The 62,628-nt window shown below is 36.0% G+C and overlaps 2 protein-coding genes across 7 annotated transcripts; both read right to left on the reverse strand.

Moving 5' to 3' along the window:
- Nucleotides 1-4,728: 4,728 nt before the first annotated feature.
- Nucleotides 4,729-44,313, reverse strand: LOC106673845 (adiponectin receptor protein-like). 5 transcript variants are annotated; one of them, XM_014406181.2, is made up of 8 exons: nt 44,230-44,312; nt 16,272-16,418; nt 13,478-13,582; nt 11,941-12,205; nt 9,111-9,291; nt 8,859-9,046; nt 5,523-5,716; nt 4,729-5,467 (listed from the first exon to the last, which is right to left on the reverse strand). In XM_014406181.2, the coding sequence occupies exons 2-8, from the start codon at nt 16,401-16,403 to the stop codon at nt 5,327-5,329; spliced, it is 1,206 nt and encodes a 401-aa protein (XP_014261667.1). In that variant the 5' UTR covers nt 16,404-16,418; nt 44,230-44,312; the 3' UTR covers nt 4,729-5,326. The 5 variants fall into 5 exon arrangements, with proteins under 5 accessions (XP_014261667.1, XP_014261666.1, XP_014261669.1 ...); XM_014406180.2 differs by lacking the exon at nt 44,230-44,312 and adding an exon at nt 24,858-25,105; XM_014406183.2 differs by lacking the exon at nt 44,230-44,312 and adding an exon at nt 17,387-17,739.
- A 3,456-nt stretch (nt 44,314-47,769) lies between these two features.
- Nucleotides 47,770-59,140, reverse strand: LOC106673926 (progestin and adipoQ receptor-like protein 1). 2 transcript variants are annotated; one of them, XM_014406318.2, is made up of 7 exons: nt 54,501-54,997; nt 54,041-54,243; nt 50,465-50,636; nt 50,232-50,412; nt 49,991-50,178; nt 49,744-49,937; nt 47,770-47,967 (listed from the first exon to the last, which is right to left on the reverse strand). In XM_014406318.2, exons 2-7 carry the CDS (start codon nt 54,227-54,229, stop codon nt 47,851-47,853), a joined length of 1,041 nt encoding a protein of 346 aa, XP_014261804.1. In that variant the 5' UTR covers nt 54,230-54,243; nt 54,501-54,997; the 3' UTR covers nt 47,770-47,850. The 2 variants fall into 2 exon arrangements, with proteins under 2 accessions (XP_014261804.1, XP_024085807.1); XM_024230039.1 differs by lacking the exons at nt 54,041-54,243; nt 54,501-54,997 and adding an exon at nt 58,912-59,140.
- Between the last annotated feature and the right edge of the window lie 3,488 nt (nt 59,141-62,628).

Consider the following 62,628-nt stretch of genomic DNA (forward strand, 5'->3'; position numbering starts at 1 on the left):
TTTTCATTTTTATTTCGGTTTCTGGCCGAGACTTTATGCAGAATAAATTTGGTAAAGCCGTTTAAAAGGTGGGCGAAACGGCCAACTTTTTCATTAATATTAATGGACCCCACCCCCTGTATCCTGACGATCCGGGAAAGTGAAACCCCCAAAGTAAAAGATTAAAAAAATGGCTAATGTCCAGTCATAACGGACAAAATGGACGCGGAACTCGATTCCAGAAGGCCGTCCTGATTAAAATTAATTACCTGTGTAATTAGATGGCCTAAATTTACTTATCTGAACGGCTCTCTGTTAAAATATATACAGGGTATATCAGCTTCTATAGTACACCCATTTAATTCGAAAACGATTAATTTTAGCAAAAAATGGCCCAAATTAATTTTGGCTAAGGATCGCGGGTGGTAACAGATTCAACATAACTTTCTCATCTATCTGGGAAATGAAACTAACTTTGTTATTTTAAATGAAAATCCCATATTTTTATTGAACAGTTCGATTCTAGAGATTATTTTAAATCACTTTTACTGGAGGGAAAATTTTGATAGGATCGACCATTTCTGAGTCATGCCTGATGGAAGACGCGTGATGGGGTATGATTTTTGTACCAAGATGGCCCTCCTAAATGTCTGTTGCTCATCCAAATTCTACTACAAATGCAGTCTAATATCAGGGTGTCTCCTATCCGGAAACCCCTCTCTCTTAAAAAAAGTGAACAAAAGGATAATTAAATTAATTTAAAGGATAGGGTAACCAATTTATAATCAGTTTTTTTTTCTGATGACTGCTTGGTTTTCGGACACCTCTCAAAGTATCATTACTTTGATATTGGTGTGAAGTTCTGCTCCTATACTTTCTTGCAGTTTAGAGAGAAGTTTTCCTCATGTACAATTATTAGATTAAAGAAAATAGGACACAGTATTCCTCCTTGTGGGCATCTTTGAAATGTGCTCACTTAGAGGTAACTAAAGGTTCAAAGTTTCTAGCAACTGTACCGTAATCATTATTTTACAGTTTAGATCTTTCAGAAGCCCTTTCAATATTGAAGTTATTCTTTTTTGCATACGTTTCTTCACTGCGACCTATATAGGTCTATTGTCAAACCTCTATGCTTAAAGCCATACTGTAAGCACGCATTTTTGACACAATTTTTTTTTTTTAAGCAAAGAGAATAGACGCAGACCATCCTCTTGCCCAGCATCAACAAAAGCAACAAACATATCTCTCTTCTTATGCTCAGCAAGCAGAACATGAAATTGAAAACTCAGGTATACATTATTGTACGATAGGATCCAAATGATTTCGACATAATTAAATTCGAGAAAAAAATAAAAATTACATTAAGGAGGTCATTGACATTCAAAATTTAACTAGACATAACAGAACATAGAAACATTGATATTTTTAAATACATATTTACAATTAGATAAGAAAGCTAAAACAAAATGTAAAAGATAATACCATAAATTGGTCAAAACAAGTGACAACATATTTTTTGCTTGAGAAAATGACACTGTTATTTTAAATGAAAATCCCATATTTTTATTGTACAATTCGATTCTAGAGCTTATTTTATGCAACTTTTACATAAAGGAAAATTTTGACTGGATCGATTCAGTAATCAAAATAAGCTCTAGAATCGAATTGTATAATAAAAATATGAGATTCTCATTTAAAACAACAAAGTTAGTAGTATCATTTCACAGCTAGATGAGAAAGTTATGTTTAATCTGTTACAACCACAAGATTCCTAGCCAAAATTAACTTGGGGTCTGTGTAAGAACATTTTTTGCTAATGTAAATCGTTTCCAAATTCAAGGGTGGACTATATTAGTTGATCGTGTATATTGCAAATAATTAATAGTTTTTTAATGTAAAAAAAAAAAGTAAATCTCTGATATTTTTCAGTTGTGAAAATAAATGAAGAAAACCTAATTGCCTTTTAAAAAAAGTAAACATCAAATCAAAGTGAGTGCATAAAATTATTTAAAAGGATTGAACACCGCACTCACTCGACCATTCATCATTTCTAGGAGAAACTTTAGTGTCAAAATGAATGAATAAACAAATAAAGTTCACCCAATAACGGACAATGTTAAAAAAATTCTTTAATAAAATATNAATATAAATTATATAAAATTATTTAATAAAATATAGTTCTGTTCATAAACTTTTTACTATTTTAAGAAAGCATCTGGAACCAGGAGATTTTCAGTTAGAGAGTTCAAACAAAACACTAGCTCATCTTCAGCTAAAAAAAAGTCATTATCTCTCTTTTTTTGTGACAATTCCAAGATAGGAAAGTGTCTGGAGCCAGGAGATTTTTTTCAGTTTGGAATCCAGAAATTCTACACTTTCTTTGGGCATGTTCAAGTATTTCACCCAACCATTTAGATCTGCTGGAGTAAAATCACGCTAATTGCTGTTTTTTAGAACTTTCAGACTTCTTTGGAAAAATAAAAAAAGATCTTTCATTCCTGAAGAACCCCATCAAATCTGGTATGTTCAAACAAAACACTAGCTCATCTTCAGCTAAAGAAAAGTCCTCTTTTTTTTTTTTTTTTTTTTTGTGACAATTCCAAGAGAAGAAAGTGTTTGAAGCCAGGAGATTTTTATATTTCATTTTGGAACCCAGAAATTCTACACTTTCTTTGGGCATATTCAAGTATTTCACCCAATCATTTAGATCTACTGGAGTAAAATCATGTTAATTGCTGTTATTTAGAACTTTCAGGCTTCTTTGGAAAAATAAAAAAAAATCTTTCATTCCTGAAGAACCCCATCAAATCTGGTATGTTCAAACAAAACACTAGCTCATCTTCAGCTAAAGAAAAGTCATTAACTCTATTTTTCAAACAAACCGGCCATTTCTTCTCGAGAGAGTTAGAGCACAATTTGTAGAAGAATTTCCCCTAAGTCTTCTGAAAGAGGACCAGAAAATATCTTAAATTGTATTAAAATTTTATCGTATACATGAAAATTTTACATACTAAATAAATAAACATTATTAACAAAAATCTTATTTTAGTTTTTCAGTTTAAAAAAAAATTTGGGCCTAAAAGACCAATCATGGATGTTCACATTACTTTTTCCCGATGGCAATGCTGTTAAGATTAACAGTCTGCTCCTGTCACTGATTTTTCATCTCTAACAGACTGCATTAAAAAAAATTAATCAGTTGATTAATTACCATTGTTCAAAAGGGGAAATAAATAAATCAAACTGCATCTAAATTATCTTCACTTTATTTCTTGGTAGACATCAATAAAGTCTAATTAACTTTTTAACGTTTTAAAAAGCAATTTATGAAGCTTTCTTTTTTGTGCCGTTATTCATTTCAATTCACGTCGTTTGAGAACACAAAATGCAATTCTTTTAAATGATCCATTTTCAAAAAAATTGAATGTAACAAAAATATAGCTAATATATACTAATTAAAAATTGTACCAATCCCTTTAGCCTGCTGTGCACTTACGATTAGGAAGAAACGGTCGATTATCTCATTAATTAAGGCAGAATGGAAGAAAGCTAAAGAAAACTGTATTAAATCAAGGAAGCAATTATTCATATTACGACTACATGGTTCTAAATTGAATCTATAAAAACATCACAATTCATACTTTTTTTTTAACTATCTAAGTACATTGGAAGGTTCCTCGTTAGAGGGCAATTGAAGAATTTTACATTTCTAGTAAAGTAATTACAATATTATTATAAGAAATATATATATATATATATGTACTCTACTATTTGCCCATTAAGTACAATTATACTGTTTCAATACGATTCAAGTCAGAAAACAGAAAATTGGGTCAGCCAAAATAAACTCTTAAATCTTAAAACGCTTTACATCCAAGAAAAGTAAATAAGCACCGTTTCATTGTTAATATTTCATAATGAAATCATAGATTTTTTTTCCCCCAATATTGTACATTTCATTATAAAAATATTTAAATACACATTTCATTCCTGATATTTCACCACCTGGTCCCAATAAAAACACTTTGCGGCATTTATTTAACAGCGTTTATTTATTTATTTATTTTTTTCGGCTGCTTTTTTCATTTATTTTCCAGGGTTGGGACATCCTCGTACACTTTCATCCTATTACAAATTTCAATCAAAAACTAAATTCTACTTTAAAAATTTACCTTATTTTATATACAGCAGTTCAATTCAATATATTACAGCAACAATCTGACTTGCTCACAATTTTTTTGCTGGACAGGGTGTCTATTATTATTTAAATAAAAGAGAAAATATAAACCACATCGTTAATAAATAATTTGGATTTGTGGTCCCTATTGTGAGTTAGAAAACTTGTTTATTAATATTTATTACATCCTAAATGTTTTCAACTCCTAAACCACCACAAAACATCTTCCATGTTCAAAATTTGACCGATTATAGGCAAGTGCAACTTCGCCGTCTTAAATCTTTAAATAACGAATGTTATAAATTTAGAACATTTTTGTTGGAAAAATTTGGCAATATTGACTCACAATTATGTTGTTTTTCTTTTATTTGGACACCCTGCCATTTTTTCACCTAATTGCTATATTACAAATTTTATTGTTAATACATTTAATGACATAATACTCGAAGGAAAAAAAAATTATGAAAGTTCTTTATTTTTAGAATTTTGATTTTCAAAAATTTACAAATTGTAAAATGTAGATTGTGATTAATAAAATTTAACAAATAATTTAAGTAATAGTTAATATTTTCTTTCGAACTAACAATGAATTATTACATCAATTTAATAGACCAAGTTGATTGACATTTGGAAAAAAAAAATCAAGCCCACTCGTTTCCTGACCTAATGTAATAGAATAACAATCTAAGATCATAAAAATATATTTTTATCAGATCGATTCAGAAACAACAACAGGTTTTTCTTTTACTTATAATCAATTATCACATTAACTTTATTTTGAATGACCGCAGCACATTCCAACCACTAACACATTAAAAAGGTGATGATTTTGTAATAATAATGTGGAGAGCATTATTAAAAAGTTAAAACGATTTTGTTTAAAACCATTTTTAAACCCACCCGTTGTTTTGAATGTTAAAGATTTTTATTTTTAAAAAAATCAATTTACAAATTGAGTAAGTGAAGATATTTCCGACATTCTGATGTTTCTTTCAAACAATTGTATCACATAAAATTTCCAATTTTAATATCCTATAATTGATCACATTTTTTTTATATCTTCTTCAATTTATTTATTTATTACTAATCCATAAATAATGTGGTTTTAGAAGGTTGTTAGAGTCGAGTTGTATCTCTTTACAGAGTCGGATGCTGTGGGAGGAGTGGATGTCAGAGAATTGTGCTCTGGACAGCACTCTGGACTGCACAAGCACCCATTGACATTCTGTAGGTGAGCATTTCGGTAATACCATGGAGGTGAACGAACGCGGCGGCGATTGTAAGCACATGGAAGATCTGGTGACTCTGAAACTGAGATAAAATCGTCAGGTTCTGTCGCGAATATAAAATAATCTTCCGGACTTACGCATATATCAAATTTCCCTGGATAGAGGCTTTCGGGGAATCGGAAAGCATAGACGAACGCTCCGGATAAATACAAAATTCCCATGAGTATGAGCCAACCGAGCGACGCGTATGCAACAGCGTTAAACCATCCTTCAGATATTACGTAATGAAAAGCTGGCACGATTCCGCTCAGTCCAAATCCAGCGAAAACACCTAAAAAGTTAAACATGAAATTTATTTATCAACCAAGACCTTACATAAAAAGAATAATTAATTATTTATTAATGTTTTAAGTATTGGGTGTGGACTTTTTTTTTTCAAATTCCGACTTTCACCTGTATAAAGGCAATATTACCTGGTCTCCTGTTTAATTTAGGGTAGGAAAAGCCATATTGAAAAAGACATTAAGAAAATGATAATTGATCCCAAGGGTCAATCAAGAATAAACTACGACACGTATACATGGAAACAATTCGTTTGAGGCATTGCTTGCTTTACGAGTTTGATCTTTGGTACAGAATAATAATAATAATAATAATAAGTTTATTGCACACATGAAGAAAATAAAAATTACAGATAATTCAGACAAGAAAATAAACTTAATTCGGCAAGGTAACCAACCGTCTGCCGGAGTTGGGATTAATTATTAACTAATCCTAAAAAATAAGCGTACAAATTCATTAAGCTAAATAAATACAATGGTATGCTAAATGTAATATCTATAATAAAATACTAAATAAAAAGGACACAAAACTGACAAGTAAAAATCAATGAACCGGAGCTGACGCTGGAGAAACAGAAGTACCAAATATCAAGAGAAAGAGCGAGGGAAAAGAAATTAGCAGAAAAAGAGAAAAAGAAAGGAAAATTACTTAGTTTTTTTTTTCTATCTTATGTGTATATTCTTTTTTGAGTCTTCACCTAATTCACCTAATAGGAGATTCGTTATCTTGTTTGTTGTTACCCTCCCACACGTGATAAATTAAAATACATAGATAGATATAATATTCACACATTTTCATAAGTCACATTCAAACTAATTTACTACAACCTATACTACAACTAAATTGGAGGTCGGAAGATTATCGTGGCCTTGTGGCCCCCTGTCTTTCACGCTAATAAATATGTTCAAACGGTATTTACAAGTTCCACTCACACACTAACTTATCCTAATCTAAATTATTTCACGGGCCTGTGGAGTACTTGATATTCCTCGACAGCCACGTCCTTTCACGCATCACCTCTCACGCTAATAAATACATTCATTCTGGACAAGCCACTACACTGCGGAAGTATAGTACCAACGAAATGCCGATGACCCCCCCTCACATCATACTAGCATCCAAATCCTTTTGTCAAGGGTGTACTGTGCCCTACTAGACCATCCTGGGGTAGTGGAGATGGAAAAACACTACAGGTGGTTAGAACCCAACGAAACTACACATAATGGCTTAAACAACTCCTCCCCAAATAACTTAAAATTTTAGAAATTGTTACAGCTTCCTTACTGTGGCTGCACGTACGTTGGCGGTAGCTCAGTGGAGAAGGGGGGGGGAACATGTTGAAGGGAGAGACAAGTGATGGTCGGTGAGGAGGTGAAAGTTTATTTACAGGTGTTATGTTGAGCACCAGGGAAAAAAAGGAAAAGAAGAGTAAGACAATAGAAAGAAAGAGAAAAGGAAGGACAGATACGGTGTCCGTGTCAGACCCCAGACGACCGATGTAGCGCTTCTGGCTCTCTTCTTTCTGATGGTGCTTCCACCCAGGGTTATGATGGGAGCTAAATGATGTTCTTCCTGCTTCTATACGAGTTAATTCGTTAACACAAGCAAGATATCTTAAGGTATTTAGCTTACTTAGGGTTTAAAACTACGATTTAAAAAAAAAATGAATACTAATCACAACTATTCTATTTAAAAGTACATAGACAAATTCTTTGTAATTAAAAGCTAACAAAAGGCCGAAATTATAGCTAATGTCTCTAGTCTGGAATTATCAGGCCTGATAAGAAATTGGAAATAAACCAACTCATGGGATCACTCTTCACTTGCCGGGATCAGCCCCTTTCTCTTCGTAGGAACTCTCCGATCAGCACGACTAGGATCACAAGCCACACACTTTTTTAAAATACACTTTTTTAAAGAATATTTTCTTTCCTCGCGGAGACCATCTCTTCCTCGGAACGTCTATGTCGAACTGACTCTCCTTGCTTTTTTTTTCCAATCTCGGACCCTGTGACCTCCTGATCAGGATCTTGCAGGCCGCGAATTGCTTCCTGCTTCTCTTCTCGGTTCATCCCGCCACTATTTAAGCTTTATTAATTTTTTCCCCGATAGGATGGGAAAAAATGTAATAATATAAACCTTTTCTTGTCAGGAATGTCATTTTATCTTATTAATATTAATAACATGAGAGGGCAGGACGAGTACCGTTTAGCCCCGGTCACAGTGGGTTATGGCCGGGTCGACCTTTGGATGGTCTGCACCTAATGAACGAGCTGCTTTGGCAGTGCACAGTTGGAAAGGCTCTCAAAATAATACTTTTTCTTAAATATTTTTCTTTCCAAAAGGTAGAAAATATCGCCTTCATCAGCACTTCGAAAAAACCGTTTTACTATATGAACAGGTACATGTGAGGATAACAGAGTAACCAGTTATCCATTCTCCATACCTGTTCCATATAGTAAAACAATTTTTTCAAAATCCTGATGAAGTGATATATTCTGCCGAAATCTAGACAAGAAAATAAATACTGTTTCTGTCTTCCTGGCCTCATCCCCAATCTACCTTCGGAAAAAAAAAAAATTTAAACTAAGAAGGCTGATCAATCACCAAAGCAAATACTTTTTCTTACATTACTTCCTTCAATACCTAGACAGGCTGTTCGAAACCGCTCAAGAGGGTGGAAAATGCAGCAGCGGTGGAGAACCTGAGACCTTTTTTCAATTTTAAAAAGGCCCTACTTCAGTGAAGTTGTCAGTGGTGATGTTGCACCGTTTCAAAGTTTCAAAATCCTGAGGAGTTAACTACCACTAATCTTTTCTATTTAATTTGTATTTACAGGCTTTAAAGGGTGCTTAAAACAAAGACAAATGGTTTTTTGAACAAAAAACGGTTTTGGCCTAATTTACAAAAAGCATTTTTTGGTTTTTGTAACTTTTTAAATATCTAATATTATTTTTATACAACCTTACATATTATTTGCTTCTTTTTCCTACATAAAAAGAAAAATAATGAGGATAGAATATTTTGGTATGAGTGGTATTTTCCCATAAAAATCATTATAGGCTGGCACAAAAATAGTTCAAATTTCACTGTGTTAATTAAAGTAACAATAAAATCTCAGTATCACTTACCAGCTCTCAAAGGGCGGAAACGAGATTCACTGAACTTATCCCAGAGTGAGACGATGCTTGCGGTGACCCCAAGAATGATGACAACAGTCAAGTATATGTACCTCGCTGTGGTCTGACAGTAGAATCCGAAGTAAAGCCATGGAACGAATGACCCGGTGATGAGGATGGCGATACCGCAGTAGTCCAGCCTTCGAAATTACAATTCGATCGGGTCAAATTGTTACAAAACAAAGTCCGCAAAAGTCTACTCACTTGCTGAAGAGTTTGCCTACGAATTCAGAATGGCAGTACACCGTATGGAAAATGAATGATAGTCCAAAGCAGACGATAACTGCTATGTAGAAGGTCGAAACGGCCAGTGCATCTTCAAGTGGTGTCACTCTCGCTCCAGAGAATAGAAATACAAATAGGGCAGTAACAAATGCAAAGCAGCCTGGAAAACAATATTAGCTTTTAATTTAAATATAAATTTTTAATGTTTTTCTTAGATGTTAATTTGAGAAGGATTTCCTAGGATGGATTTACATAGGCTCAAATCAGCACATGTACCGGGTCTGAAGTCACTGTATATTCTACTATACTGGCATCTAAGGATCGCACCTAAAAGCGGATGTCTCGGCAGTTTGGCAAGGAACCTCGCTGCATAACTGAGGATGAGCTGCTCCCTCGGAAAGGTGGCAGCAATCCCAGCTCGCAGCAAAGGATTGAATGCGCCAGAGACCACTCGAAAATATTTATTTGAAAAGGAATTCACACAAAAAAATATACTTACAACCAAATGATAAAATTATAGACACACCCCTAATTGTTATGATTTTTTAATGTAATGGGTTTGTACAACAAATATTTATTCAAAACACATGAAATAAATATTTTTCTTCATTAAACTTTAATTTTTCAGTAAATAAGAGAAAAAAATTATTAAAATACTAAAATTAAACAATTTTGTCTGTGACAAAATTATAGACACATGGGATAAAATCAATTTAAAACAAGTTTATAATATTTTGTGGCATACCACTCAGTTTTATTATTTCCAGTAATCTTTCTGGAATGGTTTTGTTCAAATTTTGAATAAAATCTTGAGGCAAATTATTCCAGGCAGTGACAGCCGTTTTAAGTTCGTCGACAGAGTTGTACTGCTTACAGTCTTGATATACCATCCTCGATAATTTCTCCCATACATTTTCTATAATGTTCAAGTCTGGCGAGAGTGCAGGCCATTCAAGTTTTTCAATGCTGTTCTGTGAAAACCATTCTTTAACAATTTTTGCATTGTGTATGGGTGCGTTGTCCTGCTGGAATATTGGAGTCCCTTCGCATAAATCGCTGAAACTAGTTTTTTCTTTGTCCAGTAATTTCTTGTAATATTCCGAATTGACTTTTTTTGGAAGAAAAGGAAGATTCCGTTTTTCATTACACCCAATACACCCCCAAATCATCAAAGATCCACCACCCTTTTGGCGCTGTGTCAAAATTTTTTCTTCTTTAGTTAGATCATGAAAGTAGTATGCTTATGTCAAGATCTGTTCTCGATTCAACAAGACGGGCCCAACTCTGAATCCTTTTTATGAGAAACAGAGCCCCAGAGGTCTTGATCGAACCTGAATACAGCCGATCAGGTGCCTTTTTAAAATAAAATTTAATTAAAGTTTAAAAACAATTTATTAAACACACAAGAAAATAATAATTAAAACCAATAAATTTCCTTTTAAATTTTAAACAACAATTAAAACTTTTTATAAATTTAAACAAACAGTAATTTCCTACAAAGCGTTTGCCAGACCATTTAGAACAAGGGTGGATATGTACTCACTATTTCCAGTCAATTCGCAGTGGACCGAAGCACTCTATTTTAGGGAATACAACACTTTTGAGGAACGCACACTTCTCTTGTCTCTCATCTACACGGAATCTTGCTCACCTCTCCGACTCGACTGTCTCTTTCCTATTCTCTTTTATTTTATTTTTTCTACTCTCAGCCTAATCAAGGCATCTAAATAACATTGTCACTTTGAAATGAATTGAAATGTGACACGTATACGTCCGGGCCGTCCAAATTGAATTTTTTTTTTCGCCAGAAAAAATAACTTTTAGTAAATAATCTTCATTTTTCAAATTGTGGTTTTCAGCAAATTTGACATGGGCTATTTGTGGGGTTTCAGAGCTGGTTTGCGTTTCAGTTTTCTTCGGACTATGTTTCCAGTTTTTTAAAGAAATCTTCGAACAGTTCGAACAGAAACATCAACACCTGCCTTCTCTGCGATGGCTTTTGCAGTCGAAAAGCTGTTTGAAGCAATGTGCAGGATGTGCGATTTGTCTCTTCTGGTCAAGGAAGGTCTTCTAGAGCTATGCCCTCTTCTGTAGTCTTCACCTAGTCATATTATCTTCGATACCGATGAAAAACTTCGTTTTATGCGTCGGGCGATATCTCGGCAGCTCATTCCATCTTCATTGAGCAAGTGAATCAACCGGCGCTCCTCATCAGAAAATCTTCTTCCTTTGGGCATTTTAAAATAACTTTGAATTGTTCCAAATGAACTCACAGTAAACACTTCACCAAGGCACAGTGAATACTGAATAAACCTTTGGAGTTATAAAATAAACGTAAACAAAATGTGTGTCTATAATTTTGTCACAGCTAAATCAAAACAATACTGTTTATTGAGATGTACATTTGTATAAGATTATCAGATCAAGCCATTTCCAGAGTTAATTTTCTTTTAATATCATGAACAATATTCTAATGGCAAAAGAAATCATTTTTAACTGTTGAAATCGTAATTTTTTAATGTGTCTATAATTTTGTCACTCGGTTGTGTATCATTATTTTATAGCTAATTTTCAAAAACAGTGAAAATTTCACTTTGAGGTTTGACTGACTGATATAATTTCAGAATAATTTTATTGAAGAAGGGCTAAATGCATTCTATTATGAAATTACTTCGGCTGGGGCAGCTTAGAAAGGCAATTAAAGTGTAGGTTAATTGAAACAAATTTAATTCCACATAAAAAGACATTTAAATCATAACAAAAACAAGTTATTGATGGTGATTCTAGTGGATATAACAATCGATATTACCCAAAAGGTGTGTCCAGATGTTGCCTGTTTCAGTGTGCACACTGAATATTGATTTGAAACAGGCTGAGAAGGAGTCGAGCTGCGGCCTGTGCCAGTTGTGTAAGCAGTCATTGTCCTGTAGCCAGTGTGGGAGATGCCTGAAGTTGCAGACGGACCACGAGGCTTCCCATACCTTCCTGACGAACTCTTCGGCGGGTTCTCTGGCGCTGTTGACAAAAGCGCCCAAGTCGAGGTCGTGTATTCCTACTTTTAAGACCTCCGAGATCTGAATCAAATTAAAAGCCAAATCAACACTTGAAACATAAATTATTAAGAATTTTTTTTTTTTTTTTTTGAAAATGGCTTTGGATAAAAAAAAACACTTGATCTGGAATCAAGGTTAAGAAACCATTTATATTTTTGCCTTATTCCTCATCTCTCAAGACACATTTCTCCATAGTTCTGGATTACCTTATTCACTAGATCTGTGCATTCCTGGAAAGTTGATATCTGAATTAATTCTTGACTTTTTGGTTCAAAATCGAACACTGAAACTTTTTTTTTTTTTTAAACTTCGGCCTATGCGAATAATTCTCAATATTAAGAAAAGCATCGATGTTCAAGCCCAAGAATTGTAAACAGTTCTTTGAATTAAATTTAAATTCTGATGAAGAAATACTCAAGGACAGTATCGAAATCTTATGAAGGAAAGGACAGGTTGGGTTAATTCATTATTCATTTTTCAACAGCTACATTTTGAAATATATCATTTGACAAAAATAAATTTTACTTTTATTATTATTAACATGATTTTGTACTCTAATTATTTATGCACATGTGTGCCAGAATGATGAAAAAAATTCTCACATAAAAGTTACTATTATTATTTATTCATTTAATAATATAATCTGGTTATAATTTGTGATATATAAATATTTTTAACAATTGAAAGTGAAAAATAAAAATAATTAATGGTTGTTGCTAAAAGACAGCGTGTTAACTTTTGTCAAATAAGTCCAGTTAATTCAAAATTTATTATTTAATTATACTTTCTGTTTACAAAACTTAGCTAAATTTGTTTTTATATTGACAAGACTATTTATCAGCAGTATGATCATCCAAGACAATGAAGTTGTCCATGAATAGACAAAAACTGCTCAGGAAGCAAAAATTAAAACAGCCAACTCTAAGATAGAAATTACAGATATCAAAATACTTTGTTGTAATATTTCGACGGTTTGTCTTTCGATTCGCCATGCTGTATCAAGGTAAATTCACAATATCACAGTGGAAAATAAAAAACAGAAAATTGAAATAAAAAGAAAAGACATATTTAGAAATGGTATTGAGAAATGAACAAAAAACAAAAATTAAATTTTAGAACTGAATTTAATTCTGGGCTGTATAATTTATTTTAAATTTTGAAAGATTTCAAAGATTAAAAATCTTTTTTTAATATTTTTATCATGTTACGTCTAATTACATAGTTCAAGAATCTCTGTCTCAATCTGTGTTTGAGTAGTACTATCTCACTTGCTAGGAATTACACAATCTTTACCTCCTGATCGATCAGAGTTGGGTCGACTGGAGTGCTAGGCAAAGGGCAACCATTGCATCCCTCTTCATCATCAAACAGGCTCGTATCATCCTCTTCGATAAACTCCTATAATAGATAACGAAGTGAAAAATATCAATCTTCATTAAAAAGGCTGTCGCTGAATAGGAGAAAAAGAAAATCTGATGATGAACCGCACGTGGCAAATGAATTCATCACCTGCCTTCATATTTATTAAAATAAATGCAAGACAAAGTTTATTTCATTACACAAACAAGGATACTTTTTTTAAATTAATAAATACAAACCATTAAATTGTAAGTAGTTTTAAAGATTTTCAACCTTTCCTGCCAGATTATATTATTACGTGGTTGCAGGGAAACAAGGGTTAAGCCAAAAACAACAAAACCACTTCGTGTAAGTAATATTGAGAAAATAAAAAAGCATATTCTTGAGAAATTTTGTCCACTACTCTAATTTTGAGAAAAATTTAAACCTTTTAATGCAATTTCCTCAGAGGTTTGATTTTGCACATTTGGCTTAATTTTCGCTGTAGCCAATAATTCATTCAGTATTTCTTGTCATAAAAGGGCTTAAGATTTAACTACACATCGGATGTCATGTTTAAGGATGGATAAGGTCAAACCACTTAACAATACTTTTTTTTTTTTAAGTTAATCTCACACTCCCACAGGCCAGGATTTGAACCCGGAACTACTAGCATGTTAAGTACAAGAACCCTGGGTCTCCGGTTTTATTAAACAAATTGTCAACAAGAACTCTTGTCTTCTAATAATGATAAAATAAAGATAAAATAAAACAATACAAGGTTATATGAAGAGTATTATATAATTAAAACCGATGAAACTGTCATTCACTCAATTGCTTTACATAAGATTAGAACATAGTTACTACTTGATGTAGGATGACATCATAAACAAAACAAACATTAATCACTTTTAAACTTGAACAATTACTCGGTTAAATAATTGATAGCAAATAGATAAAACATCACCTGACCAATGACATATTTTAAATCCTGCTTGATCAAACAAATATTCGGACTAATTGTATCGAATGTGTGCGATTTATAACTTTTTATACTCTTTTTTTGAAATCTAAGTCGCCTTCAATTTAAAAATGGTAAAAACTCTGTTGTTTCACCATGGCAAAGATATCAAATAGTTTTTAAAACAGGTTTTTCTAAACTACCTCATTCTCAACTGCTCCTCATATCTTCAACAAATTATGAAACAACAGGTCTCTAAGAAACGCACACTTTTTAAAACATTGACTGTGTCCTATGCTTGGCCATTTTGGTTGTCCACAGCGAAACACAATTTATCAAGTAATAAAAGCTATTTGGTACTTAAAAATAATGTAATTTTTTTAAATTATATTTATCTAAGTGATATAAATTATATCACAGAACAGTTGCACCCCCACAGCGCTAAGCAAATCAACTGGGACCCCGCAGAACGTTTGTTCAATTTGGGACTGTAGTTCAATAAAAGTCATTTCTACTTTCTAACAATAATTTGACACAATCATACAAAATGGGCAAATAATTTTCTAAATTAACATGACACATACACAGAAAAGCAAATTTTCCCAAAATAAATGTAAAAAAATCATTTCCAGCTGAAAAAACTAGAAGCCAGAGATACTTCTTCCCTTCTGAGGTGATTTTGAATGGAATCGTGCAACGGGTAAAGCAGAAGGACAGTTTAAAAAGAATAAATGTGAAGATGCAGACCAGAAAGGATAGTCAGCCTGACAGAAAATAATTTCTGAAATTCTTTACGCAAGAAAATTAATTTGTTAAAAAAATTACACAATAAGACCCCAAAGAAGAAATCTGACTATAGAAGAAAACAATCAACTGAAAATATTTGAGAGTAATTTTTAATCAATAAACAACAACCTAAAAAATGGTACAAACTAATAAGTTTTATATCATTATTGATATTCATCTCTTTCATCTCAACCAGGACCTTACATAAAAAGCATATTTAATTGAAAGAAGTAATTTGGTCAATTAGACCACTAAACTTAATGGATTTAATAAGTAAAAGAAGTATCACTTCACTAACAGCTCCTCGTGGTCACTTCATAAGTCGCTGAGAATCGAATCCTGATTACATGACATTTGAAAAATGGCAAAAAAATTTGAAAGGTTGTAGGTTGAGATGGGGATTGGTGTCCGAGTGGATCGAAGTCACGATAGCTCAAGTGGTAGAGCAGCGGCGTATTGAGCCGAAGGTCGTGGGTTCGAATCCCGCTCGTGACACTAACTTTTTCATCTCAACTAGGACCTTACATAAAAAGGAGAATTAATTGAAAGAAGTAATTTGGTCAATTAGGCCATCAAATATAATGAAATATTATTAATATTTATAATATTTCATTATAAATAAATGATAAATAATAAACAATTATTATGATAATTATTTATTATTGTTAATAATAATAATATATTATTATTATTGTTTACTATCAAAGCAAATCAAGCTTATTTATACTAGGATTATCACAAGGGTTTATAAATCTTCTATGCTTTTTCTACAAGTTCAATGATCCTCAAAAATAGGCATGACTTCTGAAAGTGTTTGTATTATAATTAAAATTTGCTGTAAAAAGTTTAATTCCATAGACAAAAATATGAAATGTTAAATCAATAAGTGTAATAATTAAGAAATGAGTAGTAAAATTGATAGTATGATTACTGTTTATTATTAGGTTCAAAATAATTTTTTTACACATGTTTTTTTTTTAAATCAACATGGCATAAACTTACCTTCACTTCATGCAAACCGGGTAGTTCTGACTCGAGTGACTCCCACAAGTGTCTTTTCCTAATTCCGTCAAAAGCGAACGAAGTGCCATCGACCCGATCAAAAGATTCTGCTGCATCCTCGAAATCACTCATTTTGTTTGAAAAAGTCTGGAACAGAAAAAGCGAGAAAACTGATTCATCTTGCTTAAATATTGTTTTATCGAGATATTGTACCGCTGCCAAAATTGGCGCGTAATGAAGGTACATGCCATTTGGCCTCAAGGTGCAGCTATATTTACAGTTTCCTTTTTATAAGTCATTAGCCTGGAAGCCATTTTGCATCGAGATGCAAAATGATTTTGTACGGCCTGATTTTTCCAATAGGACCTTTTTTTTTAAAGACTAGGAAATAGGCCAAAAATATTTCCTACCTACAACTATCTCACACAACATAAACTTAGCTGTTTATTAATATGTACCTTTCTCAATAGAAACATGTTTAAAGTTTTAAATTATTGTATTAAAACAAACAAACAAAATCAATAACTCTCAATTTTCTTCATTTCTCTATTTTTATAAGATTTAATAATTCAAGTTATTACAAACAGGTGACCTTTTTTGTTTTGTTTTTCAAATATATTCGTTTTTAACTTATATATTGTAAGGTCATTTTGGTAAATTTATTCTATCCATTATATTTAATTTCTAATGCAATTCACATCACACTTGGATCATACGGCAATTATAAAACAACTAATGAGATCAATTATTCTTTTATCTCCAACAAATTATTCTTTTATAAAATTTTAAGAAAAATAATCTTGATTATTCTTCAAGATTGTTTTTATAATACAATAATATTTCCTATGTTGTTAAAATTATCCAAAAGTAATACAATTATTGCCTTAGAAGACATTTAAACACTTATTTGACGATGGATTCTGATCTTTCTGGGTGATCATAAAACCAATGCTGCTTATGCTGCACAAGTAATCAAAACTGAATAATAACTAATAGAACAGAAAAAATAATTTTTGAAATTCTCATCTCAAATTTTCAATAATACAAGGGTAAGATTTTTTTTCCTGTTTTAAATTATCAACTTATTTTCAAACTGCACACAGTTGATTACTTACAAGTGCTATTTTAGAGATATTCTGTCTGCAAAAGATTTTTTAGCGAGGAGGGAGAATAAGACAACATAATTACGTTGTAGTCTGTTAACACAAGGTCGACACTAATTGCCTGTTACGTATTTCTTTCATTTAGTCTGTCTTTCAACATGTAGACACACTGAGAGGATTTCCTTTTCATGAAAAAATAGTTTACAAAATTCAAAACAACTTCCCTTTTTCCTCGCTCCTCCTTATGACCCTGACAAGTTTGCAATATGTTTCAAATAACACTGGCAACCGCACACTACACAAACCATTCAAAACTGTACTGATTCAGTGTTATACAATCTATGGAGAAAAAAATAGTATCACAGTATGTATCGAAGTTGAAAAACAAAAAATATGGTAATTGTTTTAAAAAGTTCATAATCATGTTGGCATTTTGTGGCATATGAAAGAATCAACTGACTAAGAACGATATACGTACAAAAAATCTCACGTGGAAAAAAAACAGTAAAAACGGGACTTACAGAGCTATTGAAAACAAAATAAAAATTCAGTTCTTACTCCCAACGGTTCCTCACTGAAGATGGCGCAATGCCAAAATGCGTTTGACTAGTTCAACAAACCCGCAAGTGAAGATGGACCCAATAAATGCCAGTTCAGCATGAAAATAAAAATCGGGATATTGTATATAAACAGCAGATTCTCAAAATGAAATAAATCTGTGTAAAATAGTCATAAACACAAACTTCAACACCTTGTCAATTAATTTTCTATTTACTGTGTAATATATATTTTTGTAACTATTTCTTTTTACATATACATTATACATAAATATAATTTTTTTTAAATATGTATATTTTATATATAATGTACATATTTTTTTGGCTTTTGTTAAAAAATTTACTAAATTATTTATTTAAATTATATTTATATGGATTTCAAGGTTTGTAGAACATGCAATGCCTCAGGATTGAGTTGTATGGAACATGGCACACCTGGGAAAGGTATTACAGGAGNTATTTTTTTACTATAACCAAATTTTCTTTAAAATATTAGACATATCGACTATCTTTTTAAACTCAAATAATTTGTATTTCGGTATGGCCTAGATGAAAGACCACAAATTAAATTGTAATCTGCCATGCTATCGACCTATTTTAAGGTCATCATTAGGGCAAAACAATCTTAAAGATGTCTACAAATTGACATTATTGAGTTTTTAATAAATGATTTGAAATTTCTTTGAAGATAGACTAAGTTCCAACATTGCCAGGGGCTGTAGAAATTTGAAACAATTTATTAAAAAATTATGTCAATTTGTAGAAATCTAACAGATCGCTTTTCCCTGATGATGACATTAAATTATGGCGAAAACTTGGCAGATAACAATTGAATTTGTTTTTTTCATTCAGACCAAACAAAAATAACTATTCTAAACAATACATCAGACAGTTTAAAACAAAATTTTCCATGATTATACTTGTTTTTAATTTGTGTCTAGTGGTCACTTTAGGTAAGAAAAAACTCGTTCATTAGGGCATTTTGAATAATATATATCTTTTACCAAGGCAATGGCTAGGAAGTTTCTTCTTTTTTGTTACATAAAATGACCACCAGTCACAAAATAAAAATAATAAAATTAATCTGAAACAGCCAGCATTTTATCTTTATTGTTTATCAGCTTTGTATCTTTAATCAGTAGAAACGGTCAATTAAAATTACTATTATAAACTATGATTATTAACATTAACTATTACAAAAGTTATTTTACACAAAATACTGCTAGTTATTTTCTGATTGTTTCTCATGAAATGCTCATTTTCACGTGTTTAATGTATTGGTTAATAAAAAAAAACCTTATAAATTCAAAACCATTTTATTCAAAGCATTTACCTTTTTCATCTTAACTTACTTTCTAACTTTTGGAAATTCAATTCGAGAACAGAAAAATTTAGTTTTGAGAAGACATAAAGAACTAATAATTTTAAAAAGTTATCCGTTTAATGAAGTTATCGAAATTCTTAGATAGATAAAAATCTGTTGGAGTCATTTCAAGAATAAGGCGGGTTTGGAAGAACTTAGTAGGTCAGTTATTTTAATTTATTCAGAGTCTCACTTCAAACATGAGGCCTGGTGTCGTAATAAGAATATAGAACCCTTACGATTTACCAATGCAGTAAACGTACAGTCTCACCTCTAGGCAAAAGGAATAATCGCTGCAGCCGTAGATACATCAAGTTTAAATTTGGTTTTGACGTATTGTCCTTTTGTCAACAATCACTTACCTGACCCACACACCGACTGTCGTACACAATTTTTCATCGCTAGTTATTATTTTTTATGGTCTGAATTTGGGTGAATTGCAGTGATTGTTTAAAAATAGTTGTAAACTTGTACAGTTAAATTAAGCCTCTTGGATGACCCTCTGTGCCATGTAACGCTAGGGTCAAAGTGGATATCTTAAATTTTAATGGTTTTGTTAATGTATTCATTGACCTCCAGCAAGATTCTATTATTATTTTATTTGAATTGTGACCAATGAAGTACTACTATTATTTACTGGTGTATTACTGCACCGCCGGATACTATACAAAATAAGAAGAAAACTATTTAAATGCGAGAACAAAAAATTGATTACTGTAAGTGTTTTCTCTTAACCTCATTTCCCCAATTTAAAAACTAAAAAAATAAATAATAAAAAATACTCTAAAACAGGCAGCATTTCATCTATTTAAACTCACAAACTAAATAACTAGAAGATTTTTTCTGACTCGTAGAAGAAGGGTCATACTAACCTGATTAAGGATAGATAAATGGACGCTTACTTACTGACCAAAGCCTGTGTATTTGTCCGGCATGCAAAAAGGTTGACCAATGTGTCCCACTTGAGACTAGTGGTCATTTTAGTCTATGAAAAAATTCATTTCTTTAGAGCATTTTGGAAAATTTATATCCTTTTTCAAGGCAACACCTAGGAAGATTTTTTTTCTTACAAACCCTAACCACTATTTCCAAATTAAAAATAAATAAATAGAAAATAATCTAAAACAGCCAGCAATTCATATATTCAAACTCACAAACTAAACAATTAGAAGATTTTTCTGACTCGTCGAAGAAGGGTCATCCTTACCTGATTGAGGATAGATATTTGGACATGTACTTACCAACCAAAGCCTGTGTATTTGTCCAGCATGTAAAATTCATGGGCAAAAATTGGGTTCGCAACAGCAGAGTTTATATCAACCCTCGAGGTGTTGTGTTTTTGAAAAAAAGCCCATTTGTAAGTATGTCGGGTTCGAATGCAGGGCCGCTGGATTCGAACCCGGGACCTTTACCCGTGAGTGTGATGAGTGCTGTGTCAACGTCTAAACCGTTGCGGCTACCAACGCCCCCAAAAAATTCATTTCTTTAGAGCATTTTGTACAATTTATATCCTTTATCAAGGCAACTCCTAGGAAATTTTTTCTTACATAAAATAACCACTATTCCCAAATTTAAAATAAATAAATAGTTTAAAACAGACAGCAATTTATCTATTCAATCTCACAAACTAAACAACTAGAAGATTTTTTCTGACTCATAGAAGAAGGGTCGTACTCACTTCATTGAGGATAGATAAATGGATTACTTACCGACCAAAGCCTGTGCATTTGTCCGCATGCAAAAAGGTTGCTCAATATGTCCTACTTGGGACTAGTGGTCATTTTAGGTAAGGAAAAAATTCATTTCTTCAGAGCATTTGGTAAAATTTATATCCTTTATCAAGGAAACTCCTAGGAAGATTTTTTTTCTTACATACAATAACCACTATTCCCAAATTAAAAATAAATAAATAAACAAATAGAAAATAATCTAAAACAGCCAGCATTTCATATATACAATCTCACAAACTGAACAGCCAGAAGATTTTTTCTGACTCATAGAAGAAGGGACATCCTCACCTGAATAAAGAAGGACACATGGACGCTTACTTACAGACCAAAGCCTGTGTATTTCTCCGGCATGCAAAAAGGTTGCTCAATATGTGCCACTTGGAACTAGTGATCATTTTAGGTAAGGAAAAAATTCATTTCTTTAAAGCATTTTGTAAAATTTATATCCTTTATCAAGGCAATTCCTAGGAAGAATTTTTTTCTTACATACAATAACCACTATTCCCAAATTTAAAAAATAAATCAATAGAAAATAATCTAAAACAGCGAGCATTTCATCTATTCAATCTCACAAACAACCTGATTTTTCTGACTTGTTGAAGAAGGGACATCCTCGCCTGATTAAAGGACACATGGACGCTTACTTACCGACTAAAGCCTGCGTATTTGTCTGGCATGTAAAAAGGTTGACCAATGTGTCCCACTTGAGACTAGTGGTCATTTTAGTCAACAAAAAATTCATTTCTCTAGAGCATTTTGGAAAACATATCCTTTAACAAGGCAACTCCTAGGAAGTTTTGTTTAACTACCCTGGTTCATTGTTAATTTGCTATAAATAATTCCACTGGAAGGAATCATTTCATAAGGATTCTCTGGCAGATTTGATAGACACCGTCTCAAATTAAACTGCTCAAAAATGATATTTTTTATTTATTCTTATTCTATTAGTTTTAATTAAATTAATCGATATATTCTAGTTAGATAGTTAGATGGATAAAAGAAAGTAGAACCAAAAGCAAACAAATGTTAATCCTAATTTTTAATAATGGATTTACTTAAGAATAGTAAACATGAAGATTACTCATTTTGTAAACAAAGACCTTTTCTCGTCTTTTCTACATTTTAACCCAGTTGTATTCTCTTTAACAGTAGAAAGACATCTTGAACCAGAAGTTCACAATATTTTTGTGACAATAAGTCATTTACTAATGCTGTAGAGGCGGTGCATCATCAATTTAGAATATTAACCAAGACTAAAGGGGCGTTTTCCTAACGATTATTAGTTTATTAAAATTACTCTGTTTTGGCATCTATCAGGTATTGAAGAAATCGACAATGCCGACTAGTAACTGGGCGTTAACCATTATTCAATTGTCCATCTATTTTAAAAGTCGACGTGATGGTATAATGAGAATATAAAATTCCCTGACACAGAATTATGAACACCCTCTTTTGCGAAAATTGTACATAGCCAACTTAATATAGTCACACAAATTATATGAAAGCGCTTTGTGATTTCCCTAATATTTAAGCCTTCTTTCTTTTTAACAGATAAAAGTTTACATTGAAAATTTTTATAATGTAATCCAACTTAAGTCGTTTCACTACATATCAACCACTAAATAACTTTTGTTTACTTTAAAATAGATTACATATATAATATTTTCATCCCTGGCCAAAGAAACTGTATAAAGAGAACATAACGCCATCATAAGGAAATGGATATCGCAGAGGGAGCTGGCATTTCTCAGAGCATCGTCTCATGGGCTTTAGCCCGTTTCCAAGAGACTGGAAGTGCCAGGTAGTGGATCTCAGTGCATTACGACGCTAAGGGAGGACAGAAGTATTGCCATTGCTGCAAGATGGAACTATTTCCATAGTGGCCGCCAGATCCTAAATGAAGTACACGATGTTTGGCAAGACCTTTATCAACACAACAATTCGTAATGGTGTAATGGACCATCGTAGTCCCTTTGAGATGACCTGCAACAACACCCCACTACAAGCAACGTGCACCTAGAAGAGAACACCAATTGGGATACTGTTATGTTTACTAATGTCGCGTTTCTGTCTGTATAGTGATATGAGGAGCCTAAGAGTTTATGGAGAACAGAAGATGCGAACAACACCCCAGTTCGTGCTCCGTTCAGTGCCATTTGGACGACCCGGTGAAATGGTCTGGAATAGGATTTACACTGGAGGACGAACTGGACTCCATATTGTTGAAGGCAACCTCTCTGTAGTCCATTATGCCCAGGAAATTATCGAGGAAAACATCCGTCAAACAAGGGGTCTCATTGGCAGGGATTTTTGATTTCTGAGTGCCAGACCTCATAGAGGTAGAGTTGTTCAACAACAGAAAACCTGGGAAATTTCCATCTGCACCTTCCCCCACTGTCTCCAGACCTTAATCCCATTGAGCACATGTGGAGTTGCAGAGAAGGGTAGAATAGAAAATAGAAGGGGGTGCATAGAAATTGCAGCATTCCAATATCTATGGAGTAAAATTCCATATCATCTTGAACAAGAAGTTCGCGATATTATTGTGAGAATGAGTCATCGAAGTCACCGGCAAGCGGATATCGCAGAGGCAGTTGGAGTTTCTCAGAGTGAGGTCGCCTAGACTTGAGCCCGATTCCGAGAGACTGGAAGTGCCAATAGGTGGCCCGGTAGTGGATCTCAGTGCAGTATGACGCTATGGGAGGGCAGAAGTCATTCCTGCTAGACGGAACCCTTTTCATAGTGCCCACCAGATCCGAAATGAAGTACAAGATTGGCAAGACAATGGACAAGCTGGCTTCAGATCATATACCCCTTTGAGACAACCTGCAGCAACACCCAACTACCAGCAACTCAGGATAATGTGGTGCAACATGTGCCTAGAAGAGAACACCAATTGGGATACTGTTATGTTTACTGATGTCGTGTTTCTATCTGTATAGTGATACCAGGCGCCTAAGAGTTTATGGAGAACAGAAGATGCGTACAATACACCATTTTGTGCTCCCTTCAGTGCCGTTTAGAAGACACGGTATAATGGTCTGGAATGGGATTTACACGGGAGGACGGACCAGACTCCATATTGTTGAAAGCAACCTCACCGCATCCAAGAAATTATGGAAGAATACATCCTTCAAACGGGTGATCTCATTGGCAGGGATTTTCGATTTCTGGATGACAATGCCAGACCTCATGGAGGCAGAGTTGATCAATGTTTAGAAAACCTTGGAATTTCCTATCTACCCCTTCTCACATTGTCCCCAGACATCAATCCCATTGATCACGTGTGATGCGTTGCAGAGAAGGCTTTTCGATCACTAGTTGACTTGCAACAACTGCAGCATTGCAACATCTATGTAGTGACAATTATGCAATTTGTGACAACCTTAACAGTATGCATAACAGGTGAACAGAGGTTTTAGCTAACAGGCATTATACACGGTATTAATTGGTTAAATAAATTACTGCGCCTAATAAAAAAATTAATTAAAACCTTTTATTTTATTTTTCAAAACCCCTTAATTAAATTTTCTTTCAGTAAAAAACATAATAATCGCAAATAAATTTTAATACAATTTATAATAAAAATTATATAAAAATGCTAAGGAAAGTAAATAGTACAAAATTGGCAATATCCCTATTCATTTTTGAGCAGTTTATAAAAATTTCCTGGTGACGTATTTGGCCGAGGTGTTGGCCGAATTGACCTCTACCTGTTGTAAAGCGTAAAATCGGGCTTATTCTCTCGTCTCTATTGTCATAAAACTTGGAGTACGAGACCCGACTTAAAAAAAAAAAAAGGGGTTGCGACTTGAAAAAAGGGCAGCACTCACCTTTACGATTTTGTATCCAGAAGAGGTCGGACGTGGCTCCTGTCCTTTTTTTTATAGCATATTCAACGGCGATTTTTCATCGTATTGGGGGTTGAAAGACCAAAAAAAAGTGAAACTTAACGGATTAATTTGAAAGAGGGTTGGCCCTCCGCACTGGATACCATGCTAACTGAAAGAAAGCCGCGTTCTTGGGTCGAATGGTCACCGATGTGAATCTGGTCAGAGAATAACCAAAAGGCGAAGGCAAAACCTAGACCGGTGACGTTATCGACACGGCGACCTCTACTCGATAGTCGATCCCCAATTGGACAACGTTTCCATCGATTAGAATCGAATTACTAACAACAGTTAAATTTATCATGTTATAGTGTAATAAATACCCAATTCAATTCTATTACTGCATGAACAATTGAAATAAAATATATTATTTCATAATTAACTGATAATGAAATACACAACAGTTGCTGATTTCACCAAGACTTCGCCAAAGGTTAGTTAAAAGATACTAATTTATTTAAAAACTAGCATCTATTAATGTTTTAGTGCCGATACATTGAGCGAATTAAAAATAAGATAACAAATAACACAAAACAGTATAATTTCAATGGATCAAAAAAGTATTAGCACAATTGTTTTTTTTATCTTAATTTGGAAATATCCTAGGCAAAGCTTTTTCCTTAATTGTAATCATTTCAGTCTGAAATAAACACAAACAAGAATGGTCTTCGTTATTCTAGATTATTTTCTGCCCGTTCATTGGTAATAATAATGGCTAAAATACGAGAGCACCAAGGAGACAGAAAGCGAGTGAGAAGAATAAAGATAAAGAAGAGAAATAGAGGTAGAGTTGGATAGAGATCGACAAATAAAGAAAAGAGGGGTGTGTGTGTGTGAGAGAGAGATTGAGAGAAAATGTGTGTGTGTGTGTGTGTGTGTGTGTGTGTGTGTGTGTGTGTGTGTGTGTGTGTGTGTGTGTGTGTGTGTGTGCGTGCGTGCGTGCGTGCGTGTGTGCGCGCGCGCGTGTATACGAGCGATGAAAAGAGTGGAGAAGGGAAATAAAAATTACAAGAAACAAAGAATGATAAAAAATCGATAGCGAGACAAAGAAAGAGCAGAAGAATAATGAAGAAAAAAAAAGAAAGATGAGAAGGTTCAAATATAAAAATAAAAGTACAGTAACAAAAACAGTGACAAACAGAAATTCAACCAGGCATAGTTACATAATTAGAAAAAAGGTAGAGAGAGGGAGTGTGGGTGTACGATGAAAAGAGAAATAAAAATTACAAGAAAGAAAGAATGATAACAAGTCTAAAGCGAGACAAAGAAAGAAGCGGAGAATGAAGAGAAGATTAGGATATAAAAATAAAAAGTACAGTAACAAAACAGAGACAAACAGAAATTCAACCAGGCATAGTTACATAATTAGAAAAAAGGTAGAGAGAGGGAGTGTGGGTGTATGATGAAAAGATAAATAAAAATGATGAGAAAGAAAGAATGATAAAAACTCGAAAGCGAGACAAAGAAAGAACAGAAGAATAAAGAAGAAACGGGGTATGATGAGAAGATTAGAATATAAAAATAAAAAGTACAGTTACAAAAACAGAGAAAAACAGAACTCAATCAGGCATAGTGAGAAAAAAGAACAAATAGATACCTAGTACATAAATATACTAATACGAAATCAGGAAAAAGGTTGAGAGAGTGAGAGAGAGCAGGAAGGAGTGAGTGAAAGAGAGTGGAAGAGGGTTTGTGACGAAAAGAGTAGAGAAGAGAAATAAAAACGACAAGAAAAATCGATAGCGAGAGGGAGTGGAAGAGTGTGTGTGTGTGATGAAAAGAGTAAAGTGGAAAAATAAAAATTACAAGAAAGAAAGAATGATAAAAAATCGATAGCGAGCCAACAAAACAAAGGCAAACAGAAATTCAACCAGGCACAGTTACATAATTAAAAAAAAGTTAGAGAGCGAGTGTGGGTGTATGATGAAAAGAGAATTTAAAAATGAGAAGAAAGAAAGAATGATAAAAACTCGAAAGCGAAACAAAGAAAGAACAGAAGAATAAAGAAGATACGGAGAATGATGAGAAGGGATATTAATATATTTAATAATATATAATATTTAATATATTATATTTAATTATTTATTTCGATAATTTGTCAGACTGGTATCAAAATACTCACTGAAAGTGTAAACCAAGGCATTGAAAACAGGGCTTACCATGTTTAACTTCTGTACAACTAAATTTTTATAAACAACTTCACTAGGAGTATCCAATTTTCAGGATGACATCTTTGGCGGGTTTTTTCTATCCTCAGTGGTTATTTTAAAATTAGATGCGAGAAAATTTGAACTCTTTTTCTTCGTTTTTATTTATTTGTTTCTCTCCATCTTGCTGCAAATTCTTGCAGAAAAAAAATGATCTAAGTAATAATCTATGATTTGAAATAAATATTCTTTTTATGTAAGGTTTTGGTTGAGATAAAAAAGTCCGTGTCACGAGCGGGATTTGAGAACACTTGAGTGGTAGAGCAGCGGAGTATTTAGCCGAAGGTCGTGGGTTCGAATCCCGCTCGTGACACTGACTTTTTTATCTCAACCAAAACCTTACATAAACAGAATAATTAACTGAAAGAAAGAAATTGATCAATTGACCACTAAAAAAATAAATGGATTTGAAATAACGTTTGTTCAGGCAATAACCCGTTCTCCCTTACACACCATATTTGTACATAAATCTGAACCCCACACAGACAAAATTGTATCAAATCTTGTTTAACTTCGAAAATTCTTTTATTAAAATAACTTTTAAAAATGCGACATGATATATTTTTCAATAAAATATGTCGCAACCCCTAAACGAGGGAAGTCACGCTATTTAATTCGATTTCTAGAGCAATTATATCGAATTTCGGGTTTGGAAATTCTTGCAGTTCAACGAGACGAAAAATGTGTTAAAATAACTGAGTGAGAACTTGAGATTTAATTGTTCAGTTTATCGTAAAGATTATTATTTGGAGATCGTGAAATTCGGTCTGGTGTGACGTAGGTTTTAGAAAAACATTTTCTTTCTCGTGCCAACGTTCGATCTTTATTGAGATCATCATCAGGGCTCAAAGTGTTTGTTTCCTGTGTAGATGTATATCACACGATATCATATCACACGGCACAGAAGAATGACCCATCCACACGGAAAACAAACACTTTGAGCCCTGAAGATGATCTCAATAAAGATCGAAACGTTGGCAGGATAAAGAAAATATTTTTCTAAAACCTACGTCACACCAGACCGCATCTCACGATCTCCAAATAATCATTGGCTAACGGTCATTAAACACCACACATTTCTAAACATTTTATTATTATAAATATAAAAATCCTGATATCATGTGTTTCTTGTGTAAAACGTGGTATTGAGGACTGACTATTTAGAAATGGCTTGTAAGAGTAAGTTGGTATTGTCTGAATCGCTTGTTCTAATAATGCAATGGTTTGAATGCAAATTGGAGACGGAAATGATCAAAAAGAATTCAATTTGACCTTAAAAAAGTTAGTGAAACGATTCGCGAATGGCAGCTATAAACTACAATCCATGAGTGTCATTAGACTAACAACGGATTGACGGATCGAATGATCAGGTTAAAAGAACCACTTTCGAAGTATTTCATGACTATGTAATTCAGATCAATGAACTTTTGGAAGAAAAAAAACTACGATGTAGAATAGAAAAATAATGAAAGGTCCAAACTGAGCTGGACTGTCCTATTTGTTGTTACAAAATTAGACTACGACATGGCATTACCAATAATAAATACAATCATTATTTATACTATACTAACAAGGAGAGGCTACGATTGTGGGGCCGAATCAATGTTTTTTTGTGATACTAGGTTCTAGTCGAAAAATATTAGATAAATGTACGAGTCTGTTGATCTTTGTTCTATTCCTTGTGCATTTATAATTAATTTTATTCAACAGGAAGAGATTTTTTTCTCATTTTTCTGATGGAAAGTTCCGTGTGTGAAGACGACGTTTCTCTTCATTGTTGTTTTTAAGTGTTAAATCTCTTTTTTAAAAAAGACTCTTAGCTGCTTTTCTGTGTGCTCAGGGGAAAATTAGCTAGTAGTTGTTTTCTCGTCCTCAGCAGTTGAGTCGTTTATTTACCACAGCGACCTTGATCTCGAAGCGTTTGATAACCTCAACAACTCAACGGCCTATCAGTAATCCATAATAAAATTATAAATCTGATGTTAGTATCTTCTATGCTAACGACCAGGCTTTTTATAATAGAATCTCATGTCTCCTAGAGTCGACAAAATAGGAACAAGACCTACACACAACCAAGACACAACTGTACATCATAATGGATGGCCAACATTGTGGAGAAACAACGAGCATGAGTCAATTAATTTGTTATTCATCTGACAAACGCTTATATAACTCACGAAGAAATATTATGCAGACCTTGAAATAACAACTATTGCAGGACTACCCACGTTCACTGACTACGGATGACAAATCTCTTTGGACAGCAAGCCTTTTCCAGAGTTTTCACCCCCCCCCCATCTGAATGATCCTTATTTCAATAGAACCATGGACATCTCTCATATCATAAGCCACCACCACTAAAGATAGATTTTGGTTTCGAACTGATAACCACAAAAATCCTTAGACACCTACCTAAAGAAGCTTATCTACCATTACGATTCTTTCCTTCGAACAACATACTTCCCATCACAATGGAAATTTTCCTTCATCCGAATGATTCCAAAGCCTAAAAATCCCTTACAACCTTCCATTGTCCTACCCTCCTATTGCCTATAATGGGCAAAATCCTAGAAAAACTCCTGCTTACACACATTCCCATCCTTAATACCTGAAACCTTATCCCTGATGAAGTTTAGATTCGGACGTTCCATTCCACTCTTAAGCACTCATGTGCAAAAGGAGTGCTGCTCCAGAGTATTCCTAGATGTGAAGCAAGCCTTCGATCCGATATAGCACTCCGGCTGCTCTGGAAGTTTAAGGGAGTCCTTCTTACTACTACTTGATCCTAATATCATACCAAACCGACAGGTACTTTCAAAACATCAGCGGACCTTCTCTATCAGCCGGCTATCGCACAAATTCAGGTGTACGAACAGAAAAGTAGTTCAGTCCTCATCTACACAGTATTCACCGCAGACTTTCCTACACCTCTTGAAAAGATCCTCGCCCCTTTGCGGAAAATAACCTACAAACCTATGTAACATCCCTTAAGCCTTCACGCGGTGGACGAAGACAATAAAAAAAAAATGTGAATGTTTCACTTTCAACGACTCAAAATGCAAGAGCTGAACAGAGGCTTCAGTTCCAACGATCCAAACTGACTCTGCAAAACAAACGATTCTTTATATTACTATTCTGAGACCCATCGAACTTTGGGGTTCAATAAAACGTTCCACCCTCCAACGTGTCTAATCCCTACAATCCAAAATTTTCCGAACCATATGGATTGGGATAGGGATAAAAGATATGGTCACAAGGGCTACTGCACTCGACCTAAATCGGTCTACTGTCCTCCTCTGTTTTTATAACTCATTGGCCATCAGCTTTGCCAGCGCGGCTCTTTGATATTGGATCTTGCTTGAGGTTTTTCTTGTCCTAGTTGCAAGAACCTGCAGCTACATAGACCTTCACAAAAACATAAAATGTGTTCTGCGGTCTCCTTCTCTTCCTGACATTATCAGCACAGTGTTTCTTCTGTCTATACTCCTGTCCGGTGCATGTACCTTCTTAAGTGGCAGTGCCCCGTCAGGAGTCCAACCAGAATCTTGGTTCGGTTGCGGTTGCCTTCCAGTAATTCTTTTGTAAGTTTTGCGGATGGTCCTTTTATGAATCTCTTCACTCCATCATACCTGTGGTGTTATTCTGGGGGTTTTGACTCATTAAGGATCCATTTTAAGACGTATCTCTTTTCAGTCAGGCTGCTAAGCCACAGTAGGGTTCAGGCCCAGAGAGTCCATGTTGACCACCTTTTCGTTGCTTCTATGCCCCGTATGTCCAGGGACCCATGCCAGGGTCAGGTGTCCCTGACTTCCGATAGAGTTCCATGGAGTTTCAAACACTCTACCTTCGCCTCGCATGAGGCTAGAGCCCTAGTGCCGCCTGGCTGTCAGAGAAAATGGCTATCTCCGGAAATGTATTTCTAGCCTCCCTAGAGCATTGTTCAATCGCTATGATTTCAGACTGGAAAATTGTAGCATATTTACCTTGGTTTACCGCCAGTTCGGTCTTTGTGTTCATCACAAAGACTCCAGCTCTTATCCAATTTTGCCATTCACAAGGACCTAATATCCAATATGTCCTTGAAGTAGCAAAAAACAGCTTAATCGATTGAAGTGTATAAGTTGGTTATACTTTATATCCTATGGCGAATGTGGTATCACAAGGGAAAAAACGCATAGTCAAAATTGTCCGAAATCTCCCAGGAGGTAACCGCCAAATCAATCCAATTGGATGAAACACGCAAATTGTTGTATATTTGGGTATATACTGCAATTATTCTACCTAGATTATTGTTCGCAGCTTTAGTATGGTGGAAAGTCTAAAAAATAAAGGGAACAGTAACAAATTAAGGTCATTTCAAAGACTAGGTTGTTTCATGATGACAGGAGCATTTTCAACTAGTACTTGAAATCATAATCAATACCAAACCTCTACACTTGAAGTTAAGGTCAGAGCACTAATCAGCTGCTACAGATTAATTAGCGAGGGCAGCTGGAATCATAAGTGCAATAACATAGGTCACTCGAAAATCTTACAACTATTGAGTAAGATAAACGACCAAGCGTTAGTGATAAAAAGATTAAAACCCCTCCGGGGAAAAAGTACTTTCAGGTAGTCACCCCTTGTGAATATAATTATAGTGTGGATGATGACCATCGCGACATAGACTGCTACACAGATGGTTCACTTATGACTGTCAGGCTAGTCTTAGGTCATTACAAAAAGATTTCCTAACCTCAAGATTCCTAACATCTTATCAATAGGATCTCTTCCAGGTTTGAGAACAAGGTAACCCTTATTTGGATACCAGCACATAAAGGACACCGTGGCAATGAAGAGGCGGATAGCCTGGCCAAAGAACGCTCTAATACTGCGTTTGTCGGGCCACAACAGGTATTACCTCACTTTGTGAGCACATCGAAAGAGAGTATTAAAAACTGGGGCGTGGAACAATTCCTTACAGAGTGGAATCTATCCCCCGGCCACAGGCAATCGAAAGAGTTCGTTAAGGTGATCAAACCAGCAGAATCGAAATGGCTATTCTCTAACTCAAGGAAAGGAATTAAGAGGCTGACAGGTATCCTGACGGGCCACTGCCCACTGAGAAGACACCTCTCCGTAATGGATATTCTATCATATCCCTTTTGCTGTTTTTGCGAAATAAAAGAAGAAACGGCAAGACACTACCTCGGAGAGTGTGATAGGTATGCTAGGTCTAGATTTGAAATCTTTGAAGGAGAGGACATCACCAAATCACTCCCCGAGATTAAATGGTCCAAAGTCTTGGGGTTTGTGAACAGGTCCGAGAGATTTATGCAGGACACGTGAGCCGACCAACTCCCGGACAAAAGGGTTGTGGTATGAGTCTACCCATGCATTTAACTTTTCAGGTCTTGGTTGCCCACCCTGCATAATATATATATTTGGGCTTGATAAACCGTTAAAGTATAGTGAAAATCGTTTTCCCTAAAATCATCTTTGTAATTTACTCTTTTTTCCCTATTTTACTTAAACTTTTCAATCTGACAAATAGGTCGGCTTCATTATCGATTATCCTTCTGTCATTGTTCCTTATCCAGCCATGTTTGTGGCTTCTGTTTACGCCGGATCTCACTCTGTACACAGTTATCGCAATAAACTTTCACTCAGCCCATTGATCCAGTTTTGAAAATAATAATCGAATAGTCTTCCCTCCTATCTGCAGTACACAAGACTACCAGTGATAAGAAATGTTTGTTTTTCGAGATATTCCGACGTTTATTGACGTACGCCTGTTTTTTTCGAGTATTACAATTATACAATATCGTTTTTGTAATTATTTACAACTTTAAGAATACTACAAACTACGCCTGTAGATTAAATAAAGCATTTACAATATAATCAAATCGACTAAAAAAATAAAATATATATTAATCATAGTTTAAACTAATAGGTCGAATGTAATAATGTAATAATCTAATGTACAATATGCTGCAAGTGCCTTTAATCAGTTCTCTAGGAATAGAAATAACGATAGTTTGTATAAATCATGTTTTCTTTCATCATTGTTTAATAGTTTAAACTAAATTACAAATCTTTTTCTTTATATCAACAACTCAGAGTCAACACTTTCGTATAAATTTCATAAGTTTTGGTTTAAAACAAGGAGACACAATTTCTCAGATGTCTTTAATAAAGACAGGAACATTACCGAAAAAATTACCGTCGCTTATTTTCCCAATAGAGTTTTAAAAAAACAGGTATATTTTGTAAACGATCAATTAATTATTAATTGATAAACAAATCGTTTTTAATAATGTTATGTTGAGCACGAATATTTCAAACGCGATTGGAACGCAAACAGTCCCTGATGAAGGAAGCAGTCACGCTAATACAAATTTGCCTCATTGACTTCATTGGAAAGGCAAATTGTCTTTAAAAAACTCCATGCTACATAATAAACATTATGATAAAGATAAAATGAAACAGTCAATAAGGATTTTTTTTCTTTAAAAATTTATTTGCAAAATATTTGCTATGTAGGAATAAAATTGAAAGCTATCACTGGTAATTGACTGGAACTGTTGATAAATTTAGATTATTGATTAAGTTAAGACGATTAGATTATGGTCGGGCGGTTATTTTCTATTGAACCATTCTTGCTTTTGATTTTAAGAGAACTTGACTCTAAACTGTTGCACAAATGTTAAATAGAAGAATTCCTTAAGCTGGAGTGAATGAGAGTGAAATCGTCAATTGTTTGGGCTGATGCCGACAAGAGAATTGACGTCTACTAGGATAGCCAAGTGACTCGGTAGTAAAGTCCGGTGTGGGATTGCATCCACGTAGATATTGAGGAAAACAGGACAGAGGGGCCACGTGCCCAAATAGGCAAAGGAACGTACAATCAGAAATATGCTTTGAGAGCATACCAAGTTGCCAAAAAAGTACATCCAAGAATAAGTCCTCAATTCAATAAGAATGAATTCCAGGACTGAACTATTCGAAAGATTCATTAAAGGACCATCGAGGAAACTATCGGCAGGACTGCTAAATCTATGACCTGTTAGGAATTGAATGCTAATAGGTCTGCAGACTCCGTAGGCATATGTACAGACTTGAAGCAATAGAAACAAGCATGTAGATATTTCCAGAAAGAAGAAGAAACAGCGGACCATGTCGTCTGTTGGTGCGAAGGTCAATACAGTCAATTCCTGTTCTTGGAAGTGGAAAAGGCATGACCTCAAAAACGGGAGCACTTCAAAGGGTGTTAATATCTGGTGACATGTTAGGACTAGAATGATGACTAGATGGACAGCTGACTGGACAGCAGACTCAAGAGGCACATAGACTCGGTGCAGTAGAAAAAAAGCCGATGAGGATATTTCCAGAAAGAAGAAGAAACAGCGGAACATGGCCTACGTTGGTGGGAAAGGTTTAAATTCTTATTCTTGGGAGAGAAAAGACAAGAATCTGGTTAAAAAAGGTTATTAAGCTTAACGAAGATAGACAATGACGGAAATTGCCAAATAGACCAATATTGGTCGCAGTGCGTAATTTCGCCATGAGCCGATTCCTTATAACCTTTAACCTTAATTGAGCGATTAGATAAATCGTCAAGTTGGACCATCCTTGTACATGATTTTGTAGAATTTGACACTGAACTACAAAAAGTCTCAAAAATTTTAAACAGAAGAATTTCATAAACTTGATGACGTCGCAAATTTTAATCGTTGTAGACACATGCTAAACATTGTGAGATTGCCTCCTGGAGCCCGTTGAACCAAAGAACTTGAAGTATGGTCACAGATAGTTTGGTCCTGCCTAACCTTGCTGTTTACGACCAACCTACACCATTAAACATTTTCCATCAAGAAATGCAGGTGCTACTTCGGTTAAGCAACAGACAATCCAGAGGTTAGCGGTAAAATCAAAACTAACTGTACACCCAATACACTCCCCTGAGAGACTCTCGACCACCCAGATGGAGATTAAAAACCAAAGAAGTTATATTTCCTGGGCGATATTAGTTTAGTTCACAGTACCGCCGTGAGTTTTAAGTCTGCTAAGCTGGCTTTGAATAAGAAAACGATAAAAAAATAAGTTCATCCAGCAAGGTAATACTATTGCTTATTAGTGTTTACGAGAAAATTATAGAGGTGACAAGTTTTTCAAAACAATTTTGATAATAAGTAATAATTTGCTATATCGAATTAAAGTATTCCCTGAAATCGTTTCGAATCGTAAGTTGGTGAAAAGTAGCAATGGAATCCGCCCAGGAACGGCCGATAAGAAAATTTTTCCACGGTCCGGCCGATATGAACGTAAGACGATTTGTAAACCCAGTAGCAGATTAGAAAAGGTCAAGGTGATCTGTTTAATGGGAATTTAATTAAAATTCAATTGTATATCATGGATCGGCATGAAGGTTGAACAGCTCGCAGATGGCAAAAGTGAAGATAACCATATGAAAAACTGAAGTTGATCATTCAACGTTTCAAAGTTTCTTAAATGCTTTAGGGTCAATGTTCCACTCGTCCAGTCGTCAGAATTGTTTTTAAAAAGTACAAAAACAAACTAGCTATAATTAGCTATAATTATCTACAATTTCACAAGGATAGGCAAAATAACATGTTGGCTACTAACGTCACAAACTAGTAGAAAGCACACTTTGTATTTTGGTCTTGAGTGATTTGTTTAAAAGTATTATCGTCTTATTAAATTTAATGTTTATAATATTTTCCTTTTATACTGGTACTGAACTGCCCTGGACGACAAATCTTAATTATGTACGTAGTACCTACCACAGTTACCAAGTGTAACCTAACCTGTACAAGGGAGACTGCAATTAACGATTTTATGGAAACTTTTTTGTGTGATACTAGGTCCAAAACTATTAGAACCATGTCTAGGAGTCGACAAAAAACAAAAATTAATGATTGTTCAGAAATCGTGAGATGCGGTCTGGTGAGATGTAGGTTTCATAAAAACATTTTCTTTATCGTGTCAACGTTTCGATCTTTACTGAGATCATCTTCAGGGCTCAAAGTGTTTGTTTTCTGCGTAATTGTGCCATTCTTGCGCCCAAGGGCACTCTCAACACGACACGCAAAAATGGCACAGTTACGCAGAAAACAAACACTTTGAGCCCAGAAGATGATCTCAGTAAAGATCGAAACGTTGACACGATAAAGAAAATGTTTTTCTGAAACCTACATCACACCAGACCCCCCATCTCACGATTTCTGAATAATCATCGACTAACGGTCACTAGTCACCACACAAAAAAATTAACTTACTATCCTGACTCGCTTGCTTACTAGGTCAAAATTTTATTTGATAACAGCCCTGAGTACTGAGGCTATTGAAGTACGCAATTTGAGACGGAGCGATGTAGAAAAGTACCTCTGAAAGACTTGCTACTTCCGTAATCTTCTCGTAAAGCATGAGAAGGAATTTTTATTCTAAGCGCGCTTACAGACTTAAAATTCGCGGCGATACTGCAAATCAAACTAGTTTTGTTCATGAAATATAACTTCTTTGGTTCTCAATCTCCATCTGGTTGGTCGAGAGTCTTTCAGGGCAGTGTATTTGGTCCACTGTTAGTATTGATTTTCCTCTTTATTGATATAAAGTTTGTTAATTTATTAAATTGGCTAAATGTTAAGGACGTGTCAATGATATTTATCAACCTTCCTCTGATATTTATCGGTTATCTAATGAAGAGCAGGTTGTTAATTACAGCTCGGTTCAGAAAATAGCTCTTACACACTTTGCTTTTTGTTTGAAACTCGAATATCCCATAAGACCAACTTTAATCAAACAATGCTGTGTCCGTTTGCGTCTGACACAAAGTCGTACCTCACCCTGCTTAAACCCCTGACGATGCTATTTCTACTCCAGCAACACTGATGTTGAAAGGTCGCCACTTGTAAAAATGAGAACATTATGATCTTTATGGTGATTATGCTTACAAATACCACTGTACAGAATTTGGAGTTCAGACAAGGGATAAGCATTTTAACACCTCAAGGATAATTTTTAAGGAAATACCCTTAGTTCGATATTTGCCGTAAGCTATGCCAAATATCAAGATTTGAAAAGCTGGGATATTAGCCATGCTGAATCCATGGCTGGACGATGTCATGCCTCACCCTGCTTAAACCCCTGACCATGCTATTTTTACTTTAGCAACACTGATTTTGAAAGGTTGCCACTTGTAAAATTGAGAACATTATGATCTTTATGGTGATTATGCTTACAAATACCACTGTACAGAATTTGGAGTTCAGACAAGGGATAAGCATTTTAACACCTCAAGGATAGTTTTTAAGGAAATACCCTTAGTTTGATATTTGCCGTAAGATAAGCCAAATATCAATATTTGAAAAGCTGCGATGTTAGCCTTGCTGAATCAGTTCGTATCTGACGATGTCATGCCTCCTCTGCTTACACCCTTGACCCAGGTGTTTTTAGTTCAGCAGTACATTATGGAGTATTAGATAATTTGTCCTGTCTTAAAATTAACGGCCAAGCTGGTGCTTCAGATACCACTGTACCAAATTTGAAGTTCTGATCCCAACCATCCCTAACCATTAAGGTCTACGCCCAGTAGAATTACTCAAAGTTACTCGAATCTTTCTGGTCCGCCTAGCTTCGCCATTTTATTAGGATTTCGCCCCGCATTATCATCAGACATGACAATTTATTAACCAACTTCCAATTTGAAAATTCGATTGTAAATGTTATAAATTGATTCATCTGTCGGGACGCCGGTTTTCCAGTTGTGATTAACGTCTAGCTCTTCGTTAGACGAGCGGTAAATATCCGACGGATATTGATAAAAGTCATTGACACTTTCTTAACAGAGCCAATTTAATAAATTATCAAACATTATCCCTCTGATAAGGATTAAAGAGTTAAGATAATAATAAAGACGTTTTTGATCTTTTAATTGGTCTAATGATGTTTTTAAATTATGTCAGAGCAGGATGAAGCTGTTTTTAAATTAGAGAATTTTCGGTTTTTTTAAAAAGATTTTATGAATTAAAAGTGCTTGAACATGCATCTATCCTTTTTCCTTCCTTATTTCAAGACAATTAATTAAGGTTTTTAGTTGAGATGAAAAAAAGTTAATGGCACGAGCGGGATTCGAACCCACGATCTTCGGCTAGATACGCCGCTGCTCTGCCACTTGAGCTATCGTGACCTCGATCCACTCGGACATCAACTTCCCATCTCAACCCCACCTTATGAGTTTTCCCTCCTTTTTGCCATTTTTCAAATGTCGTGTAATCGGATTGGATTCTCGACAACAAATGAAATGGCCACGGAGAGCTTTAGTNTCCGAGTGGATCGAGGTCACGATAGCTCAAGTGGTAGAGCAGCGGCGTATCTAGCCGAAGATCGTGGGTTCGAATCCCGCTCGTGCCATTAACTTTTTTTCATTTCAACTAAAAACCTTAATTAATTGTAATGATTAATTGATCAAGCGGACCACGAAATTAGTGAACGTATTTCAAGACTTCCTTAGGACATTCTGCGTCAAATTTTATTCGACTACTTGTGACTTAGTTTTCAAACTTTCAGGCATTTCAGTATTTAAGTTAAGCCAAATAACCAAATCCGACCAATAAAGAAAAATAACGTTGCTTAGCTGAATTTCTTACTTGGTTAAGCACTAATGACGAGATTTTCAAAAAATCTTCTTCTTTTTTCATTAGTTTATGGTTAAAAGTTCTCCCGCATTATTTTACACACGACATTTGAAAAATGGGAAAAAGGAGGGAAACTTCAAAAGGTGCGGTTGAAATGGGAAGTTAGTGTCCCAGTGGATCGAGGTCACGATAGCTCAAGTGGTTAGAGCAGCGGCGTATCTAGCCGAAGTTCGTGGGTTCGAATCCCGCTCGTCCCAATGACTTTTTTATATCAACTAAAAAATTTAATTAATTGTAAGATATTAATTGGTCAAGCGGACCACGAAACTAGTGAATTTTACACAGTGTTGATTCTTTGTTTTTCACATAATTTCATGGCATATGGCTATTTTCAGCCGAATGTGATCTAAGGTCTCAATTAGCCTTATGCCTTTTATGAGCTGTCATTATAGCATATATTATGTTTCACCCGAAAATTGATCCGTCGTTAATAACTGTTCGTGACCAATGTTTATTCCAACAGGCACGCGACTTAAAATTTCCCCTTGGCTTCCAGTTTCACCGGTTTGGCCAATTTTTCAAGGAGGTCGTGACGAAAACGCATACTTCAAAATAATAATAAAAAAAAAATAAAAAGGGGGAAATCAATTTGTTAAACGGACGTTTAAACAGGACGACGGAATATAAATATTACAGAAAACAGATGTCCATGTGCCTTAATGGCAAAGCAAGTTTGGGAGAACAAGCGAAGATATCAAAAAATAAATATTAAACAATAGACAAGAGTGGAGAAGATACCCATTGGTAGTACTCCAATTGGGCTAAAATTTTATCAGTTTAATTAATTCTTGTATCAATACCGCATTCACTATCATTTCGTCATATCGTCTTTTAGATCGGCTTCGATTCCAGGGAATTTGACAGGATGCGAGTTTTTGGATGTAGATTATATAAACATCTTTCAACGTATTGGTTGAGATAAAAATGAAAAATGGCAAAAAGGAGGGAAAATTTAAAAGGTGGGGTTGAGAACTTGAGATGGGAAGTTAAGTTAGTGCCCGAGTGGATCGAGGTCATGACAGCTCAAGTGGTAGAGCAGCGGTGTATTTAGGTTACATTCACTCCTCCAGATTCCTCGGGGAAGTGTTGAACGTACTACATTCTCGCTAATAATTTACTTTTACTCTCCAGACGTCACAGACTCCCTAGAATAATCGATATTCCTCCGGGCGGGGTTAAGCAAGCCTTTCATTCACGCTAATAAATTCCATCCATTCCAATAAATTAACATAAACACAACACCCGATACAAACATAGAAGTCTGGTTACTTCACTCTTCCAGAGTACTTGATAGGAAAGGGCTGAACTTACTCCATTCTCGCTAATAATTTACTTTTATTCTCCAGACGTCACATACTTACCCCAGAGTAATCGATATTCCTCCGGGCGGGGTTAAGCAAGCCTTTCATTCACGCTAATTTCTCGCTAATAATTTACTTTTATTCTCCAGACGTNTGAACTTACTCCATTCTCGCTAATAATTTACTTTTATTCGCCAGACGTCACATTCTTACCCCAGATTAATCGATATTCCACCGGGCGGGGTTAAGTAAGCCTTTCATTCCCGCTAATAAATACCATCCATTCCAATAAATTAACATAAACACAACACCCGATACAAACATAGAAGTCTGGTCACTTTCACTCTTCCAGAGTACTTGATAGAGAAGGGATGAACCTACTCAATTCTCGCTAATAACTTAATTTTACTCATTCACCCCAGAGTAATCGATTTTTTTCATCATTCGCACAAATAAATACATTCGCACCTTTATACATTTTTATTCTATTGGTGGATGGAGTACTGAATATTCCTCTATCGGCCTTCATACAATAACAAACTAATGTAATTGGGGTCGATGGGATATTTTTATAAATATTCCGCCATCGACCCAAGTCACGTACACAGCTCGAGAGGCGATGGGGATGCTATTCTACCATCAGCCCCTCCCCATTCACTCTCATAAATGCACTCACTCATAAGTAATCGATATTCTTCGGGGTATGTCTACATTCAATGTGTGAAAGTAGCTCAAGTGACTTGGTAGCCGGCATAGGAACAAGAAAAAAGGTGTTTACTATCAATTTTTTTTTTTTGGGGGGGTGGGGGAGGTTATTCGGGAATGTTACTTTTAAATTTAAAAATTTGAAATTAAGAGGCTTAAAGACGTCAAATCACATCTCGTCTGTTTGTAAAGTAACAAATAAAATTTCAAGCGAAAATGTTTCTATCCACTATTGCTTTGAAACGTCCAGAAATGAGGTCAAAATCGACCAAGTGTGTACATTGTCGAAACATATGTTAAGCCTTTCGGAAGAACATTATCAGCACGCGGTAATAACGTGGCTGATAAGCAATAGTTCTGACTTTTCCTCGGATGAAAGATAACATTGAAGCGGAAAAACCAGAAATAAATTGAACCTTTTATAATTTTATTCTAAAAGTTCACGTCGATGCTACTTGCTATCTGAACAAATAAACGACTTAGCTTGTTTTCCACTTTTCAACATTTACTTTCACAAACTTGCTGGTAACTATATGAATATAAACGTTTAAAGACTTTTAAGGCTCTGAGATAAAAAAATTCATTCAAACTATATGTATTTTTATCGTTGTATTAATTACAACATATTATTTTAATGTAAACCAAATTAAATCAGACCAAAAATTCATGAGTTTTAATCAAAATTATTTAATTATGATGGTCGGGTTTCGTCTTGTGGAAGAGAATTTCATTCTTCAACAAGAGAGGTTGAAAGCTGTTCAAAGCTTGTTGGAGGTGGCGATCGATGTCTAACCCATTTCTTTATCATGTCCATAAGTGTTTTATGGGAGTCATATCAGGAGAACATGTTGGTCAATTCGTTGTTGTAATCTCAAGCATCTCGAGCAAGATGCGGTCAAGCATTACCATGCCTTAAGACGAAGTCGTTCCTAATGAAAATGGGATCACAGTTTCCATAAGAACTTTTTCGATGTACCTTAGTGCTTTATTCAGTATGATAATCAGTTCGGTACGGACATGAACGTAGATTGCACCCCATAACTGAAATTGAAAAGGCTGTGGCACGAATAGAACATGAAGCAAAACCGTCTCCACGTCTTCTGCACACGTAGTCCCAGACATCCCAGACCCATCTCTTTATCATGACTCATAAATGTTCTATAGAATTTATGTGAGGAGACGTTCTGGCCAATTCGTTGTGATAATCCTTTCATCCTCCAAGTAATGGATACATGCGGTCGAGCATTATCATGCATTATCACGAATCATCCATGGAAAGAATGGGATCACAGCTTCTAGAAGAACTTGAACTCAATGTACCTCAGTGCAGATTTATTCTGTACGATAATCAATTCGGGATGGACATGGACGTAGATTCCACCCCGTACCATAACTGAAGTTGAAATGGCTGTGACGCGCATGGTACATGAAGCAAAATCCTTCTGCACACATAGTCCCTGTCACCTGATTGCCACCAACCAAACCGGCATTGTCTCTGTGAAGAGATGAGCCCCCGTTGTTCATGCGAGATGCTGATTTGAGAATAGTCGCTTTTCTATTTGATGCTTCTCCAGTGGTAGAGAACGGAGACTTCTAGAGACAAGGCTATACAAGAATTTATGATTATTGTAGACCTCACCCTTACATTACTGAACCGTTTGGAGTTGACTTCCTATCAAGCACATCATCAAAGCTACACGCGGTCGAGCATTACCATGCTTTAACATGAAGTCGTTCCCAATGGAGAGAATGGGATCACAGTTTCCAGAAGAACAAAACATCGATGAACCTTATGCTTTATTCAGTATGATGATCAGTTCATGAACATGACATGAACGTAGATTCCATTCCATACTAAATGTGAAAAGGCCCGGTCATCTGATTGTCACAAACCGAACCGGCACTGATCTGTTAGTAGATAAGCCCCCTTTGATCAAGTGGCCAAGCGAGATGCTGATTTTGGAATAGTCGGTTTTCTATTCATTTCATCTCTAGTAGTAGAAACGGAGATTTCACAGATAAGGCTATAGTCCTGAATTTATGGCTTTTTTATCGCTCACCTTCACTAAAGCTGCATGCGGTCGAGCATTATCATGCATTAACACGAAGTCGTTCCCAATGGAGAGAATGGAATCACAGTTTCCAGAAGAACTTGATTAGTGCTTTATTCAGTACGATAATCAGTTCATATACATGACATGAACGTAGATTCCACCCATACCATAACTGAATTTGAAAAGGCTCGGTCATTAAGTCTCCGAGAAATCGTGTAAATAAGCGATCAAATTTTGTCTTGTGGAACAGAAACTCATTCTTCAACGAGATCAGTTTGAAGCTGTTCACTGCTTGGAGGGCGAACGATGCCTGGACCATCTCTTTCTTTATCATGGCCCATAAGTGTTGTACGGGATATATGTGGTAATCCCTTCATCCTCCAAGTAATGGGTGAAAACTCGAGCTTCATCATGCATTATCACGAAGTTGTCCCCAATGGAAAGCATGGGATCACAGTTTCCAAAAGAACTTGCCCAATCTACCTTAGTGCTTTATTCAGTATGATAATCAGTTCGGTAAAGAAATGAACGTACCCCGAATTCTACCCCATACCATAACTGACGTTGAAAGGCTGTGGCATGGTTCATGAAGCAAAACTGTTCTCCACGTCTTCTGCACACATACGCCATGTCTTCTGATTGCCAGAAACCAAACCGGGACTGATCTGTGAAGAGCCCCGTTGTTCAACTTACCAAGTGAGATGCTTTTTTGCGAATAGTCGCTTTTCTACTCGATGCATCTCCACTAGTCTAGAACCTTATGCGGGACGTCTAGAGACAAGGCTATTCTCACGAATTGATGACTGTTTTAGATCTCACCCTTACATTACAGAACCGTTTGGAGTTGACTTCCTATCAACGAAGTCATTAGATGATGGTTTCATAGTGCAGTAAGTGCCGTAGCCCATCACAAGATTTGGGCTATGTAACGGACTCGAGGCCAAAGCTTCTGCCCAGACTTGATCTTTTTTTGCTCAATTTTTTTTATTTTTAATCCAAAAGTAAAACTCTATAAAGATAACCAACAAGTTATCGTTGTGCTTACGTTTTAAGTAAACAATTAATCTTTATACTTAGTAATTATCGAAAATAAATAGAATTGATCGGTTTTGTTTTTCTCTTTGCGTGTATAAATTATAAAACCGATTTGTCTTGGAATTTCTTTGATTTGTCAGTTAAAAAAGTCAGTCTTTAATCTTAGCAATATCGTATAGTCAATGTCAATGAAAAACGGTCAAAGAACGCGAGCCTGCTGGCCGTGCCAAGCACAGTCAATTGAAATTACAACCAGAAAACAAATACCTAAATAAAGGAATAATTAAGAACGGTCAGATATATGAAAAGGTACTCACGATTATCTCCCTCGTGGCTGTACGCTGGCGATGTTGGGCCAGTAGCCGAGATCACTCTCTGACGATGACTGCTTCTGTTTGTGCAGATATGGGTTTGTAAAGGATGTTCGAAGAGGGGGAATGATAAGACCGAATATATCTAAAGCCTAGCTTATCGAATTTCAACCAAAATATTAATTTTTTTGTGTCTTTCAAAGTAAACTTTTAGGCCAGAGCTCTCAACTAGAACAAAAATTTTTTGACTTTTACTATTTGTGATTAATAACACTTATTTTTTGATAAAACTTAGTAAAACAAACATTTTCCCCATTAATTTGGGAAAGTCGTAGAAAAATTCTATTTAAGATTACAAGATTGTTTAATGTTTATAAACTTTAAAACTTAAAATAAATCTTTAAATACTTAACTTCCAAAGTACTTAAAATTATTCGTGTATTGTGTTGATTTTTTTTTTGGCTGCAAATTTACTTACTGACAGTTTCCGGTTTAGTACAAGAAACAATTCGTCATGCTGATGTGTTATTGCTGATTACTGGATGCTTTCTACAGTGGCATTTTGCGCAGTCGGTGGGATTGGACCGTAGGGTCGATGCCCTTAAAACCTTTTCAATGCGCCCCAAGAGGTTGTGGTCCGTCCTTTCGAAAGGGTCAAGTACAAAAAAGTCGATCAATTAAAAGAAAATAGTTCCTTTAGTTCGGCTCAATTATTATCCTCCGAGATGACAAATTTTATGAAGATTAGTGTGTGTGATTAGTAGGCTAAACCAGATGCCAACATGTCTCTCGCTTCCGGTCACACAAGAGAAAATACTCCGCATGAATTTTTGAACGTCCGATTATATTTAAAAAATGTTTTTATCCTACTGAAAACCTTTTATATAGATAGGGTTTTTTTTGACTAGTAAAATACCAAAATTCCAAGTTATAGACATCAAATTTTGGTACTACTGTAGTGCTGCGTTTAGAAATGACTTACCGCGGTGATGCAACATTTTCAATTGTTGGACTTAGGCCTTTCACCCCGAATGGTTGTCACTCCCCGATGTGCTGACCCTAAGGTCACCCGAGGGAGTTCACCTACACTGTTAAGTACGTGAAATTTTCAGGGTATAGTATACTGCGCCCTTTAAGAGCTATTGTACATAGCTTACATAAGCATTACATTGTACATAAGCACATCGGTGAGTCCTATTTCATCATGAAACTTGATTAATAGGCCCGGTTTCAGTGGTTGAAGCTCTTCTATGGTCACATTATACATCTTCCTTCTGCGGGGGGTGTAGCTCCGCAGTTGGTTAGTAGATATGTTGGGGTCTCTTTTGCCTCTTTGCAGAATCTGTATGTGCCGTCTTGGATTATTCCAATCTTCTTTAAGTGTCCATTTAACTTGCAGTCCCTATTAGGATTCGCAGTTTGTTCCTGCTTCCCTTGACACATTCTGTAATTTTTTTCTTCCAAAATTTGTTAGGAGATTTTTTGATTGTCTGGGTCCAATGAGTGAATTCCATTGTTCGTTCATTTTCTTTTTGTCCTTCAGTCTGAGATCCTCGTTAATAGTGTGGGTTCCTATGCCACATAAGGGTTCAGGTCCTGTCAGCGGTGTAGCAGCCCCTTGCCTTTCAAGGTTGTCCGCTTTCTCGTTGCCTTCTACTCCCATGTATCCTGGGACCCAGCAGAGGCTGACTTTATTCTGCATACCTAATATGTTTAATTTGGTTTTGCAGTTCAGCACCATCCTTGCACTAATGATATTTGAGCTTAGTTCTTTGATGGCTGCTTGACTATCTGTCATGGTGGTTTTTGTACCCGTTACTCAGGTTGAGTTGGGTACATCTTTCGATTGCGTGAATCTCAGCTTGGAAGATACTGGTGTATTTTCCCATGGGTTCTGAGTATTTGGTTCCAGGTTCAAATACTCCTGCCCCTACCCTGTTATGCGGCTGAAACGTTTTTTTCCCTCTTAAGCCAGATGATCAGAAGATCGTCGCTTCTCAACCACTAGGGTTAGACTCCTTTCGACAGCTAGTTCATTTCATCTCCAACGTATACAAACTTCTAGCCTAAAACATCTATAAGACAATCGCACTAATAAATACATTCACACCTATGTACATTGCACTTATTCTGGTTGGTCGGTTGAGTACTTGATGTTCCTCCATCGACCTGCACTCACAGACTGCTGGACGGGCGGTTGTGATGTATATTCCTTGATCAGCTTCTCATCACTCACTCTAATATCACACATCACTCACTCGCACACATACAAAACTCATAAAACAGATATATATATACTACTAAAAAAACTCACGTTCTCTAAAGAGCAGAACAGGAGACCCAGAAATTTACTACCGTGCTCAAGAACCATTTTTAAATTCGGCGGCGAGCCTTCACGCTCTCAGTAAGGACCCATCGAGCAAGATTTCTCTGCATAAGAGCCATCTGGGTAGGCTTTGGCTTCAATTTTTGTCAAATTCATTTGCCTATTAATTTAAATCTTTAAAGTTAACATTTATCTATTAAATTAAATATTTAGTTAAATATCTTCATTAGCAACCCTTAATACAACTTAGTCTTTTATCAAACCGACATTTCATTAGAAGTTCTGACAAAATGACATGACTTAATGACATTACTGAAAAAGTCGTAATTTGCCTGCTCTTTTAAATCACAAATCGGGAAAAGGTCTAATTGAAAAACACCTAATAATATTTATGGCACTAAAGGTGAAAGAATTTAGATATTCCGATGCTGAGACACCAAAAAATTAATTATGCAAGAAGGTAAAAAAAAATATAAGGGATAGAAATTCGGATTGATGGTTGTGGTTAGTTGTTGCTCCAATGGCCGCGAGAGATTCGTGCTTGGCTCAAGGGCGTGCCTCACCCTGCTTATAACCCTGGCTGTGGTATATGTACGTCAATGTCACATTTGTGTAAAGAGTTGTACTTTGTTATCTTAAAGGATTTGAATTTATGATACATTAACAAGGTTGGAAATCGTATCACTTTCAGATTATTGAGCTAATTGGTACTTAAAAGTAACTACAAAATTTGAAGATCAAAGAAGAATCATATACATGGGCTAAGCATATTAGTACCCGAAAGCAAAGGATTGGTTCGAGAAAATATCCCGATATGATCAACTGGAACAAAATATTGGTTAATACGTTCGCATTTTATAACACGTCATGCCTCGCCCTGCTTATATCCTTGTCTGTAGTATTTGACATGTTTTCCACATTTTTTAAAAGGCTCACATTGAAAACATGTTTTTTGTTGGAAGGTTGGCAAAATATACTGATTTTATCAACTGGAACAAGGTCATACCTCACCCTGCTTATTTCCCTAACCATGGTGACTTTAGCGTCGTATCTTTTTGAAGGTTGACACTTGGAAAACTTAAGGGATTCACTTCAAAAGGCTAAACATTTTAGCACCACTGGAGGTTGGTGCACGTTAAAAAATTACGATTTGTCGCATCGAGACTAGTCGTAACATCAGCTAACCTTTTACATTCCACGCAGCAAAATAAAAATATGAATAAATCAACAATTTTTTTCAACTGTTTTATTGTTGGGAGTGTTTTGTATATGTAAAAAAAATATATAATGTGCCCAATTTTTTAATCGACAATGCAAGGCCCAGTCTCCATCCTGTACGACATCAGCTTGTGGATGACGTGCATATGCAGATAGCTTCCGAGAACTGTACACACATGCATCAGTTGATGACTCTGAAACTGGAAAACAGCAATTATCTTTTTTCAATGGCAAAGCGAATCATAGCTTAATTTGTTCGAAATCTTAAAATCTGGTTAAATTAGCATCCCTGTAATGGCTATTTCTTAATTTTCAAAGTATTTTCAGTATTACGGACCTCTTTGTTTACTTTTAACATAAAAATCTATTGTTGTTGTATAAGTTGGGAACCGAACCCGTGACTAGGACAGACATACATTTAGCTAACAATTTACTACCAGGTTTTTCTGTTCCTAACGGTCTTACCTCCTCTTGCCACGAGTATGATTGAGGTTTTAAGTCTCCTAGAAATCGAATAAATAAGCGATCAGATTTGGTCTTGTGGAACAGAAGCTCATTCTTCAACAAGATCAGTTTGAAGCTGTTCAATGTTTGGAGGGCGAACCCATCTCTTTAACATGTACCATAAGTGTTCTATGGGATTATGTGAAGAGACTTGCTGGCCAATTCGTTGTGGTAATCCTCCAAGTAACATCTTCCAAGTAATGGGTGAAAACTCGAGCAACATGCGATCATGCATTATCACGATGTTGTCCCCAATGGAGAGCTTGGGATCACAGTTTCTAGAGGAACTTGCGCAATGTACCTTAGTGCTTTATTCAGTATGATAATCAGTTCGGTAAGGACATGAACGTAGATTCCACCATGTACCTTAACTGGAGTTGAAAAGGCTGTGGCGCGCATTGTACATGAAGCAAGATCGTTCTCTACGTCTTCTGCACACATACGCCCTATCATCTGATTGCCACAAACCAAACCGACGTGGTCTCTGTGAAGAGATGAGCCCCCATTGTTCAAGTTACCAAGCGAGATTCTGATTTGCACGAATAGTCGCTTTTCTACTCGTTGCATCTCCAGTAGTAGAAACGGAGATGTCTAGAGACAATGAATTTATGACTGTTTTAGAGCTCACCCTTACATTACAGAACCGTTTCGAGTTGGCTTCCTATCAAGGAAGTCATTAAAGCTACATGCGGTTGAGCACTATCACGAAGTTGTCCCCAATGGCGAGAATGGGATCACAGCTTCTAGAAGAACTTGAACTCATTGTACTTCAATGCAGATTTATTCTGTATGATAATCCATTCAGGACGGACATGGACGTAGATTCCACCCCAAGTCGTAACTGAAGTTGAAATGGCTATGACACGCATGGTACACGAAGGAAAATCCTTCTTCACACTTAGTCCCTGTCACCTGATTGCCAGAACCAAACCGGCACTGTCTCTGTGAAGACATTCCCCATCGTTCAAGTTACCAAGCGAGATTCTGATTAGCAAATAGTCGCTTTTCTACTCGATGCATCTCCAGTAGTCGAGAAGCTGATGCGGTACGTCTAGAGACAAGTCTATTCTCACAATTTGATGGCTGTTTTCGAGTTCACCCTTGCATTACGAAACGTTTTGAGTTGACTACCTATCTAGGAAATCGTTCTTTAGTGCGGTAAGTACAAAAAAACGATGTTCTCTAGTGCCGTACATGCGGTCGACCTCCTCTTCGATGGAGACTTTCCGTGGCCCTAAACCGCTGTGGAATATCGATTGTAAAGCGCGGCACACCCAGGGCTGAGGCTATGTTACGCTACGTCGTTGGCCAAAGCATCTGCCCGGGCGAAAATTTGCTTATGTATTGTAAGTTCGAAAAATTCAGAGGGTAAAACTTAGAAACGAACCCAGAACCTCTTTCTGTTAAGGACATAGCCATGAAGAACCACTATGGCTCCAAAAATTAAGTGCATATGGAGCAAATCAACTTACGAATATGTCGAAGTAGCCAGGTCGATAACGCTCAGGAAACCTAGACGTATACAATGTAGCACCGACAAAATAGACGCTGAACATTAGCATGAGCCATCCCAGTGCTGCCTGGTTGTAGGCAAGCTGGAGGCCATCGAGGTAGACTAAATGGATCGCCGGGATTATTGAAAAGACGGCGAAACAACCGAAAATACCTGAAAGAAAGAAAATTATTTGTCAACCGAGATGAAACCGTAACTTGGCAAACCTGATCTGAAACCCCGAGAATCCGCCTCGCCGAATCTGTCGTACAGGGAGCAAAGGGCGATGAGCACGCTCGAGAGGAGAAGTGTCGCCACATACGTGTTCCTGATGCGTTTGCGGCAGTAGAAGGAGTAGTAGATCCACGGGATATGGGAGCAAGTGATCAGTATGTTTATCCCGATATAATCCAATCTGGAATTGACATCGAATATAAAGAGACCGTTGTTCTTCTTTCAATGGTTTACCTTGCAAACGCGTTCACCAACGCTTCAGAATGGCACATCAGTGTGTGGTACAGTGTTGATAGGAAAAAGCACAGAATCGCGCCGACGAAGAAGAACATTATGGCCAGATAGTCGAGGAACGGGATGATCCCCAAATACTGATAGGCGAAGCCGACTAGGTACACAGAAAACATCAAGGTGCCTGCAGACGAACCGTTGTCATTGCAATCGAAACAGAAAATGTCAACTTTTACCGATCAAGTGAGTCCAAATATTGCCGGTCTCGTTGTGCCTGCTGAATATGGTCTTGAAGCAGGCGACGACCGATTTGATCTGGTGCCTGTAGCCGTGTCGGACGTACTCGTTGCTCCGTAACCATTCCGGCAGCTCTTCGTACCCAAACGGTTGTTTGAATTCAGTAAAAACCTAGAAAATTAAAAACAATTCAAATGGACTAAATTTATCACATCCTGCGACCAATTTGTTTACAAAACTCTTTTGAGTTAAAATACTCACCGTCTACTAAAGCCAAAATTGATAATATGAAGACTTTTGACAAAATCATCGATTATCTAGGGCAATTTGTGAGTTTAATTTTTTAAAAAGACCTAAATGCCATTTAAAACACTTGGGGTCGAAAATTCAATAAACAAATACTGGTAAATAATCAATACTCATAGTGACCCTTTATGGGGGAGTCCGTCTTCACTCGCAGGGTTTGTCCGTTTTATACCTACCCTTTAAGAAACAATTCCTGTCTGCCTGAGTTACAGTCGATGAGTGTTAATCTGCGAGTTGGTGAAATCATGCCGAAGCAGCATAGAATACTTATTGACTCCTTCTTCCCAAGTGTTCAGCACGACTTCACCGATTCGCAGACCAACACCCATCATCAATTCTGAAATCAGTATTGATAGAGTTTAAAATACAAATTTTAATAAGAATTTGTATAGTAAAACTTTTATTTAACAAGTCATGCTTCAGCATAATATTGTTCTCTGGATCAGGCATTCTCGTTGATTAGGTTTTTAATGTTTTCTTATAGATGCTTACAAAGCGTGCTTTTGTACTTAGTAGTTATGTACTTAGATGCCGACAAATGTCATTTCTTTGCTTAACTGTTATATATGTTTAATCGTTTCTAGGACCCCACCGTCAACCTTCCTTTTATCCTTTGCCCAAGATATAACCACTATCCTCTGATCCCGATCCAGCAATTGCTTCCGAGGAGCTCCAGGCACTTCCAACGAATAGCCAAAACTTTACCGAACAAAGATTAATGCAATCAAATGCGCCCACTACCATTTTTAACCTCTGAAGCACCATACACAGTAATCCTCAACATTTCTAAACCGTACTGCATCCGCTACGTTAGGTTCTATCTCGATTCAAATTTAAACCGGAACCGACTTACACATGTATTAGACAGAAATAAAGCAGACGCTTTCGACAACTCTAAAAACTACTTGCAAATCTGAAGATCTACAAAACACTACCGGAACCGATTTGGACATATAGACTAGGGTGGACAAAGGGACTGTTCAACGAGAGAAATATACAGACTGTTATTGAACAATCTGAAAAGTTCATAGTTCTTGAGTTAAACAAACGCGTTTTTCCGTATATATGAAAATATTGTTCAACGATCAACAAAGCCTGAAGCTGCAAAAAGTACCCGAGAAAACATGCAGACATTGGTTGAATATTGGGAGAAAGTTCATTATTCTGGAGTTAAATGAACGTGTTGCGGATTTGGTGACGTGATAATACTGGAATGATTTAGGTCAGCTAACTGGACATTGCAGACTCCAGAGATTTACATAAAGACTCGGAGCAGCAGAAACAAGAAGAAACAGCGGAACATGACCTCGGTGCGGAGGCCTGTGCGGGTTGAGATTCTACTCCTAGGAGAGGGAAATTCATGATGTGAAGGATACGGCAACCATTCACAAAGATTTGGGTTCTTTTCAAAAGTCTTAAGTTTCCCGAAGATCATTCTCGACTACTAATAACCTATAATCTATAACTTCAGTAAAATTAAGATACACACGAGAGCTCTTCTCAAAGCTTTTGGATCTGTTCAAAAGTCTTAAGCTTCACGAAGATCATTCTCGGCTCCTAATAACCTACAATCTACAACTTCAGGAAAATTAAGAATAGGATCATAAAACATGTACTCTGTTCGTGCGATGCCAGAAGAAATACACACGAGATCTCTTCGCAAAGCTTTGGATCTGTTCGTAAGTCTTAAGCGTCAAGAAGATAGATCATTATTGACTCCTGCTAACCTATAAACTATAACTTCAGGAATGTTAAGAATGGGATCATAAAACATGTACTCTGTTCGTGCAATGCCAGAAGAAATACACACGAGATCTCTTCGCAAAGCTTTGGGATCTGTTCGAAAGTCTTAAGCTTCACGAAGATTATTCTCGACTTCTAATAACCTATAATCTACAACTTGAGGCAAATTAAGAATGGGATCATAAAGCATGTACCTAGTTGGTGCAGTGACCTAAAAAATACACACGAGAGCCCTTCACAAAGTTTTGGTATCTGTTCGAAAGTCTTAAACTTCAAGAAGATAGGTCATTCTTCACTCCTGATAACCTATAATCTATATCATCAGGAAAATTAAGTTTGGGCTCATAAAGCATATACCCTGTTGATACAATGGCCTGAAGGATACACACGAGAGCTCTTCTCAAAGCTTTGGGATCTGTTCGAAAGTCTTAAGCTTCACGAAGATCATTCTCGACTCCTAATAACCTATAATCTTTAACTTGAAGAAAATTAAGAATGGGATCATAAAACATGTACTCTGTTGGTGCAATAGCCAGAGGAAATACACACGAGATCTCTTCGCAAAGCTTTGGATCTGTTCGAAAGTCTTAAGCTTCACGAAGATCATTCTCGACTCCTAATAACCTATAATCTATAACTTCAGGAAACTTAAGAATGGGATCATAAAGCACGACCTAGTTGGTACAGTGGCCTGAAACATACACACGAGAGCTCTTCACAGTGCTTTGGGGGGTTCGAAAGTCTTAAGCTTCACGAAGATCATTCTCGACTCCTAATAACCTATAATCTATAACTTCAGGAAAATTAAGAATGGGATCATAAAGCACGTACCTAGTTGGTACAGTGGCCTGAAACATACACACGAGAGCTCTTCACAGTGCTTTGGGGGGTTCGAAAGTCTTAAGCTTCACCAAGATCATTCTCGACTCCTAATTACCTATAATCTATAACTTGAGGAAAATTAAGAATGGGATCATAAAACATGTACTCTGTTGGTTCAATGCCAGAAGAAATACACACTAGATCTCTTCGCAAAGCTTTGGATCTGTTCGTAAGTCTTAAGCGTCAAGAAGATAGATCATTATTGACTCCTGCTAACCTATAAACTATAACTTCAGGAATGTTAAGAATGGGATCATAAAACATGTACTCTGTTGGTGCATTGGGTTGAAGGATACACACAAGAGCCCTTCACCAAGCTTTGGGATCTAATAAGATTGCACAATAGACCAATATTGTTCGTAATGAGGCCGACTCCTTTTAACATTCATCCTTTAACCCTTTAGACCGATCCATAGATAGTCAGGCCTTGGGTAAAATATAAATGGATTTAAACCAATAATTTCTGATTCATGTAACACCGCTGTTTATCGATCAGATCGACCATCGTCCATGAAAATCATCCAACAAAAAATTTAAAATAATAAATTCTATGAAATTTGTATGAAGTACTACAAGAAGCTATTTTGTTTGTGGTTTTTTGTAAACAATTTGGATCCTAGGTTTTTCTTTTTAACGACTCTTACCTCTTCAGATAAATCGTTCAAGGAGTCCTGTTCGACGACCTCCTTAATAGAGGGTTTACTCTGTATATTTAAATCGTCTGTATCTTTAGTCTGCTCCCTCTCCTCTGTGGTCCGCGCCTTTTCGCTCTCTCCCTTCACGGCTAGTGCTAAACTTTCGATTATTCCTTTCGTTACATCATTGCCGGGCATTTTCTCGCAAGAAACTGTAAAAGAAAAAGACGCGTCACTTGACGATATAGCATATTTCACTCCCGGCAGGGCCGTCGGACTTGTCAAGTCCGACAAACGGTTTGAAGGATTGTGCTTATGAACTTATTAGCCGAGCCCCCACTTTTAGTGATGAGCAATTGCAGAACTAGACCCCATTTGCAGATAATGATGGGAATCTGGGGCCCGCCTAGAAAACTTCAAAAAACGACGGCGTGAAAAACGCCAACAATAAATCAATAAAGCTACTCACTCGTTCTTGGGAATAAAGGGGACACTCTTCATTTCCGATGCCAGTTCGTTTAATTCGCCGGCTTATGTGTGTGTTGTGTAAAATTACTAATATCTTCAATTTTGTCCGACCTCGGTGATTGTATTGTCGTCTGAGCCCACATGATTTTCATAAATGTTCAAGGAGCTCATTTATTCAAACAAACGATTAAAAATTAGAAATATCGTATATTTCTCTGTAAGGGAGAGCAGGTGGATCTGTCTTGCCGGATTCATGCATCATCCCATAGATGATCGACAATTGATTGGATACAAATTACACTGTACCATTGTTTGTCGCGTTTCTGACATACATGTTGAATGCATGCTCAATAAAAATTCTGTGTCATTTGTATCCAATCCTTAAAATCCCGGCGTACGCGAAAGAATACGTCAATCTGAAGTAATTGTCCCGATTTGGACGATTGTAAGGCGAAAATTTTGAAAATTTCAAACATATGACCTATTTCACTGTAACAAAGCTGACAAGTAAAAGTGTAACCTTGAAAAAAACAACTTTAAAGAGATTTTTTCTCTAAAAAAGGTCTTTCAGAACAATTCTCAAGCTAGAAAACCAAAAATTGGAAAGGTTGGTGGTGTAGGTTAGATGTACAAGAGGATGAAATGCATGAAATCACTTTCTGTGGCCCTTCTATTCTTCCTGGATCTTATAAGTGTTTTTGTTTCACGCCTTTTTCATTCTTTAAACAACTTCTTTTCCTTTACTCCCTCACTGATGATGGCGTAAAGCCAAAACGGTTACTAGTGAAACATGAAATCAGTGAGAACAAACACAAATCAGTGACGATTAGTTCACCAGTAAAAAAGTTACATTGTAAAAATTTGGTTTGACCCAAACCAACAGAGCAAAATGCAATAAATGATGATCACAGATCTGAATGGGAAAAAAACTAACATTAATCGTTAAAATACAAAGTGGCAATAAACAAGAATAAAAATCTCAAGTTTGTATCAATTTTAAGCTAATGCAGAGAAGAAAATGTTGGCAAACAAACAATAAGCAAAGCACACCTAATAAATGTGAAAATATAAAAAAAAAGTTGCAAGACAATGTAAATAAAAAGCACAAACTTATAAAAACTTGAGAAGAATGTAGTGTCATTGGAGGTAAATGCAACAGAGCAAAGCACAACTTGTAAATATGATGACGGCAGATCTGTACAAATAAACTAAATACATATAATGAACTATATGGGGCAGAAACCATGATAAAAAAAAGCACAAGGTTTAGAAATATTTACTATATAAACTAATCAAGAGAGAAATAGTGGCAAATAAACCAACAGTGTAAAGCATACCTCGTAACAGCAATAAACACAGGTCTATACAAAGAAACTTATTGTGATGTTTGTATCAGTCCTGGCCAGCATACAAAGTTTTTTTTTTATGCCAACAACCATCGACTGATATTCCCATCACACACCGATAACACAATTATAATTCAACGGAAATCAAAAGTTACAAAGAAACTAATGTTAAAATTATGCTAAGGTCTACTGTGGAACTCTAACTGGATGAACTATGATTATGACCATACTGTCAAATGTGAACTATTTCCTTTAAATCTAAGTCAACCTTCTTCATCTCTTTATGCTTATTTTGGTGGTAGAACAGCCAAAGTGGCTACCCGTATATCCTCAAATTCACAAAGGATATGTGCTGAGTCTGGTTTCTCTTGACTGATATGTTTCTGCCTCTGCTTTGCCCATCTTCTTTACGTGGTTGTTAAGGGGTCAGTGGTTGGTACACAGGCCTATAATTTTTTTTTTCAAATCTTGCCTGTGAGAGAGGAGTTCTTTTGTCTTTCTTTTTTAGACATTTATTCATTCTTTTATACAATGCTTGAGTTTTTCTTTTTCTCTTCGCTGAGGCTTATTAGATTAGAGGGCTGCCTTCTCTTGGGCTAGTCGGTCTTGTCTTTTTTCTCCTAGATTTTGGTGTGTTTTCCTAGAGCCGTTAACCATTACTGGGTGGTGGAGTAATCGATATTCCTTCATTGCCCTTTACACCTATAATACAACTAACCTAACTGAGGATCGATGGGGTACTCAAGCTTACACTACCCATTCACGCTAATAAATACATTCACTCTCACACACTAGGTACACAAAACTCTTAATACTCTATTCAACAGGACAACTTCAAAAATTGGAACAGGGGGCCCAGATACTTGCTGCCATGCTCAAGTGCAATTCTCATATCACCCTTATCCTTCAGAATTTCATGGACAAGACTTTGGAATTTGCTTCCCTGGGAAGAACGTTGTATTTGTAACGCTGGCTTGTTTCAGGCATGGGATCTGAGTTTTTAAAAACGACTTGAATCAAGTCTTTCTTTTACCTTTTTACTTTTATCTTCTTTCTGTTTTTCTTTCTTAACGTGGTTTCATCGTTCAATTATAAGTTTGGATTTACATAAGCTCAAATCTGCACTGGTAAATACACACATATACTTAGCAGAGCCTATCTTGTTTTCTCGCAGTCCACTGCCAATCCCAGCTTTTGTAGTTTATAATAAATTACAAGAAAGTCTCGAGAATGACCCACCTTGAGTGTTGGCAGTCTGCTGTCGGACTTTGGTTTTATCCATCCAGCCACCAAAGTTGAACTCCAGGTGCTGTCAGCAGCCAGGTCAATTCATTACCCAAGCCATGCAGTTCCTAGATCCAAACCCATTCTCACTCTCATTCATTCTTAAATAGATTCTTGCAGATTTACATACTATTCATTCAATTAGGGGTTGGTAGCACTTGATATGCTTCTCTCATCCTTTTAACCTATTATTATATTTATATACTTTTTGCGTCTTCTAACTGTCCATCTATTAAAGAACTGAATCATAAAGAAGTTAACCATAACAATATTCAATACAATTTTTTTCTGTTACTTGGTATTTCCATGATTTTAATACTCAATCCTAGGTTGACACATGGGCACCTGCTTTTGGGCCAAAGCCCGCGCAGGTGCCCCTTATGCAGAGAAAGGTTGTTCAATGTGTCATGCACCTTTCTCGACATAATAGAGGTGTGTCATGCCTTGACTCCATACAGAGAGCATGTAGGCATGCCGCCGTACTTAAGAAGAGTTTTCGAACACTGTAGTGAGTTTCAGAGTCCCCTGTTTCGCTTTTTAGGGGAAATTGAGGTTTTTTATTGAATATAATATGTCTTATGTGTTGTGTGTCTATGTTTTGTCATAGTGGATGTATTTATTAGCGTGAATGGGTGAGGGTGAAATATGACGTCATCATCGCCCCTCGAATGTTGAAAGCGTATGAATGTGTGTTCGGGGTTGATGGCGGAATATTTATAAAAGTACTTCATCGACCCCAATGTAGATTAGTTTGGGTACAGGTTGGTGGTGGAATATCAAGTACTCCACCGACCAAACTGAGTGTACTGTGTGAATGTATTTATGTGTATGAATGTAGTGTTTGAAAGGGTAAATAGAATATAGACTTAGTTGGGGCTGAAATGACCTAGATGTCGGAAGCCCGTAAAAAAAAAACTGAATCATAGAGAGGTGCAACAGTTTAGGCTTCAATGCAGCTTCAACATCACTGTAAGATAAAGGTCCTGGGTTCAAACCCAACATACTTCACCTACTTACCTTTTTTCAAAACACTGACATCCTGGGGGTTATGAACTCTGCTGTTGCAACCCTCCCCCCCCCAAAAAAAAAAATTATAGTTTAAATTTGGTCAAAAAAGGTTTAATTCAGTTAAAAAAAGGTTTGATTTGGTAGAAAAAAAGGGTTAATTTGACTAAAAATGCTATATATAACTAAATTAATTAAGGATTAAACACATTCACGCTAATAAATACACTTACTCCCAACAAAGTCTAGCTACACAACAATATCAGATCTATATACAATAAAACAACCGTTTCCTCCAAGAATCGCGAACAGGGGAACCAGATACTCACTGCCATACTCAAGAAAAATTCTCATGTAGGGTGGCATGCCTACCTGCTCTCTTTATTGAGCCAACGGATTGTATCTTCACCTATGAAATGGTTTCATCTGTTTTTGTCATTTATATGTCATTTACATTCAGCAGCACTTTTCAAAAGTTTACAAAAAGCACTAGAACATAGAACTGATCTAAAGTTTGAAATTATTAAAGTTTAAAAACATTGGAGTTAGTATTTCTCTGAGTTGCCAGAATGATTTTAATGGCAAAATTCTGTGCTTTGAATACTAATCTAGTAAAATTTACATAAATTGCCCCAACAATCTCCTTCCATTTATATATTTATTAAAATTTATACAGTGAAAAAAGTGATTATTTTTGTTGATAAATTATCAGTATTGCATAAATTAATTAAGCAAGGCAAGTGATACAAATAAGCAAGAATATTTCTCAACGAGTACCTTGTTAAAACATTTGTAACTACTCTCCAGTGCCATTATTCCAGTCTTTCGCTCCCATCTGCTCTCGAATCCCATGTGTTAACAATCAGAACGAATGTCAATTTATACTCATGTTTAAACACTGGCACAAAACGTATTAATGAAAACAGCAGGCTTTCGACCCCGACATGTGCTTCTCGGTTCAGCCGGCCGGTGTGTTCACAAGAGGAAGTTCGCAATTTAACAAATTATACTTCATTTTTATAATAAGATGCTGTAATATTTGCAGGCAGCCCGTGTTAGACACCGTTCTCCTCCTCGAGATGTTCGGGAAGTTAATGAGCCGAAAAGGCTGGATGCAATGTCAATTTAATATTCCATTCATGTAATAAACTGTTTCCTAAGGCCAACTCAATGAACAAAATGAACAATACAAAATCAACACTAGTTCTCATTGGTACAATTGGATCTTTTGAAATAATTTTTTTTTTAACAAATACTCATAAGCACTTTATTAACTTGTTTTAAACATTCTATTAAATAATTAAAATGTTGGTTATTAAATATTAAAAATATTACATAGACTTGAACACTAGTCAAACTTAGAGATCACCAGTATACCTAATGAATAAATATAAAACAGTTTCATTGCTTTTGCAAGCTATAAACATTTGTTAAAATCTACCTTTTAGTTTAATTTAAAAAATTAATTGTAATTGTTGCAAAGTAAAAAAAAATTCTAAACTTGCAGACAAAGGGTCTAACCTTTTTACGTTTTACATATTTTTACTAAAAAGTTCATGGGCTGTACCACTAATGTTCTGGGGGAAGGTGGGTCGGTTGGTGCTGTCTTGTGGGTGTGGTAGGTCGAGCTTCCTGAGTGCGATCAGCTGGTTGTTGTTGGACACAAAGGTCTGGTGGGTAAATAATAGGTGGACAAGCAAAAGCTCTTAACCACCATGATCCAACAACACCCTGACATTAAAAATGCAATTTAAAAAAAAAAACCAAAGAAAAAGTCAATGTCTCATATCAACAGCACTTTCAATAGGTGCTCCTTGAAGGACGTGACTCATAGGCCATCCTTACCCGATTAAAGAAAGGCGAGGATGACAGACCCTTACTTTTGGCCCAAAGCCAATGTGTGTCCAACAAGAAGAGAAAAATTCCCTGATGTGTTCTATCTAATTGAAGCGTACAACTCCTCAGGTCTAAATAGAGAGCATGTTGGAATACTAACCTGTACGATAATTGTGGTTGAGCATAGCAGCGAGTGTCTTGTTCTCCTGTTTGCGATTCTTGGAGGAATTGGTTTGTTGTATATTGTTTTGTTCTAAAGCCTTCAATTCTCTCCTCTCTAAACTCAAATCTTTTTCCTTCTCCGCCAGCACCATCCATTAGTCCCACTCCTACCTTACCAATTGCCACCAAGCTTTCTCCCTTCCCAATGGCCTTACCTCCTCCTTCCTCCCTCTAAAATCTGGGGTGCCCCAAGGTTCTAGTATCTCTCCTATCCTTTTTTCCATTTATATCAATGATCTGCCCGACTCCATCCAGTCCTGTAACTATCACCTATTTGCAGATGACTCCCAAATATCCTTCCACCCTTCCGATCTTCACTCGGCCATTCTCAAAATCCAAAAAGACCTAAACTCCATCAACAAATGGGCCCATAAAAATTCCCTAGTCCTCAATCCGTCCAAATCCACCGCCATAATTATCGGGTCCAGGCAACTCAATTCCCTCCCCAGCATCCCACCTCTCTTGCTAAATAACCAACCCATCCCCTTCTGCTCTTCGGTTAAAAACCTAGGAGTAGTCTTTGACCAAAACCTTTCCTGGCTTTCTCACATTTCCCGCCATTCCATTGCCTCCCTCAGCCTGTTTCGTCGGTCCTGGCTTCTCTTACCTTTCTCCACCGCAAACTCCTTGAATCTTCCCTTATACTTCCCTTCTTCTATTATTGCTGTTTGGCATACGGTGGTCTCTCGGAGTGGTAGAACGCGCGATTGAAGTGTGTTATGAATTGTTGCATAAGATTTGTGTACGGCACCCCACGGGGATCCTGGGTGTCAGGGTTGTATTCCCAACTTTCCTGGCTATTCCCCTCCTTCCGTACACAGCATTTCGTAAGTTGCTTTCTTTTCCAGTCCATCCACACTCGTCGTCCTCCTTACAACATCAAATTCCTCCAATTCAACTCCTCACATCTCACTAGTAAGACCCGCTCATCCCCAATCAACCTTATCCTTCCGCAATATAACCCATACCTTCGAAAGATCCTTTCTGATCAGAGCCCCTAAACTCTGGAACTCCCTTCCCCTTCCCGCTGCCTCCTTTCAATCCCGCCTGTATAATCACTCCTCTCCCTCCAAGCATTGACCTCACATTAACATTTGTTATTTTTGTTTAATATTCTCGTAATTTTCTCTTCTGGCCTGCCTTACTCATTGCCAAGATTTCTATTTTTTTTTACTTTTAACTTCATAGAAGGAACTTCCTTTATTTATTTCATGTAAATTATTCTTAGGGGACACCAGTCCCAGAATAAAGTTATTTTTCTTCTTCTATATAGTGCTGATATTGTTGTATAGCTAGCTTATGTTGGGAGTAAATGTATTTATTAGCGTGAATGTGTTTAATCCTCAATTAGTTTAGTTATATATAGCATTTTTAGTCAAATTAAACCTTTTTCAATAAATGTGTGACTGTTAGTCGATGATTATTCAGAAATCGTGAGATGCGGTCTGGTGTGGTGTAGGTTTCAGAAAAACATTTTCTTTATTGTGCCGTTTCGATCTTTATTTTGATCATCTTCAGGGCCTGGGATTTACATACATTGTTTAAATTTAACAAATACATGTAGGATGTGGGAAAAAAATACTTTATACAAAAATGTCTTTTCTATACCGACTTCCTTCCCCACCCTTTCAAAATCCAACGTATATAACACAAAACAGCAAAATCTCACTGGCACTCTCAACACGACAACCAAGAATGGCACAATTACACAGAAAACAAAGACTTTGAGTGAGTAGAAATACTTTGATTGAATATAAAAAATATATTTTGCATTGTATAAATTCACTTTTTTCCACATCCTACATTTATTTGTTAAATTTAAACAATGTTTGTAAATCCCAGGCGCTGAAGACGATCTCAATAAAGATTGAAACGTTGGCACGATAAAGAAAATGTTTTTCTAAAACCTACATCACACCAGACCGAATCTCACGATTTCTGAATAATCTTTTTCAATAAAATTCAATCTTTTTTAAACAGATTTAAATTTTTTTTTCTTTTTGAGGGGGGTTGCAACAGCAGAGTTCATATTGACCTGAGGGGGGTCAGTTTTTGAAGAAAGAAAAAAAAACCTCATCTGTAAGTATGTCGGGTTCGAACCCGGGACCTTTATCTTATCAAGTAACTGAAAAAAAAAGTATCAATATTGTTGATTAACTTCTTTATGATTCAGTTCTTTAATAGATGTACAGTTCAAAGACCCAAAAAATATATAAATATAATAATAGCTGAATAATATAATAGGTGCAAAGGGTGATAGAGAACTCCCCAACTCAAAGGGAGTGAATGGTATGTAAATCAGCAAGAATGTGTGCAAGAATGAAAGAGCGTGAATGGGTTTGGATCTAGGAACTGCATGTGTTGGGTGCTGAATTGACCTAGCAGTTGAAAAAAAATCAATCGGGCGGAATTTTTTGCCTATCAGTGTACTTTATT

The sequence above is a fragment of the Cimex lectularius genome, unplaced genomic scaffold, assembly GCF_000648675.2.
Source record: "Cimex lectularius strain Harlan isolate CLEC.00 unplaced genomic scaffold, Clec_2.1 scaffold440, whole genome shotgun sequence".
NCBI classification, from domain to species: Eukaryota; Metazoa; Arthropoda; class Insecta; order Hemiptera; family Cimicidae; genus Cimex; species Cimex lectularius.

Bases quoted from the DNA above. Each gene is read 5' to 3' on its own strand.
- LOC106673926 (XM_014406318.2), bottom strand. From the start codon at position 54,229: ATGCCCGGCAATGATGTAACGAAAGGAATAATCGAAAGTTTAGCACTA. The intron at 50,179-50,231 runs GTAAACCATTGA...TGTCAATTCCAG, and splicing joins TTGGTGAACGCGTTTGCAAG to ATTGGATTATATCGGGATAA. The intron at 47,968-49,743 runs GTAAGTTGATTT...GCTGTTTTCCAG, and splicing joins CTGGCTACTTCGACATATTC to TTTCAGAGTCATCAACTGAT.
- LOC106673845 (XM_014406181.2), bottom strand. From the start codon at position 16,403: ATGAGTGATTTCGAGGATGCAGCAGAATCTTTTGATCGGGTCGATGGC. The intron at 13,583-16,271 runs GTAAGTTTATGC...TATCTATTATAG, and splicing joins CCGGTTTGCATGAAGTGAAG to GAGTTTATCGAAGAGGATGA. The intron at 9,047-9,110 runs GTGAGTAGACTT...GTAATTTCGAAG, and splicing joins GTAGGCAAACTCTTCAGCAA to GCTGGACTACTGCGGTATCG.